The sequence below is a fragment of the Pyrus communis genome, chromosome 12 (assembly GCF_963583255.1).
Source record: "Pyrus communis chromosome 12, drPyrComm1.1, whole genome shotgun sequence".
NCBI lineage: Eukaryota > Viridiplantae > Streptophyta > Magnoliopsida > Rosales > Rosaceae > Pyrus > Pyrus communis.
The window spans coordinates 14244986-14317074 of NC_084814.1; the positions used below are offsets into that span (position 1 = coordinate 14244986).

Genomic DNA, 72089 nt, shown 5'->3' on the forward strand with positions numbered 1-72089 from the left:
TTATTTAAGTTCATAAATTGTTTTATGGATTTGGATGATATTCTTATCATCAATATTTATTACAAAAGGTTTTTTCAATCCTAGACTTCTTTAGGATATTTTAAAACTTTTTCCCTAATTTTCTTAAAGCAAAATCAAGTGCAAGCATAATTTGAATTCTTTTTCTTCTTTATGTTGAAATAATGCAAGGTGGGTGAGACCTACCCATTTCCCCCTTCATTTGGCCGGCCAACTCAAGTGGTTTTCCCACTTGAGGGTCCTTTTGTAATCATGAAAAGTTTGGTATTACTTTTAGTATTTATGGTTTGACCCCTAACTTTTTCATATTTGCATTTAGACCCCTACTATTTAAAAATTGAAATGTTTGATTTTAATTTTGTTTAATGTTTAAACTCATCATTGAATTATGCCCATATGCACTAAATCTAATTGTTTATATGTTGCATTCCATTTGATTATTTAATATGATTAAGTAGTTAGAAAATGGGTGACTATGGACTTATGCCTTAAACGATAATTGAGCTATGAGATAAGGCGCTAAAATCAAATTGTTTGAACCTTGGGAATGTGTTTTAATTACTGTTTCAATTGGACCTTGTCACGTTTCGACATTAATCTATCTCTCCCTCTTAGTATGTGTAATTTGTAGGAATTTGTACAAATCGGTTTGTAATTCTTATTACTTCTTAATCTCTTTTAGTTAGTTGATTCCCTCTAGTACTAGACTAGAGTTTCTTTAACTATTGGTAAGGAGACATATTTAAAAGAGGGTTTTGACATGAGATAAAAAGATTAAATGGGTCCAACGCCCTAATTAGCAATGAATCATTGTCTTTCATTTCTAATGGCTCAATCAAAAATGTTTTAATTGAATTGAAAAGCACGTAATTAAAATGACACAACCTCCCCGAGATCTTATTCAACAATGTTGGCTCGTTGTTGCAATAACCCAATAAGTCCATGGTCATCCAAGAGCCTAAGATAACTATAAAGTCCAATTTCAAAGGATTGCAAAAACCGTAGTAGTAGTAGTTACTTCCAATATTTGAAAAATTCGTTTTTGATATTGATTTGTTTTTCTCAAAACAAATAGTGGGAGTATCATACGCTACTAAACTATAATGATTTCAATTAGTAGTTATATATATCTCCAATATTTTGAAAAATGTTTTGATATTGATTTGTTTTATGAAAACGAATAGTGGGGATATCATATGCTACTAATTTCATTAACTTTGGACTAGTAGTTGTAATAGGACAATTTATTTGAATATGTTTAAATAAATAAAATTGATGAGACCTTAAAATCCCTCAACCAACAAAGAATATTAAGTTGATAAACGAGAGATGTTTTGAACATTTCTTCGTAGGCCTTCCACCGTGGTGGGCTCCAATCGTTTGTGACTCATGCACCGGCTTCACCCTATAATGGGGAAGTACAAAGTATGGGCTTACATCCAGGAGGAGTCCATAAACATATGATGAGGTGAGTGTAGACAACGAGTATGACCAACATGATATAATTTTGAGGTTGTGCTTGAACCTCTACATAAACTAAGCATGGTGGGAATAACTTAACTAAGTGCAATGGTGCCAACATGATATAATTCTGAGGCATTCATTCTCTAGAGGCCAAACTAGATGGGTAATTACAAGAGTTGTAAATGAATAAAGTGTTATTCTCTCATCATTTTTTTTGCTAACCAACATGATATAATTCTGAGGTGGGCTTGGTAATGGTGAGTCTCTCATACCCCGCTAAGAGTTCAACATAACTCTCGGATTCTATTTGAGGGATATGGAATTTGCCAAAAATGGTGGGTGGTGTCATTCGGTTTAAAGACCCGAATCGTGTGACTTAATCAACAATCAAACTAATTTATATTATTGTTTATGTATTTAGATATGGTTGGAAGCACATTCGCGAAAATACTCGACAAACATTGCCTAGAGGGGCACAATTTCCCATCATGGTATCGTAATGTCAAGATTCTCCTAACATTGGAGAAGATTATTTACGTACTTGATAAGCCTCTTCCTGACATACCTCTTGGCCCTGAAGCCACAGAGGATGAACGTGCTAAGTATGACAAGCATGTTGAGGATGATACACAAGCCAAGTGCTATCTGTTGGCTTCCATGAATGAGGAGCTACAGAGACAGCATGAGGGCATGGACAGTGCATTTTCCATAATACTCCATCTTACGGAGTTATATGGTGAAGGGACGCGCAACCGTCGCTTTAACACTGTTTGTGAACTTGTGAAGACCAAGATGGTCAAAGGGGCTCCAGTGCATCAACATGTACTGAAGATGATAGGATTCATAGAACAACTGGAGAACCTAAGTACTCCACTTGACGGGGAATTGGCCCAAGACTTTATATTGGCTTCTCCTCCTGATTCATTTTCGCAGTTCGTAATGAACTACAACATGAATAAGATGGATCATACTCTCTCTGAGTTACTAAACATGTTAGTAACTGCTGAGAAAACTATGATGAAAGAGAACGTTGTAGGGACTTCTGCAGTAGCCTACAACAAGCCATCCTCTTCCAAGTCTAAGCCGCAAGGCAAAGGCAAAGGGAAGGAGAAGAAGTCACCCACTCTTAAGCCGAAAGGGGGAGTGAAGAAAAAGAAGGCAATGGAGCCCAAGGGGGCTTGCCACCACTGTGGAAAGGAGGGACATTGGAAGAGGAATTGCAGGTTATACCTTGCAACTCTTAAGGACAAGCTACAAGGTATGGTTTATGTTCTTATCTTCAATTCTAATTGTTAGATCTTCTAAATATTTATATTTGATATAAAGTGCTAATCACTTATATAATTGTATATAGGTGGAGGAGCTAAGTAGAAGAGGAACAAGCAAATAAAAGAGTGGAGAAGGGTTCGGTCACCATGTTTTTGCTTACTACTTGGGAAGTTTGTTTAGGCATTTAAAGATTGTCTTTAAACTTTCTTATTGTGTTAAGAACTTATTATGTGGCTTCATATGATGGAAGACCACTATTAATGCCTAAATGTTTGAAGGTACTTAAATAAGTCTCTAAATTTTTAGAGATAATTCCTTTTAAGTTAAACATTGTGAATGTTTGTGTTATCATATTAATGTAATGTGACGAATGCCTTCTAAAATATTTCCTTAAAGTAATGTTATGAATTGAAGATTGTCTTGTTGTATCCTAGATGAGATACATGATAATAATGATATTAGAAATAAGAAAAACGTTTCTTATATGGTTATCACTTAAACCACAATAATCAAGATCACTCTTGATTCAATTAGTAGTTTTGAACAATTAATTGGACATTCTTAAAATTGTTTTAAAATGTCAAGTGTGTTTAAACCAAAAATTTAAGTGTCTAAATCAATAAAATGTTTAAAGGTTTTAGTCACTTAATAACAAGACATCAACTTAGTGAAGAGTGAAACAAATGAGCTTGAAAGGTTTTAAGGCTACTACACAATGTCCTCAACCCGTATACTCCACGTTTATACAATTTTTGAATGTATGAAATGATTTCTCATTAAAGTCATGAGAAATAGTGGGAGGTGAGAAATTGGATATAAACTTGAATATGATTGGTTTATAGTTGTCTAAATAATAATAGTACTTGACTATTATTGAGAGTTTATAATTTTAATTGTTAAAAGACTCAAGCTCTACAAAACATTAATATTCTATGTTGTGTAACATTCTAAAGAATAGTCTTTGAATGTAGGTTTCGTCAACCTAGCATAAAATGGTTATATGTTGGGAGTTGTCCATCATTCTCTTTTATGAGAACAAGCTAAATTACAAAGCATATGGACAAGTTGATGAAACAAAAGGGAATAGTTTCAAAATGAGTCACAACATATAGTTTAACAACAAGACAATCCGAATTCGTCACCTTATGTAACTATAACGCTCCATGTAGTTTTTTTTTGATAAAGAATTATATCAACCACCTAGAAGGAATGGTTGAGTTTCTATATCCTTATTAGAAGCCTTGCTTTCACTAAAGACTTGGATAATTCTTATATGACTACATTAAAGTCTTAGTATGACTAAAACTTGAAGAATGGTGTATGACACCATTTAAATGATTCATTTAAATAACTTGTGTTAGCTAGTATTGTTGATAGTCTCAAAATTGTTGAGACATCATTAATAAGCTAATGGATCTCAATGATTGTCAATAGATCCAAAACAAGTTAGTGGGAACAATATGCATTCAAATCAAGAAAAATTTAAGTGTTAAGTTTTGAATGAATGCTAAGTTACAACAAGCCCAATGGGAGTGATGTCATAATTTGAGCAACAAGATATGAATGAAGTCTATTTGATAGACTTGATCAAACCTAGATGTTACTCGAAAAATGACAAGACATGACACGGTTAATTTTAAGTATAGACTTGAATTGGACTTATTGATATAACAAAGGCTATCTCAAGGAAGTTATATGGGGAAATTAAATCTCAAATGTTGAAGATTTAAGAAAGCATTTTACTATATGATAGAAAATCACTTTCATAACCCTTATAATGAATGTGTCATAAAATCACAAAAAGGGACACATGTATGGACTTGTGAGTAGATATCCAAAAGTGAAAAACCATGGGTTATCACTTTAAGATATTACTATATCCCAGGATCAGAACCAAAGCAACTGATAGAGTATTATTGCCTTTAAGAAAGGAACATCAGAGTGGGACTTTGGAAGCGTGCATTCACTTAGGTTACGAACCAAAGTGAAAATAACCCATTTTAACAAATGGAACTTCATAATGGATGAAGTACTAATCATATGAATGTATTGTTAGTATCGTACTACAATGGTCTCAAGGTTGGAGCAAAGTTTGTATAAAGTATACAAACAAAATATATGTCGATATATTGTTTTAGAAACTGCTTCAAAAGGTGTTTTGAAAGGAAGGGGTTCTTTTAGAACCAATGATTGAATCCAAACCATAAGGTCGTTAGTAGGATACTACGACGTAATGGGGCGATAGCTCAAGCCATGGAATCAAGGTCTCATCAAAGTATTCGAACACAAGAAAGAGACATCATCAAAATGTTTTAGAAACATTTGATAAGTAAATCCCTTTTAAATTAAAAGGTGACTAATACATAACCAAGTTAACCTACGAGCATAAGCTCACTCAACTAGCATGTATAAGATACACTAGTGATTGACTTTAGTGCAAGTGGGAGATTGTTGGAAATATGCCCTGAAAGTCAATCTTTGGAAGAAACCTTTCAGGACAATGAATTGATGTATATATGAATCTTATACATCGGAAGGCAAAGATACTAATTAGGACTATCTCAATGAACAAAATATGTCCTAAATAGTGAATCCATGGACAATGGATCGATGGAAGAAGTAACCTAATGATGTTCGATTACAGAGACCTTCTTCTCATAACCATCATGTCCAAAAAGGTTCTTGGTCATAAGGATTGTCGGAGGGATACTGACAATCCATAGACCGGTACATACTATGTCTGCTTCAATTGGAAGGATGGAAAGTCTCATCCCATTCGTGTAGCGACACTAAGACAAGCATGTAGGTGCTCATTAAGGGAATGAGTTCACTGAACACAATCGAACGAGAGTACTTGCATGGAGGTCTACTCACATGTCAAGCAAGTAACTCTAATGGTTGGAATAATGTAAGTAATCCTTTGACCTGAGACATCGTCGTTGTCTTGTGGTTAAGTACTTAATCTTTGATTATGTTAAAGTCATTCCATACGCGAGTGTCCAAGGCATCGTTGGGGTTAAGCCACTTAGCCATGAAGGCAAGTGAATGCGCAACAAGGAATCTCTAATCCTCGATAAGAAAGGATGAATACTCTAAGATATGATTCGGGAATCTTCGGCCGAAGTATCGAGCGTAATAAAGGAAAGCGTTCCTATACGTCTCAATTGAATCGTATAAGAAGGAATAATCACATTAGGGGTTTGACATTATAAATCCATACCCTAGTGATGTGATTGAGAGTATTGTTTTAGAGAAGGATCGAATTACATTGTAATTCCAACTGAATAGGTTCTCCGAATAAACTTCTACATTAGCTTGGGTAGCCATGATATATGGTTAGATGTCACTCATGGCTTGTGAGTTCTTCTAGATAATTAAATGTAGTCATCAAAAGGAAGGTGAATTAAAAGTAAGTTTTAATTCACTAAGTGATTGGATAATCAATTGGATTGGTGCCAATCACCTCACTGCCTTGCTAATTAGAACCTAAAAGATTGTTCACCAATACACTCTTGTAGTGAGTAACTAATGGATGAAGGAAATAATTAATTGGATTAATTAAGTGTTTTGATTAATTTAGAAAGTCTAAAGAAATCATAAAAGCGATAAAGATCGTTTTGGGCTTATAGAAACGTTCGGGTTTAATTAGGCCCATTGGGCCAAAACCCATTGGGCTTTTATTCAAGCATTGGATGACTTGAAATAATTAAAAGCCCAAAGCCCAAACCAAACACATATGGCCGGCCAAAGAGAGGGAGAGAGAAGGTCAATTGTTGACTTGTTTCTTTATGTAATAAAAGGAACATTATAGTGAAAGATTGATTAGGGTTTTGATGTGTTCTAAAACAACAAAAGAAAAAGAAAAAAAAAAGAAAAGCTCTCTCTCTTGAACACAAAGGGCCGGCCACCAAGGGGGTGATTTAACTAATCATCTATACACCCTTTTGGTTATTCCTTCATCTTTCTCATTACAAAGTGGGTGAGGATCTTTAGAGGTTTTCATATCTTTGGAAACTTGAAGAGAACCTAGTAGCACTTACTATACAAAGTGGAGGAAGCAAGGAGGGAGGCTAGGCTCAAGGAGTTTGAGGAGCAAAGATCTTGGAGGTGATCCATCCTTGGTCTAAGATCTAGATCAAGAGGTATAAAACTAAACCTCTAGTTTGTTCTTCTTATAAATTTTGTTTTGATGCATCTTATATAAACCTATGCATCTTGAAGGGGATTTGCATGACTATAGCTTTGATAAAATGTATGACATGCTTCCGTTGCTTTCGTATATAAATTTTGAATTGTATATGCATGCTAGTCACTAGAAATCCCACATGAATCTCATAGATTTCCCTTCAGTTAGGTCATAATTATTTAGACCTGCATGTCACAGTTGTAATTTTAAAATTAACAAAAAATAATTTCACTATCAACAACTAAACGATATTTATCATTTCGTGGAAACTAGAAACATTGGGCCTCTTTTACCCATAGGTGGAAATGATGAGCTAATAAAATGATGTCATTAGGTGACGAACATGTTACATAAGTACCACCAATGCTCTATATAACCTCATGAACCTCCTCGAGTTTCAAAACACAACGCAACAAAACCCAATCTATTAGATTTAGTATTGCTTAGCTTCCACAATGAGCCTTCTCAAGAGCCTCTTAGTTTTCTCCATCTTATGTACCACTCTTTTCTTTGCATTAACCAATGCAGCTCGATTCGATATTCGAAACAACTGCGCCTACACTGTCTGGGCAGCCGCAGTGCCAGGTGGTGGCCGCCAGCTCAAAAGAGGCCAATCATGGGCCTTAGATGTGAGTGCCGGTACCACAGGGGCTCGCATTTGGGGTCGGACAGGATGCAACTTTGATGGAGCAGGACGTGGCCAATGCCAAACAGGTGATTGCGGGGGTGCCCTCCAATGCCAATGCTATGGTCAACCACCAAACACCCTAGCTGAATATGCCCTTAATCAATATAACAACTTGGATTTCTTTGACATCTCTCTTGTTGATGGGTTTAATGTACCTATGGACTTCAGTCCCACATCTAGTGGGTGCACTAGGGGGATTAGGTGCACGGCTGATATTAATGGGCAGTGCCCTAACCAACTGAGGGCTCCAGGAGGGTGTAACAACCCTTGTACTGTGTTCAAGACTGATCAGTATTGTTGTAATTCTGGGAGATGTAGCGCTACAGACTTGTCTAGGTTTTTTAAGCGCCGGTGCCCAGATGCTTATAGTTACCCTAAGGATGACCAAACCAGCACATTTACATGCCCTAGCGGGACTAACTACAGGGTTGTCTTCTGCCCATAATTGAAGCATATATATCGGCTACTTTATGGTATGGCGTACGTATGAACAAGAAGCTTGTGATGCAATAAAATTAGATTGAAGGCTTTGCCAACACATGTTATGGTGTGCATTATATATGTAACACAACACAGTACTTGTAATGTCATCCAAGCAACTATGTAATAGCAACTATGGCTTCACAGAGTTTTATCGTATTCTTAATTACTTGTTTAATTTTCTTTTAGCTAGATTAGCTACTAGCTAGCAGGTCAAGCTAGCACTCCTCTCAAATCAAAAGCCTTCCTAGAATTGGAAAAATATTCTGATTCTGTGCATGGCAATACCAATTGAATAGCTGTTTATGCCAATTTCAAAGGCAGCGACCTAAGTGGTAGAAACCATATTTAAAAATGCCATCTAGCAGTTTTCTACTTCTCACAACATTGAGCCTTCCAAGGGCTATAGCCATCTTCTATATGCGTGCATGCATGCTGGTCTTTTGGGCCAGAATTTGGATGATCAAAGTGTTTAATAGATATTCTTCGAAGTAGGTAAGGCTGTTTAGTATTCTATTTGAATACGATTTTTAAAATTCAAATTTACTTTTCAAGTTTTAAGTCTTAAAAATTCGTTTGATATAACTTTCTCTCCCCTTCTTTCTATCTTTTATGATCCTTTCTCTTCTTTCTTTCTCATCCAATCATCTCTCTCTCTTTCTTTTCTCTTATTTCCTCTTTCTTTCTTTCTTTCTTTCTTTCTTTCTTTCTTTCTTTCATTCTCTTTCCTCTTTCTCCCTCTCATGTGATCCACTCTCCTTGAATCTCTTTGTCCAGTTTAAGTTTTAAGATTTAAAAATAATTCTAAATATCATACCAAATAAGTTTTTGAATCTTAAAGAAAATTATTTTTAAGAGATATTTTTAAAAAATATTTTGATATAAGTGATGAAATTTTTTTAATAGAATACCAATCAAACCCTTAATTTGTTCCTTTTCTTTTGGGTTAGCTTGGATCCAAACGTCCAAACCTATCAATCCGAGACAGCAACCCGTGCACCCGAGGCGCCACAGATTAATCATGAAAGTGTGGACAGTCACGAAATATGTTGGCGTTGAAAACACAAAATATGAACAAATAGATTATACGAGTCATGATTTTATACCATGAAGTAATAATTCATGAATTGGCACACCACAAATTAAATTAGTTTATGTTTGTTTGAACTGGTATGTTAGATATAACCAAAACTTTGCATTTAAAGTTCAGTGTGATAAATTTGCTCATAACGTCAAGAATAAATATGACATGCCAATAATCAAACGTGTCGTTCTCTTACTCGATGTGACTAATTAGGCAATCAACAATTAATTTTCCTTTGGCACAAATCAGTGCGGTCAATTTAATTCAACCCTTAAAGTTTTCCTTTCAGTACAAAAGTCTCTCACACCTGATCTTGTGGAAAATAGTGGAAAGAAGAAATATTGGTCTTCCTGTTGCCAGTACAAAAGTCTCTCACACCTTATCTTGTGGAAAATAGTGGAAAGAAGAAATATTGGTCTTCCTAAATAGTGGAAAGAAGAAATATTGGTCTTCCTGTTGCCAATACAAAAGTCTCTCACACCTTATCTTGTGGAAAATAGTGGAAAGAAGAAATATTGGTCTTCCTGTCGCCAGTGGTGGAAATTAACAAGCCTAGAAAATGATGTCATTTGGTGACCATGTGTAAGTTCATGTACGTAAAAATATAACCTCATGAACCTCTTCACGATTCAAATGCAACTTGATTTGACAACCGAAACTGTACCAGGTGGTGGCCAACAGCTCAGCATAGCATAGACCCTGGGTTTTAGGGTTTTGGATGTATGTTCCGTACTAAAAAGGCTCGCATGTGGGCTTGGACTGGATGCAACTTTGATAAAGCATGGCATGGCCGATGCCTAACAGGTGATTGTGGCGCCAAGGTTAGGGTCAACCTCCAAACACCATAGCCGAATATGCCCTTAATCAATATAACAACTTGGATTTCTTTGACATCTCTCTTATTAATGGGTTTATTTACCTATGGACATTAGTCCCACGTGTAATGGGAGCACTAGGGGGATCAAGTGCACGGCTGATATTAATTGGTAGTAACCGAACCAATTAAGGACTCTAGGAAGATGCAATAATCCTTGCACTATGTGCAAGATTGATCAATATTTTTGCAATTTTGGAAATTGTTGCCCTATAGACTTCTCTAGGGTTTTCAAGAATCGGTGCCCCAGAACCCGTACATTTTATATGTCTTGGTGGAACTAACTAGTTAGCCAAGTTGGCCGTTTATTTCAATTCTAATTTTCTTCGTGTTTGATCAGCTGTTGGATATCTATTAAGAGCAGTGTAGAGAATTGAAAGGCTTAATCTCTTGTATTTTCACTCAATTAAGATCAACAGCTTGTACAATGTTTAGATAGCTTAGAGAGCTTTCTTACATTTTAAGGAATTATGTTTTAACAAACTTAACAAACTAAGCACTAGCTAGACAATTACTATTATAACAGTGTTAACTGGCAAACTGCAAACTGCTCAGTCAATGATAGTCAACATCCTCCCTCCTTCAATCTCAGCTGGGATTTCCATGCTTGAGATTGTAGTAATGTTTAACAAAAGAAGGATTGTGAAGACCCTCTGTTAAGACATCAGATGTTTGATCATCAGTAGGTATATAAGCCACTTCCAGATGACCTTGTTGAACTCTCCCTTACAAAGTGATAGTGACACACCCCGACTCGATTAGCCTTCTAGCTAAGGGTGGAAATATGATGGCCATCACCAATTTGACGAAATATCATCAACTTAATGATGAAGCCATGAGTAAGGAAATTGTGATGTGAAATATTTCAAATAGGAAGGCTCAACTATTAATTTTATACTAACATCTAGGTTCCTTGCACAACCTCCCCACTTGGGGACACAATCTAGATCTAATTCCGATTTTAGATCACATCAATGAGAGCATAACAATAGTGCATACAATTGTAAACCACAAATGTATTGCATTGTGTCATTTATAATCAAAAGTAAAGTCATACAATTGATTAGAGTTCAATGGAGTTTAAACAAAAGTAAAACTACCCTACGTAGGAAGTCTACATTATTGCCATGCTCACTCAGCCATCTCAACGTACGCCTTGCACTTGCTAGGACTTGAGGGGCGCAAAACAATGTGTGAGTGGATCATATTTAATTATCAAGTCAAAATCATTTTCAACATATCAACTCCCGTTTTGTAAAACATATATAGTTGGAAAACAACATAATAATATTTACTACCATAATAGTAAATGAGAATCACAATCAAATCATCAATTGAAAACAATTGAGCAATAGTTCAAAAATCATACCTGTATTCAATTAATCACACTAGCGTCTACTAGCATAAGTATAACAAGCAGGGTATGCTAGCCTCTACTAGCTAAATTCTCTACTGGTAATAACATTATTCCTATCATCTACAAGAAATATAATACCTACAAATAAGCTACTGTCGAGGATAGCTATACAAGGCATATAAAAGACCATGTGGTGAAAATAATTCACCAACAAACCCTACATTAATTATTTGGTCATCTGACCATAGCTAAGTAAGTCTCATCCGAGACTAGCTAGCACAAAAATGTTTAATTTCACCTTTCTAAAATTCATATAAGTCTCATGCAAAGACTAGGTAAATAAATTATTTATCAAAAACGTTTAATTGAAAACGTAGATTTTAGAAGGGATATACTCACCGAATTGTGAGCATAATCCTTAATAGGTGCCTCGTCCTTATTTGTAACCTTTATAATTGCACCTATAAAATTTTAACTACTTAATTTAAGCATTAACTAGAATTTATCCAAAATTCAAATCAGATACCATGACCATAAGATCCCATTGATACTTAGTGCTAAGCCACCAAATATCAGGCCATTACACTATAGTCCCCACAAAAAACTGAGATTGAAAAACCAGTCCAAGAATTGTTGCAAGTTTGTTTTTACTAGGCCTAGTCAGCCCATTTTCCTTCCCAATGTTGTTGGTTAGGAAGAAAGAAGAGACTTGGATAATGTACATGGACCATAAGGAATAAAATGCTTTGACTATCAAAGATAAATATCCCATACCATTTGTGGGACCATGATTTTTTAGGGTCAAAGTAAGGCTGATTCAAATACTATTATCTAAGGAGTACGATCATAGACTCACTAGCTTTGAGTGAAGTTGGATTCGACGGAGCAGCGGTGCCACCATCATTCTATTCCGAGGCAATAGACGAAGTCCGAGCGACTCCGCCAGATAATCATGCTTGTTCCGCAAGACACGCGATCCGATCCGAATATGGATTCAATTAGATTCTAAGTCTTGGAGTTTCTACAATTTAGGAATTGACGCGCGCTACAAGTAATCACAACTCCTAAGAAAGTGCAGTATCTACTTCTAGATATCATCTAAAATTCTCCTGGCTTAGAACAAGAATCCTATCCTAAAAAGGTCTCTCTCCCCACGGTTTAAGTATACCTATCTAAGGTTCATCTCTGGTAACGCAATCTCAATACTCTAATTCTTTTGCCCACTGCTTGAGTCTAAAGCTACTTACTAACTTAACCGTTTGAGAGCCTTTGGTTGGCACACCCACACCCCCTCCTGATCTTAGACTTGCTTATGGTTGTTTTCTATTTTATAGGTTGCTTGAGTTTATGCCTTCACCATCTATGGCGGTGCGCAAATTTGTTCAAACTATTACTGCTTTTGTTGAGAATGAACTCATATTCCTCCTGACCAAATCACTCTACCTCAATGGAGATTCCTCCCAAATCACACCGCAACCAACTGTACGCCCCAGTGCACAACGAAAACCCCAAGATCGATACCGTCATGGACGAGATATGGCAAGGCTTGATGCATGTCTGTCTGTCCCCAAAAGACCTTCCGCGAAGTACTCTGGGCAAAGAACCTGCAAGAGTCGTCGAATTTATAATGTATATTTATATTTATAGGCATGATAAAATGAGTAAATTTTGGGTTATCATCTGTCATATTTAAACCATCTATCAATTAGATTGATACCAATCGCCTTATTGCCTTTCTAATTAGGACCTAAAAAGAAACAAAAACACTCTCTTTCCTCACACATAGGCCGGTCACCATAAAGAGAAAAGTGCTAGCCTTCTCTTATCTCTTTGATTATTCCTTCATCCATCTCACTACACTAGTGGGTGTGGATCATTAGCGGCCTTCAATTTTGGGAGCTCAAGGAGAATCAAGGAGTTCCAAGTTCTTCAAGGTGCAGGAAGCAAGAAGGAAGCAGTTCTAACAGGAAAGATCTTGAAGGTGGTCACTTATTGGATTCAAAGCAAGGTCCAAATATATAACACATAAATCACTCTTTCCTCTTGAAGGTGGTCACTTATTGGATTCAAAGCAAGGTCCAAAGATATAACACATAAATCACTCTTTCTTTTTTAATTTGATTCTTTGATGCATTAACTATGAACCTATGCTTTTTGAAGGGGATTCGCATGACTATAACTTTGATAATATGCTTATATTGCTTGTGTATATGAATTTCGAATTGAATATGCATGCTAGTCTCTAGAAATCCCATAGAAATCTCCGTATTTAGCTTCACCAGGCACGGCAATTCAGTTATGCGACTTTAATCTGCACTGACTTCAGCCTCGCAGCTCTCAGTCGGTGCCCATTGACCTATCCGCCTGGCCTAAGAAAGAGCAACACCAACTGCTGTAGGAGCCTATGCTGGTGCAAGCATCTCTTCCAGACAGGCCTCACACACGCGCTCAGAGCCCCAGCGCCAGCCCAATCCACCATCACTTTTTGACGTCGTGGAAGGGGTACAATGCTGTTTCAAGTAGCATCATCTCAACTTTCAAGTCTTGGTCTTCCCTCTGTTTCCTTCCCCAAGAGGTTATTCTTGGCCCTTGTTTGGCCGGCCTTCACAAACCTCCTCACATTCCACTCCAAGCACCAAACACTACCACTCCAATCACAAAAACTTGAAATAAGGCCGTCTTTAACTATGAAGGGTTAACAAATATTCTGGACACAATTTTAGCTCTCAAAAATATAATTTTTTTAGAGGTGTGATATCCTTTGATATGCTTCAATTCATAGAGAGCTAAATATTAACCCCTCTATATTTTTATTACTTTTTAGTATGCCCAAGTACCTCTTTACCAAGCCATTAAGCGGTGAGCTTCACGAGTGGAAAATATTACCGACTGCTGAGCATTGGCACTTTTTAGGCCTTCTGCGAATTGATTTGAGGCCTAAAATACGCCCATTTGTAAATTTGTAAAATGTTCTTTGGTTGGAGATTGTTTTGTTCAATTTTAGGGCTAATTGGAATTCGGATCTTCTTCGGATTCTCTTTGTGAGAATTTTGAGGATCCGTGAATTGTATATCGTGTGGTCAGTTTTTCTCAGTTCCTGTTTGTATTCAATTTTAAATAATAAAATTTAAAATGATTTTTGACTGCACAATGTATGAATGATGGATAAGATACACGGATTCCCAGAATCCCCACCAAAAGAAGATAGAGAGGATCCTTATTCAGCTAATTGTACCACATACCCTTGATTGGAGATGGTCTAATTAACATCCCAAACACGCACTATCACTACAAGCATAGCATAAACATCTGACAGCAGTTAATTAGTGCATTCACTCACTAAACAAAAAGTCAAGTGCTTAGTCAGTACTCCAAAGTTCGTGACTCACAGACTCGAATGCATATATGAATTATTATTAAGAATAATCTTTTCTTTTCTTTTGATTTGTTTTGTTTTTTTTCCACAATGTTGTGAAGCAGCATACGGCGGGCTGTGAATGATTAGTGATTAGCTAGCCGTCTCTAGTCTGCACATATGAATATTCTTCCATGTGAATTAACTTGCAATGCAATTGCATGGTGGGAAAGTATATCACTCAGCAGAAAAAATCAATAGAGAAATTGTTATAGATTCAAAAGTTATAATAATTGTTGGAATTGGTCCAAGTAAGTGTTATTTATTCGATCCAAGTCTTTTAACTAATCCACCTAGTTTCATAAACAAGGTCGTCCATGCCAAATTGTACAAGGTAGTGGTCGGCACAAAAACACAAATAATAAGACATTGTAGAATTATCCAAGAGACGAGTCAAAGGTATACTTCCAACAACATCGATATTAAACTCTTCTTTTCTCAGAGACACGACTGATGTTGGATTTCAACACGCCCCTCACGCAAGACCTAATTAGTGGGTCACACGTGGGAGATTCACACATTGGCAATCACATCGAGCCAAGGGGACTCACCCAACATGCAGGGCGAAAGGACCCACTATTATCACGGGTGGCAAAGAGGACCCACCCATCACAAATACATACAAGTTTGCTCCAATACAACAAAATACTTTCAACAACACCGATATTATTTCTAACCTATAATAAAATAAGTGTGCGGTTTTATAACAAAAGACTTCGGTATTGGTTGGAGTGAAATTAGGATATTTAATTCTTCTTTTTTCAGAAACACGGCCTGTGAGATTTCAAGAGACGCATCAAAAAGCAACTCTAATAAAAGTTTCCTACATTTTTCTTCCACATTCCGAGCAGGAAAGGTTCACACGTGATGTGATCGACAAACTATGCTGACTTTAAGGTACTGTTTGGTATGTGGGACAGAATAGAACAAAGTGGGACAAGACGTTCTGTTCCACGTTTGGTGCGCCTAAAACGGGTGGAACGAACTGTTCCACGGGACGAGTTTTGGGTGAATTTTCGTTCCACCTCACCCCTCTGGAACGACTCATTCCACATCCGTGTAACACAACATTATAACCTCTCCGTCTCCTTCTTCTTCCTCCTTGTTTCCATCTGAGGGCATCTTTGCTCCCGCTCCGTTCTGTTCCATCCTGTCCCGTCCCGTCCCGTCCCGTTCCATTCCGTTCCCTCCTGTCCCGTCTACATACTAAACGATACCTAAAGGACAAATCCACAGAAGATCAGGATTCGTTTACCTCTAACTTTTCCATTTCTTTGTACGGTAAAGAACATATTTTCGATTCTTGAGGAGGGCTTTAAAGCTAAGGCACATTCCGAGTGTAGACCAAATTTAAACCACCCAGTGTTTATATTACTCGCACGTCTCAATTGACTTATAAAGTGCCCAAACCATTAACGAAATATTGGAAGCCCGACATACCAAAACCAGTGGTTTGGTTAACTCACAAATTGGTAAAACACTTTCGGTCTCCCACATAACTAGGGGTGAGCAAGTTTGATTCGGTGCAGTTTTAGGATAAAACCAAAATCGGAACTGAAATTTATTTCTATTTTGTTCGGTGCGGTTTTAGGGTAAGAACTGAAATGAAACCAAACCATTTAGTTTTGGTTTGATTCGGTTTCAAACAGTTTTGGTTTCGGTTTGTGCCTCACTTGTAGACCCGTTTAAAAATTGGCATTAATGAGTGTTCAACATTTAAACAAACTCAAGAGTTCAAAATCTAGTCATTTGCAAACTAAATGCTTTATGCTATTAATATAACTAAATTGAAGAAAAATCATGATAATCACCATACTAAAATTCAACTTGAATCAAAGTTCAACATCAAAATGCCTTATGAGAGGACATCTACAAAGGGGATGTCAAATAAAATATGCGAAAAAATTATTTGATGGCTAATGTGGCCAATTAAATACAAATGTTAAATCTTCTTCTTTTCCAATAGATGTGTCAAATATTTATTTTATTATTATATTGAGTCCACAGTTACATTAACTATTAAAAACTAATAAAATTGATTTTTAGTTTTTATTCTATTGATTGTCAATGGGAGCCATGCATTAAAAAAATAAATTAAATATATTGAACTCCTTTGTATGTTGTAAAAAAGACAGCTAAAATGCAAGGAGTCAAATGACTTAACCACATCATATATGACAACTCCATTAGAGAGCACCTGAATATCTTTTAATCGTCTTTACCATATTTGACATCTTCTTTGGAGATGGTCTGACATTACTTTAGTACAACCCAATTGAAAAAAGTAAGTTTATATACTAAAATTAAAGTTCAAACAAAGTTCACGTTAATACCTAATGGCATAGTACAACCTGAAAAAATAAATGGACCATCGATGCCACAATCTTCCTGTTCCGGAATCAGTGGATGAAGTCCGACAACTTCGCTGAGATTGATCATGCTTTTTTCGCAGGATATGAAAACCTAATCCAATAAGGAATCAGAAGGTTCCCTACAATGTTGAAGTCCTTACAATATAGGATTGGTGTGCGACTCAAGTAATCACATTCACAAGAGGATGCAATATCTACTTCCTAGATATCCTCTGGGATTCTCCCCGTTTAATAAGGATTATACTATCCTAAAAGGTCTCATTCTCGACTGGTATAAATACACCTTCTAGATTCATCTCTGGTAACGCAATTATTTCATACTTAATATCTCATCCACTACTTGAGTCTTATATTGCTTACTAACTTGACCGTCCTAGAGTCTTTAACTGGCACACACACACACCCCCAGGTTTTGGCTAGCTCACAGTTGTCTGTTCTTTTACAAGTTACTTAGATTTGTGCATTTCTATCACCTGCGGCGGTGTGCAAATTTGGTTCCAATAGTATTCATTCACAAACTTAAGGTCTTGGAAGCGTAAATGCTACTAGTTGTGACTCACTCGGATTTTTCTTTTTTCTTTTTTTTTTCTTTCAAAAAAACTCTCTCTCTCTCTCTCTCTCCCTCTCTCCCCATAATATCAATTTCTACTACAAACTAGTTGACGATTACCATCACTCAATCCAGTTCTTCTAAAACATGGTCTCAATTGTTGATATTTTTTCAGTCGTGATTGCATGAGCTTTCACCATAGTACATGAACCCAACTTTTCGTATTACAAATTATTGAACCCAACTTTTCGTATTACAAATTATAGATTCTTCTCAAATTGTGTTTGCATTATACTCAAAATATAGGGTAAAGTACAAAAAACTACCTCAACTATTGGGATCATGACAGTTTCATACCTCATCTTTTAAAATTGACAATGTCATACCGCATCTTACGAATTTGTGACAATGTCATACCTCCGTCAATTTTTCTGTTAGTTTTTCTGTTAAATGCTGACGTGGCAAGAGATGGGGACCACTTTCTATTAAAAAAATTAATAAAATATTATTAAAAACTAAAAAAAAATATTTAATATTTTTTAAATATTAAAATAATAAATAAAAGTAAAATTAAAAAAAAAGGGTAAAGTACAAAAAACTGCCTCAACTATTGGGGTCACGATAGTTTCATACCTCATCTTTTAAAATTGACAATGTCATACCGCATCTTACGAATTTGTGACAATGTCATACCTCCATCAATTTTTCTGTTAGTTTTTCTTTTAAGTGTTGACGTGGCTTGATTCGGGACCTATTTTCTATTAAAAAATTATTAAAAACTAAAAAACAATTATTTAATATTTTTTAAATATTAAAATAATAATAAAAAGCAGGAAAAAAAAAACCCCCTCATTTCGTCCCTCCCCTCCCCCCTCCTCCCTCCTCTCTCTTCTCCCCATCTTCATCTTCTTCCCCCACCTGCAAATCCCAAAAAAAAAAAAAAAAAATTCCAATTTGTCTTCCCCCCACACCCACACCCACACCCACCCACACTCTTATCCCTCCTGCAACCCAGAAAAAAAAAAAAAAAAAAAACCCTAGATCCTGTCAGTGGGAAGATATGGGTGAGCAGAGAAGGTGGAGGATGAGTGCGGAAGAGGATGTGGAGAATAGATGAAAGTGGTGGATTTGGGGTTTGATGGGTTTTCAAAATTTTTTTTTTCCCTTCTTTTTTTCCTCCTCTTCTTCTTCTTCTTCCACAGGGGAGTTGATGGTTTAAAAAACAAAAAAAAAAAAAATCCTTCTTCTTCTTCCGCAGGGGGAGTTGATGGGTTTTCAAATTTTTTTTATTATTTTTTCTTCCTCTCCTCCTTTTCTTCCTCTTCTTCTTCCACCTTCTCCTTCTCCTTCTCCCTTCTTCTTGTTTTGCGCCAACAGGGGGGAATTTTTTTATTTTTTTTTTCCTTCCTCCTTTTTTTCCTCTTCTTCTTCTTCTTCTTCCTCCTCCTCCTCCTCCTCCTCCTTCTCCTTCTTGTTCTTCCGCGGGGGGTTGTTGGGTTTTCAAAATTTTTTTATTTTTTTTATTTTTTTGGGTTTGCAGGTGGGGGGAAGAAAATGAAGATGGGGAGAAGATAGAGGAGGGGGAGGGGGATGGGAGGGACGAACTGATGGTTTTTTTTTTTTCTTTGCTTTTTATTATTATTTTAATATTTAAAAATCTTAAATAATTATTTTTTAGTTTTTAATAATTTTTTAATAGAAAGTATGTTCCGAATCAAGCCACGTCAGTACTTAACAGAAAAATTAACAGAAAAATTGACGGAGGTATGACATTGTCACAAATTCGTAAGATGCAGTATGACATTGTCAATTTCAAAAGATGAGGTATGAAACTGTCGTGACCCCAATAGTTGAGGTAGTTTTTTGTACTTTACCCTTTTTTTTTTAATTTTACTTTTATTTATTATTTTAATATTTAAAAAATATTAAATATTTTTTTTAGTTTTTAATAATATTTTATTAATTTTTTAATAGAAAGTGGTCCTCGTCTCTTGCCACGTCAACATTTAACAGAAAAACTAACAGAAAAATTGACAGAGGTATGGCATTGTCACAAATTCGTAAGATGCGGTATGACATTATCAATTTTAAAAATGAGGTATGAAACTGTCGTGACCACAATAGTTGAGGTAATTTTTTGTACTTTACCCCAAAATATATCATATTATGTGAATTCCTTTCAGATTCCGTAGTGCAACATAGGAGCGTGAAGATAATGTGTTGTGGCTAATTTTCTAAGGGGAAGAGAGATGGTGCCCCTTGAGGAAAGAATAACTTGTCTTCAAGTAAATATAACTAGTAGAGAGCAACAACTTTGTGTGTGTGAATAATTTCTCTTATTCAATTTCTCTTAATAAGTGCATATTTTTTTTAATATTACATAATTACTGTTTTGTCCTCATTATGTAAATATTGTATATCAAAAGTGAGGATAAAATTGGAAAAATAAGTATATGATTGTCATTTCCTAAAAAAAAGAGGGTAAAATAGGAAAAATAGAGATATGATTGTCATTTTGTCAAAATGTACAAAACTACTATTTTGGCCTCCTTTTGTCAATAATGTATATCACAAGTGAGGGCAAAATAGGAAAAAGGGAGGAAAAAAGTTGATAAGGAGGTTCTCTTAATAGAATAAAAATAAGAATAAATTCAAAAGGAAAGAATTACAACAATAATGGGTACTTTAAAATCTAATATATTTAGGATTTGCACAATCACATAAACTAAATAATATTCATAAATAGAAGATTATTATTAGGACCACATAGTGAGTTGGATTAATTAATTTTCTTAATTGAAAAAAAATAGCAAAATATACCCATATTTTTTTTTATCCTCATAGCAACTCTAAATTATTTCTTGTCATAGCTCGTTTGTGAATGCTTATGTAAAATGCGCTTTTGTGACAACGCAGTAAGGTTACTCAACTGGATCACCAACACAACGTACAGCAAGCAGAATGTAAACAGTTCCTCTCCCGGTTCGGATTTCACGAATGTTCAATGAAACTTTCAAGTCGAAGGTATATAAGACCCTGCAAAGTAGACCTGCAGAACAAGACAATAGTTGAGTTTCCTTTCCCATAATGTGACACGGCTTGACATGCGTAATGATCCATTGATACCAGTATTTGCTCCATTCCAATCGTTCGATTGCATGCTGCCAATGTATGTTCTAGTGCTAGTGGAAATACAGAGCGAAAAGGGGGAAGGAGAGATGCTCATCTAGTATGGGAGGGCCTTCTGAAGCTGTAGACTAATGCTCTAACGAATGAGTTTATCCAGTATAAGCGAATGCATTCTGTACACAAAGATTGTATTTCAGTGAATTTTCATTTACTGATTTAAATGGAAAACTCCGTGCGTAATCTCTCGGCTTCTTTAAATCTCTTCCCCAGAAATTCATATAAGTACTCAAAAATTGTACGATGCCATCTGAGTATACCGTGCCAGATTGCATCTTGTGGTCTAATGAAAGATTTCGTGTGAACTGAAGAATTTTTTTGCAGACAATTTGTTTCGTACAGAAAAAGAAAATTACTAACACAGCTCCAAACACCGGTTACAGATCAAAATACCAGTCACATATCTCATTGTGATCATAGTGGACTTACATTTGGTTCCCCCTTTTTCTTCTAGTTGTTAAAAATCACAGCATTACAACTTTACTGCCCCAAAATACATGTGAGATGGGAACAATATTCTAAAAGATGTTAGACGCTAGTCGGGTGGTGGGTTAGGGCTTAGTGCCTAGACGGCTAGGCGGAGTTGAATAAAAGTAAAAATGCAAAGTTGGATTCTGCCCCCAAAGTTTCATCTTTTGGGTTTGGGGTATCTAAGGACATGAAAAGAGTAAGTTTGTAGCACCAATTACTTGCCTCTCAAGGTATGATGGAATATAAATGTCGATATATTTACTGCAACAATTAATAGCCAGCTCAACAAACTTAATCATAAAGCACCCATTAATCAGCAAGAGCGTTTAACCAAAGAGTAAATGTGAAGAACATTACAACTTCAACGTGATAGGAATTTTTTAAGATCGAAGATAAGGTGAACCAAAAAAGGAATAGATTCCTTCATTTTGGGCAAAAATTCAAACAACAGAAATTGCAGATAACCTGTTAAAAAATCTGCAACGACTACACTTTTACCATTTCCCTTTACATATGCATAGAATGAACATTCCTAGGTCAAAACAGGTTATGCACCAACATCGACATCTGGAGACGCATATGCAGAGATTACATGGCCACATTGATCACTAACCGAATCCTCTTATGTATTGAACTCATGCTCCAGGTACCGTCCCAGAGATTTAACAGCTGCTGAAGTTTGAGGCCTATGATGGAAAGAAAATGGACCACACTTCCCATTTGCAAAGTTTGTCGTGTTCGTGTAACACCTGTTATCTTAATAGGTCTTGTCGTATCACACCCGTTATGACCCATTAAGAAAAATATATATTTTTTCTTAAATTTGCACATACCACACATTGCCACATAAATATTACTTCAAAACATTAAAACACATTTGTCGTTTAGGTACTACATCTACACTTGAAAATAAGAGTCTGATAAACAAACATCCATACACTACTAGTCTATTACAAAATATTAAATGTGCAAGGATATGCAAAATGAAAGAGTTCTTGTTTTCAAGGTTGTGAAGTCTTTCTCGAAAGTTTAAACCTTGCCAATGGAACTCAAAGCTTGCAGTTATTCTTTTTACAAAATCCTCAATTTTCATCGATCATCATGACATAAGATTTTAAATATTTTAAATTAAAGATTGAATTCATTCATTGTAATCATATAGGGTCAAGGAGTTAAGCTGTAAAAAATCATCAAAATCGGATTTAAAATAACCGTTGAATCGTGATTTTTTGTTGATAACTGTCGAAAAGTTTTGTCCCGTTACTTGATTTCTAAATGTTTGTTTTTTGCGATTTTTTGCGTATACGATCTTGAAGCATATACAAACAAGTTTGATGGTTGGATCGTTGAAATTAGTTTCGTACAATGCGTATCCCATCAAAACGATAGATTCACTAACACTTAGAGTTTATTTATACTTTCATTAAGTATAACATAAGATTTTGTGGTATCCACTAGTATAAATATTTTAAATTGAAGATCGAGTTCATTCTTTGTATTCATGTAGGGTCAAGGAGTGTAGCTGTAAAAAATCATCAAAATCGAAGTTAAAATAACCATTAAATCGTGATTTTTCATTGATAACCGTCGAAAAGTTTTGTCCTGTTACTTGATCTCTAAATATTTGTTTTTTGCGATTTTTAGCTTATGCGATCTCGAAGGATATACGATCTCGAAGTATATACAAACAAGTTTCATGGTTGGATCATTGGAATTAGTTTTGTAGAATATGTATCCCATCAAAATGATAGATTCACTAACACTTAAAGAGTTTATTCATACTTTCATTAAGTATAACATAAGATTTTGTGGTATCCATGTAAATATTTTAAATTGAAGATCGAGTTTATTCATTGTATTCATATAGGTTCAAGGAGTGTAGCTGTAAAAAAATCATCAAAATTAGAGTTAAAATAACCGTTAAATCGTGATTTTTCGTTAATAACCGTCGAAAAGTTTTGTCCCGTTACTTGATCTCTGAATGTTTGTTTTTTTGCGATTTTTGGTTTATGCAATCTCGAAGTATATACAAACATGCTTGACGGTTGGATTGTTGAAGCTAGTTTTGTAAAATGCATATCCCATCAAAACTATATATTCACTAACACTTAAGAGTTTATTCATACTTTCATTAAGTATAACATAAGATTTTGTGGTATCCGATAGTGTAAATATTTTAAATTGAAGTTCGAGTTCATTCACTGTATTCATATAGGGTCCAGGAGTGTAGCTGTAAAAAAAATCATCAAAATTGGAGTTAAAATAACTGTTAAATCGTGATTTTTCATTGATAGCCGTTGAAAAGTTTTGTCCCGTTACTTGATCTCTGAATGTTTATATTTTGAGATTTTTTGCTGATGCGATTTCGAAGCATATACAAATAAGTTTGATGGTTGGATCGTTGGAATTAGTTTCGTAGAATTCGTATCCCATCAAGTTCAATGGTATACATATATATATATATATATTTATTAAGTAGATTTAAATTTATTTATTTTGTACGTATAACACTTAAGAAATTGAATGATATGTATATTTAAGCCGATCCAATGGTCACCAATTTTTAATATTTAATTATATATATAATTATTATAGTTTTTATGGGTATAAAATTGTTAAATTAATATATATATAATTATTATAATATTTTTTTAGGGTTATAAAATCATAATTAATATTTTGCTTATTGTGTATCGTGTTACCCACGTGTATACCCGAACTAACCCGTTATCTTAACAGGTGTTTATCGGGTTACCCGATAATAACCCGATTCGTTATCGTGTTGACCCGAACACTTGTTAATTTCGTGTCGTATCGTGTCAGGTTATCGGATCATGTCAAGAATTGCCAGGCCTAGTCGGAACAAGTTGATAGGATCCCTTTTTTATCCGATACGGGCCTATATGACATGACCGTTCAATAGAACCACTCTAACACTCCACCTTTGCCATATATTCCATACATTGCACTAGATAGGTATAACAATAACGGTCCTAAGGTAGCAAAATTCCTTGTTGAGTAAGTTCCGACTTGTATTAAAGGTGTAACGATCTGCAACTGGACAGAAGGACCCTATGAAGTTTAATTCTTCTCTGGGATTGGCTTTGGGCCTTTTTTAAATATAATAAGTCTAATAGTAGTATCTGTCCAATTACTTACACATCAAAACACATCATTATTGATCTATTTTACTCAGGGTTCTAGAAAACACTAGATGCTAATTGGATGGTCAGCTGGGGCCTAGCAGCTAGGATTGAAATAAATTTATTATATATCGAATATATAATTTCATGCTTTGACTTAAAAAATACATAATTGCATTGAGATACATAAATTGCAAAATATAATGTCATAAATTGTAAAGCATTAGGATATAATGAAAACATGAGGAATATAATGTGTGTTCATCTAAGCATTCAAGAAGTCTATTACAATTTATTGAAAAAAATAAAATGTACAATGAAAGTTATCTATTTTTCATCTAAATGAGAGTCGCAACCTAGGTGGGTGCCTAGGCAGGTCTAGGTGCCCTTTCTTAATTTTTAAATGCCTAGGAAGTAATCGAGGTGGTGGCCAGTCGCCTAACGCCTAGGTGGGGATTTTTAGAACATTGATTTTGCTAGTGCTCGTTATATGTCCGCTTTAGTACCTTTTTAATTCCAATTAAAAAAAAATTCATGTTTCATCGAAGCGACTAAAAAAATGGATGTAGAACTTCAATGATTTCGAATTGTCTATTTTTTCAAGTTGCATCTCATAGATTATCCCTACAATATAAATATATATATATATATACACACGCACACAATATATGTCTCATCACATTTTTTTCTGTGGGATGAAGAACATTGTATACCACTAGTAGAAAAACATGTTTGCGCGACCGCATTTTGCGCGACGGATCAACTTTCGTCGCGCAAAGTATGTTTGCGCAACCAAAAACACACAACGTCGCGCAAAAGGCATTTGCGCGACGGATTTTTGCGCGACCAAGGATGGCGTCGCGCAAAACAGCTTTGCGCGACGCATCAGATCCTGCGTCGCGCAAAGGTGTTTTGCGCAGCGCCATATGTAGTCGCGCAAAGGTTCGTCGCGCAAATCACTTTTGCGCGACGTTTTATACGTCGCGCAAAGTCCTTTTTTTTTCTTTTTTGGCCTTTTCCTTTTCTTTTGGGTTTCTTGCATTGCCTTTTTCTTTTGTAGTATCCACTTGTGTAAATGTTTTAAATTGACGATCGAATCAGTTCATTGTATTCATATAGGGTTAAACAGTGCAGCTGTAAAAAATCATCAAAATCGGAGTTAATATAACCGTTAAATCATAATTTTTCGTTTATAGCCGTCGAAAAGGTTTGTCCCGTTGTTTAATCTCTACACGCTTGTTTTTTACAATTTTTGGCGTATGCGATCTCAAAGCATATACAAACAAATTTGACGGTTGGATCGTTGAAACTAGTTTTTTACAATGCGTATCCCATCAAAACATTAGATTCACTAACACTTGGAATTTATTTAAACTTTCATTAAGTATAACATAATATTTTGTGGTATCCACTTGTGTAAATATTTTAAATGGACGATCGAATTAGTTTATTGTATTCATATAGGGTCAATGAGTGTAGCTGTAAAAAATCAACAAAATCGGAGCTAATATAACCGTTAAATCATGATTTTTCGTTTATAGCCGTCGAAAAGGTTTGTCCCGTTGTTTAATCTCTACATGTTTGTTTTTTACAATTTTTGGCGTATGGGATCTCAAAGCATATACAAACAAATTTGACGGTTGGATCGTTGAAATTAGTTTCGTACAATGCGTATCCCATGAAAACATTAGATTCACTAACACATGGAGTTTATTTATACTTTCATTAAGTATAACATAATATTTTGTAGTATCCACTTTTGTAAATATTTTAAATTGAAGATCGAATCAATTTGTTGTATTCATATAGGGTCAATGAGTGTAGTTGTAAAAAATCATCAAAATCGGAGTTAATATAACCGTTAAATCGTGATTTTTCATTTATAGCCGTCGAAATGGTTTGTCCCGTTGTTTGATCTCTACACGTTTGTTTATTACAATTTTTGGCGTATACGATCTCAAAGCATATACAAACAAGTTTGACGGTTGGATTGTTGAAACTAGTTTTGTACAATGCGTATCCCATGAAAACATTAGATTCACTAACACTTGGAGTTTATTTATACTCTCATTAAGTATAACATAATATTTTGTGGTATCCACTTTTGTAAATATTTTAAATTGAAGATCGAATCAGTTTGTTGTATTTATACAGAATCAATGAATGTTGTTGTAACACATCATCAAAATCAGAGTTAATATAACCGTTAAATCGTGATTTTTTGTTTATAGCCGTCGAAAAGGTTTGTCTTGTTACTTAATCTCTGCATGTTTTTTTTTTTTTTGATTTTTGGCGTATGGGATCTCCAAGTATATACAAACAAGTTTGACGGTTGGATTTTTGAAATTAGTTTGGTACAATGCATTTCCTATCAAATTCAATGGTATATGTATTTACTAAGTAGATTTTAATTAATTTATTTTGTACTCATAAGCAAAACGGGTAAAAAAAAAAAAAAACAGAGGACTTTGCGCGACGTAGGTACAACTGCGTCGCGCAAAACAGGTTTGCGCGACGCAGTACTACCTAGGTCGCGCAAAGTCCCTTTTTTTTTTGGCCTTTTCCTTTTCTTTTGGGGTTCTTGCATTGCCTTTTTCTTTTGTGGTATCCACTTGTGTAAATGTTTTAAATTGACGATCGAATCAGTTCATTGTATTCATATAGGGTTAAACAGTGCAGCTGTAAAAAATCATCAAAATCGGAGTTAATATAACCGTTAAATCGTAATTTTTTGTTTATAGCCGTCGAAAAGGTTTGTCCCGTTGTTTAATCTCTACACGTTTGTTTTTTACAATTTTTGGCGTATGCGATCTCAAAGCATATACAAACAAGTTAGACGGTTGGATCGTTGAAACTAGTTTTGTACAATGCGTATCCCATCAAAACATTAGATTCACTAACACTTGGAGTTTATTTATATTTTCATTAAGTATAACATAATATTTTGTGGTATCCACTTTTTTACGTATGCGATCTTGGAGCATATACAAACAAGTTTGACGGTTGGATCATTGAAAATAGTTTTGTAGAATGTGTATTCCGTCAAAACGATAGATTCAACAAACACTTGGAGTTTATTTTATACTTTCATTAGGTAGAACATAATATTTTGTGGTATCCATTAGTACAAATATTTTAAATTGAAGATCGAATTTGTTTATCGTATTCTTATAAGGTTGAGGAGTGTATTTGTAAAAAATCATCAAAATCGGAGTTAAAATCACCGTTAAATCGTGACGTTTCGTTTATAACCGTCGAAAGGTTTCATCCCGTTACCTAATATCTGAATGTCAGGTTTTTGCAATTTTGTATATATGCAATCTTGGAGCATATACAAATAAGTTTGACGGTTGGATCTTTGAAACTAGTTTTGTAGAATGTGTATCCCTTCAAAACGAAAGATTGAGCAAACACTTGGAGCTTATTTTATACTTTCATTAAGTAGAACATACTATTTTGTGGTATCAACTAGTGCAAGTATTTTAAGTTGAAGATTGAATTGGTTCATCGTACTCTTATAGGGTTAAAGAGTGTATTTGTAAAAAATATCAAAATCGAAGTTAAAATAATCATTAAATCGTGAGTTTTCGTTTTCAAAATGTTTCGTTCGGTTACCTAGTATTTGAATGCCATTTTTTTGCAAATTTTTACGTATACGATCTTGAAATATATACAAACAAGTTTGACGGTTAGATTAGCTATAAGAAATCTTACATATGTGAGATTAAATCCTTACCGTTGAATTTAATCTAGCAATTAAATCATAAAAGTGTTTTTGGCGGGCTGCCAAAATTTTGGCGTGGCGCCTAAAAACTAAATTTCCAAAGAGAACCGCGCACTCTCTCCTCCTTTTCATTTCTCTCCCACAACTTCTCTGCCTTTCCTCTTTCAGAAACAAATGCCTACCCTCCATCCTTCATTTCTCAAACTCTCGCAACTTCTCTCTCTCCATCGCTTTGTCGCCGACTCCGGCTTCTAAGGATTTCTATCAAATTTCGATCCGTTCGAGTCGTCGTAGACAGCCCGACTTCACTCTTCCCTCCGTCGTCTTTCACTATCGATCCACCACTGCATTAATTTGTCGGCCGTTTTGCAGGTGCAAGATGAAAAGGTATAATCCACCAAGATGAAAAGGTATAATCCAAGATGAAAAGGTATAATCCACGCCTCTGCAACTGTTTGTCCCTGATCATATATATATATATATATATATATATATATATATATAATCCACCAAGATGAAAAGGTATAATTCACGCCTCTGCAACTGTTTGTCCCTGATATATATATATATATATATATATGCCATTAGTTTTTTTTTTTTAATTTATTTTTTTCGTTTTCCATGTTTTTATTGGAAAATGAAATAATTGTATTTGCTTTGATTGAATCGCATTTATGGATGAAACTATTTCGGTTCGAGTTTTATGATCTAGGTATCCAATTTTTGGTTGATTTGGGCATCCATTTGTATAATATTTGTTTTTCCTTTCTATAACACTTGCAGGTAAATTGTCTTTACATGCAAAGTGGAATTCTGGGCTAGATAGCTTACAACTGGTATCAGCACAGCATGGAGACTAGTGTGAGTATCATTCACGCCAGGTAATTTTGATATTTGAGGATTAACTTGATTAGTAGGTGTCTATATCTTCTTGTTTACACTGATAAAGATTATAAACAGTGATGAATTAGTGGTGTTGTGTTAACATTTCTTTTGCAATTTGATACTTTTCTATTTACACATTTCTTTACATGCAATTTAATCTGCATATTTGTGATTTCGTAAATTGATAAAATTGTTATTTTGATTCTACAACTTTGTAATTGAATGAAAATGGTTTCTACAACTTTGTAATTGATATTTACATACTGATGTGCAACACTCTGTCATATTGAAATGCCTCAACAGCTTTGATTGAGTTGGATTATTGTTGTCCATTTACATGCTTGGCAAATGCACCACCAGCATATACACCCACTTACAGCATTGACACCATAATGAGTTTATTGTTAAGTAGTTTGCATTTGAGAATTATGTCGTCCTCTTTCTGTCATGGGAAAACAGTTTTGAAATGGATATGAATAGGTTTCTCATGATTTTGGGTCATCCCATTTCTTTTTGCCTATCATTTTTCTCTAATGGACCAAGTGGGTGGTGCATGTATTGACGCATTGACTCTCCGTAAGGTCAGATTTGAAAGCTGATGCTTGTGATGGAAATGGTGATGAATTTGAAATGTTAGTTTTGATGTTTAAGTTAGATTGGACTCTCATATATCTATAGGTTATTTGAATATGTACCCCATCGTTTCCTGGTTTCCTACATTGTGCTTAGTTAATACGTTGTATAGTTACAATCGCATTTTCCTTTTCTAGGATCACAATTGCATTTGAGAAATATGATAAGGTTGAAAACTGTAAGAGAAATATTGATACTCCAGGGTTATAATCCTTCTTGAAAGCTTGATGTGAGTTTTTCTGTTGCATTTACCTTGTCATGAAACCCACAACATTATCTGTTGCATTTAAGAAAAATGTTGTAGGATTAGTTTCTAATGTTATATTTTTATGGTTGAATAAGTGTATAGATGTCGCAGTTGATCACTCGTCGTCGGAGTGTGACCAATGCACCTCCTGCATTATCAGCATCTACGGCTCCAGCCGTGAGTGCTCCATTGATTAGCGAGCCTACACCCTTTGCTGAGGCCACTCCTACGGCGTCCCCGGGGCGTGGAGAGACCTTGTACAAGCCATACAGATGTCCGGCCTTCAAATCTCACTACCAGCACTTCATCTTGGTCCACCTTCGACCTCAGAGCCACTTCGCCCTGCTGATACCTAGTAGCTTGATGTATTAAACCTAGTTCACTTTTTATTTTTCTTTTTTGTTCGGATCTTGTATGTACATTTTCATATATTTTATAACTAAACACTTTTGCTTGGTTAATTAATTATTCTTTCGAATTTAATTACAATATTTATCAAAAATTAAAAAAAAAAAAAGTTTGACCAAAACTACTCCCCACTTTGCACGACGCATGGCTCCGTCGCGCAAACCCACTTTGCGTGACCCATGCGTACGTCGCGCAAAGTGGGTTTGCGCGACCAACGAAGTGCGTCGCGCAAAGTGAGTTTGCGCGACGCACAAAGTAGGTCGTGCAAACCCACTTTGCGCGACGCACAAAGTAGGTCGTGCAAACCCACTTTGCGCGACGCACTCCGTTGGTCGCGCAAACCAACTTTGCGCGACGCACTCCGTTGGTCGCGCAAACCCACTTTGCGCGACGCACGCCGTGGGCCGTCGCGCAAACCCTAGCGTCTCAGACTTTGCGCGACGATTAACGCGCGACGAAGGTTGCGTCGCGCAAACCCTTAGGCAACGATTTTTTACTTTGCGCGACGAAAGTACCTACGTCGCGCAAAGTGTTTTTTTTACTAGTGTACTCACCAGCTGCAAGCTATGCATGAACAAAATCATACAAAGACATAATTTCTGAGGTCATGATATACTGATAAGGATGAACTATTCGGTGCAAAATCCAGGTGGCCTGCTTGCCTTTTTTCAGTGAGGATATGTTTTCAATCTTCAAGTTCAAGCCAAAAACATCTCAAACGTGTAAAACCACATGATAAGCATTCATCTCTTCTTTTTCACCCCTACCAAATATCAAAAACACGTAATCACACCTACCCTAGAAACAACCCCAAACCCTAAAAGGCAAGACCTCTTTATAAACCCCCTACAATCCCAACATCAAACCCTACTATAGAAAACCAAACCCCACAATAGAAAATCAAACCCCAAAAATGAGTTTCATCCAGCACATCCCCATTACTTTCTTCCTCCTCCTTCTCATCCCTCTCCACTTTACCCTGTCCCATGCAGCAAGGTTCAACGTCCGCAACAACAGCCCCTATATCGTCTGGGCAGCCACAATACCTGGTGGTGGCAGGCAACTCAACCGTGGAGAAACCTGGACCCTAAACGTGAACCCGGGAACAACAATGGCACGAATTTGGGCCCGAACAAACTACGCCTTCAACAACTCAGGTCGTGGAAAATGCCAAACCAGTGACTGTGGAGGACTCCTCCAATGCAAAGCCTATGGCTCACCCCAAAACACCCTAGCCGAGTATGCCCTAAACCAATTCGGTAACATGGACTTTTTCGACATTTCACTGGTAGATGGTTTCAATGTTCCAATGAAATTCAGTCCCACGTCAAATGGGTGCACAAGGGGGATCAAATGTGCTCAAGATATTAACACGCAATGCCCAAATGAGTTGAGGGCTCCTGGTGGGTGTCACAACCCTTGTACTGTGTTTTAAACGGACCAATATTGTTGCAATTCTGGGAGGTGTGGACCTACAAATTTATCCAAATTTTTTAAAAATCAGTGTAGGGATGCTTATAGTTATCCAAAGGATGATCCAACAAGTACTTTTACTTGCCCTAGTGGGACTAACTACAAGGTTGTGTTCTGCCCTTGAAATTAGTTACTCCCTTGATCTCGTGAGACATGGAATAGGCTAAAAAGTACTAAAAAGGTTTTATGTACGCAATAGTTTTAAAATTTGAGGGCTTTATATGCAAATACAGTATTTTACGCATTTCATGTTGTATGATTTATATGGATATCGCGCGTATTTGTTATTTTTTCATTTTAATTTTTCATATGATGCTATGACTTGATGAATAATGGTGGAAAGAGTGATCTTAAATTGAGCATAACTATAACTCAAGGGTTAAAGAGCCCTATTAGCCTAGTATCTATGACAAAAGTTCGTTTATATAGCACACTAAAAAAAATTGTCACTTAATACTACAGTCTAGTGGTGTTTATCTTCTTTTGTAAGTAAGAAGTTATAAATTCGAATTTGGTAAATGACGAATTTAATACAAATTAGGATTATCTACACCTATATAGACCCTATTTTTGGTAAGAACAAAAGAGGAGTACGTACACCCACACATGCCCTACTTCCTCTTCCTTTTTAATTTTTTATTATTTGAAAAAGAATAAAAGAGAAATGTCTACGTCCACACAAACCCTAATCTTTGCAAACCTAATCGTTGCTAAGAACTAAAAACACTATGATTTCTTTATAGTTTGTCTAATGGAATTATATCACTTGATTAGGCTATATGCCAAAGTTCTACCAACAAGCTTTTTCCTACGGATTTTATATACACCTTCACCACAAATAAATTTTGGATCTAAGGAAAGACTTGACTTGGTTGTCTTATAAGACCTAGCAACAATGGTCGAGTCGATCGAATTGTGTCGACGTGAGGTACTATTATGTGGCTATTCTGAGCTTCAAATTAACTAGCAAAAATGCTCGCGCGATGTTGCGGATTTTAAGATTGTTTAAGATGATACTATTTTCATATACAATTTGAGAAGCCTAAATTAGCAGCATATTAAAATGATCAAATGGTTGGTAGTATCAAACTGCTTATTGTTAAAAATATTGTGAATAGATTATATGAATATGTCACTGGAATGTAGATTTTATGAATTCGTCCACTTCCCGTTGACATCCACTTTCATTGCATAGCGGTGAAATATCTCAAAGCCCTTGATAAGTCCCGACCAAAAGCCTTGTTTGTATTGCTTAGCCAAGGCGTGATTGTACATCGCGGATGACATGAACTTCTCGATCTCTTTTGCCGCTAACATCTCCACTGGTCGACAAGCCCTTTTCAATTTCTACTTCAAGGATGCAATGTTCTTCGCGCGATCTTCCTCATGCATAGTAATCATCCCTACAATTGTTTCAAGCTCATTCGGCTCGAACGAGCCTATGTCTTCCATCCAGGGGGAGGAAAGAGGTAAGCATGAGTGGGAATATGAAGAAGAAGATTTATGGGGAGAGGTGCGAGCAGACCAAGGGTGGAAACTAGGCCCGGCTCAGGCCCAGTGCGGGCAGGGCGACCGTCCGGGGCCTAAAAAAATTGGGGGCACCAAAATTATTAGGGCGGTATATTTATATATGTTTTTATAAGAGTATAAATTTATAAAATTTGGTTTAGTGACAAAGAAATTTAACTAGAACTAGTGGTTTTGTTGTTTAAAATAAATGAGGAGGTCTTAGGTTCAAAACATCATGTGTGTTTATCTACATTCCAATTTTTACAAATTTCTTTTCATAACAGTATAAATTTATAAAATTCGGCTAAATGATCCAGAAGTTTAATTAGAAGCAATGGTTTTTGTTGTTTAAAATTAACGAGAGGTCCTAAGTTCGAAATGCTATGTGCATGTTTATTTTTTTCAATTTTTACAAATTTTTGTTTGGTTGTTAATTTATTTACTAGCTATGTGGGTTGCTATTTTTAAATATCTGTTCCAATTCAAGTCTAATCTTCAGCAAAGAGTAATGCGTAGACTAATTTTTTAGACCAAATTTGCAAATAATATTACGTGTCATAAAAAGGTTTAATTTAGTGTTCATTTATTACTTATACATATCTTTAAAGACTCAAAAACATTAATATTTTTTAAGTCTTATATTGATGAGGTTAGTAAATAAGAAAAGATAACTCACGGTTTATACAAAAACATTTTAAAAGTTCAGATTGAAAACAAAACTCATAATCTATCTACTTGAAAGCTTGAAGTTTTTTAGTTTCCTTCTCTACAAAATAAATTAATTATTCTGTGTTTCTAAATTATTGAGTTTGAAGTATTTTTCTAAATATAATTTTGTCGATGTTTGACGTGTGAAAACAAATATTTTTTTTATATGAAATGAGGGCAAATTTTTTGACTGGCCCTGGTGGGAACGGGAAGGTGAAGGTTTCATTGATTGACTTTGATATGGATTTCTTCATTAGAGGGATGAGAGAATGGGGTCTTTTGTGTTTCTTTATATACACCCAAAATCACCAAAATCAAAGGACAACTAAATTAAAAAAAATGAGATGTCTCGTACGTTTCCCAAAATTAAAAATTGGGCCCTAAATTTTGGGCAGTGGTTTGAATTTCCCTCTAGAGAAAAATTTGAAAATTTAGTATTTATAATTTTCGTGCACATTCTATGCATGTCTTATGCACAGTACATATGAGTTTTCCATGCATGTACCATGCACATAATGCATGTCCTAGGCACATAATATGCACATGGTATGCACATGATGTGCACAATACATGCACATGTTTTGTACATATTGTCCAAGTAGAATTTTGTATATTTTCTTAAGTTCTTTAGTTTTTGTCAAAAACTTCTTAACTTCTTTTAAGGATAACTGAAAGCATGGTACACTAAATGGTAAAAAGTAGAAGTGGAAGTAGTCATTAATCCCATTTCATTAGAATGAGCAACCATACATATTGCATCAAAGTGATCAAAAGTATTATCTTGATGCTCCAATGCCCCAATTTCAAAAGAAGGATAGTGGTGCAGCAAGTTGAGAAGGTCTCTGTAAGTTTCAACTTTGGAAGACTGCACAAAAAGAGACCTTCACAGTCTACAAAAAAGGGTGGCTAATGCCACGCCTATGAAGGAAGCTGGGATTGTCGGTCACGTCGACATCAAGCCAATCTATGTTGCCCTTGGTGCCACTGTGAAGATTGGCGTATGCCAAGAACAACTCAACTCCTTCCTCGTAAGCCTTCTTCTTCATCTCAAGGTAACCCTATCATCATACGAACACTATTTCAGTTTGTGTTTCAAGCTCCTCGATAGACTTCAACAACTCAATTCTTGCCCTACATGCCTCTTTTTTCTTTTCAATGTTAGCGATTCAAGTCTTGAAAAATGCGGCTTGTTCCTTAGCCATGAGGTTTGACGCATTGAAATCGAAGTTGGTAGTGACTTCGTTCTCATGGTCAGATTCCTCGATCGATGTTGTATAACCAAACATTGTTGAACTATTTCAGGCGTCTAGGCTAATCTTGTGATGAAGTTTGCAATCTGTTAGTGTGTGTGTGTGCGCGCGCGCGCATGTGTGGAGTTAATAATGTGAAATGTTGTGGTTTAATAGGTGAACAAAGACATGATTGCCTATGAAAAAGGCAAGAAATTGGCGCCAGCAAATTGTTGTAGTTCCCTAAACAAAGGATGGATACATGGCACCAAAAAATACCTTGGTGGGATACTTTCCCAAATTTTTTAACAAAAAAATGTGTGATAAAGAGCAATGTAATGTGTGATTTGGGATTCTCCTCAACATTTGGCAACAAATAGGATGATACTTACCCCATTATTTTAAGGCTTCTTTTAATGGAAAAGGTATCATCCTCATAGTTGTGTAAATCCCAAGCTAAAAAATGGAAATTGGTTAGCTGGCTTCCATGGTTTGTTTGGAAATGTATTGGTTGGCTTCATAACCTAATTGATAAGACAAGGTAGATAAGTTATACATGTGTTGTACATGACCTCACCTTTATGTCTTGTCCTAACCTACTTGAGGTGTGCATTCCATGTAAATGTGGAAGATGTCATTTCTTCTCATGTCAATTCATAAATGTTTAATAATAATAATGTGTTGTAAAAAAAAGAGTTTTAATTAGGGTTATATTTGGCCACTTAATTTGACCCAATGGGCTTTCACCCACATCATGGTAGACTGGTATAAATATCATTTTTTCACACAAACCCCATCACATTGAATGTGGGTTATAAACATGACAATCGAATATTCTTCGTATTTGCAGAGCAAATGCATGACTGAATGGATGCACAATATATGCACAACCTATGCATAAGGAGCTGCTTCTACCATTTAAAAAAAAAAAAAAAAAAAAAACACTTTAATCCAAATATACCATGACATGCACATTACAGGGACACCCCATGCAAGGGAAACAATCATGTGGTGTTGGGGATATCAACAAGTTCCCTGCAAGTTCGTTGGTTAAGACTAAGCTTCCAGCAATGCTTGCATTTCTGATGGACTATATCTTCTCCTTAGGACGGGATACACCGTTTCTTAGGTCTCCAGGCCAGTACCTTACCTATCAGAGGAAGGACTAACATGCGTTCAGCTGCATGTTTTATGTTCCATTGCATAGCAGGAAATACTAGGTATATGGAATCAGAATAAGCTGCCTCCCATGCTACACGACTATAATAGTTCGAAGCCAACTTATAGAAGTTGTAGTTTGCAAATAAGCAAGCTGTAATGGCGTGTTTGCAGGGCAATTGTTCAAGATTAAATTTTTGGCAAGTGTAAGTCTTGTAATTTATATCGACCATAACTTCACCGTCCGCGTGGTAAACATGAAACTCGGTGTCGCTTACTTTATGGACATGCATGTGCCTTGCATACAACGTGGTGGTGATCATACGCATTATATCCTACCTTTGACAAAACCATATTTGCAACACAGCCCTAAGGAAATCGATCAAGTAAAGTATGGGCAACCCCCTCGCAAAGTTAAATCGGATTAATCTCTCGGCAATGTTAATGGTCATTACGTTGTACCTCTTCCCATTCATTTGAGCCCGAGACCACTTTTCCACACTCACATCATTTAGGTACTATGCTACCAAGTCTCTCACCTTGATGAAATGTGTGTCAAACTCAGCATAGAAATAGGATTTAGTTGCCTTGTGATAGTGGTAGAAAAAGTTATCCTTTTTAGGCAAAACTTGGCCTTAATATTCCCTTTCAAGTGATACATGCATAAACTATGTTAAGCTTTTTTGAAAACCTTATTGACCACAATTATGATGCTTGCGTTGCAATCCAAAATTATAACCAAATTCGGTACATCCCCAAACATTCCGTGAATTTGCTTGAAAAACTGCTCCTAGCAATCATCGTTCTCTGTGTCGCCTATGCTGAAAGCCAAAGGGTAGATGTTGCAGTTACAGTCAAATATTATCGTGACTAAGAAGACACCTTTGTACTTAGACTTCAAGGGAGATGCATCAACTACAATAATTGGCCGCATCTATGACAAGAAACCCCTGACTAATGCACCAATTACAAAGAAAAAGTACCAAAAACAATGGTCTTTGTCAGTTAGAATGGTTGGCTTGTTGCCCAAATTTAGCCTCTCAAATTCGACACAATAGGTGGGAGGATTGGCATATGAGTCCCCAGGTGAACCATATCTTATGCCAATGTTAGTCATCTAGCCTGAGATGTTGACTTATAGCTAATTGTGACCTCGAGAGTGGTTTTAACATCGTGCACAACATCTGTGGCATTGTACACCATATTGGGATCATTGAACTTTTCCCTTATCATGTGACCAATAAGCCGTGTATTGACTTGCGGGTGACGATCCTTCAACAAAGCTAAATCATATAGGTAGAAGACTTCATCTTTGGCAATCCTAAACTCCCCAATACCTTTCCGGTATACAAAAATCCGCCATGGACACCGGGCATCCTTACACTTGACAATGAAACGCCCCTTCAAAGATGTATCGACCTTGTACTGAAAATTCCCTTTATTTGATTTCAATCAAAGCCTTCTTGACAGATCTTGCTTGTCAACAAAAAGGTCACCCATTTTCAAATACGGTTGTCAATCTGCGTTTCCCTCTACACCATAGCTTAGGATTTTCATGTAAGCATAAGAATTGATAGTAGATTCATTCATGCCTTCCACAACCGTTTCTCTTTCCCTTTCGATTTTCGACACGTGCACCTCTATTTGGTTGTACCTTATTAGTGTGTACATCACATTTTGAGTTGTAAAATTGGTCTAGGTAGTTGAATCAAATCTATACTACCATGATTCAAAGTCCACCATGGTAACCCAATCTATGTCATCGCCATCTTCAAAAGGCACATCCGTAGTACCCAAAACTCTTTGTTTGCTAGCTAAAGTACTCGTTACTTTAAACGTTGCATCCGACCATAGTGGGACCTTAGTGGGAGGTGGGTTCATACTGCCTGAGATGTGGAGCATGGATAATAAACAATAAGGACTATGTGTATTTGTTATAGGAGCCACGTTCCATGTCCTAAAGTACCTTAAAGTGAAGAGTATGAAATATGTAAGTATGCACTATATACATTGTACGTACGACGTACATGACATAAACACTATATCACTATGCACACGTCATGCAAAGGAAATGCACATGTCATGTACATACAGTGCACATGTCAAGCATATTAAATATATACTATATGCACATGACAAGAACATAAAATATACACTATATGCACATATTATGCATAAAGTTGGAGATTGGGCAGCGAGTTGCTTTTAATATTTATATGACACCATTTATGCCATGTTATTCATATAGTGGATACAATTACAACATTATCCGGAAGGATCACATATATCCAAAAGATTGTAATTTGCACATTAAACAACTCACAATGTCAAATTCGTTAACCAAAATAATCATATCATATGTAACAATAGTAGTGTGTACTTCACAATTCACAAAGACTAAGTGTATACGTGTAAACCAAAACATTGACATAAGGCTATTGCAACAGCCCCAATACGTTTGCCGACCACATAACAGAAGATGATGATGAATGGTTAAATATTGACAAACCCAACTGAGCAAACAACAGTCACTTTGATAACTTTGTTGAAATCCACTCTCGAAAATGTAATACCATTAGTCCCAAACAGTCACTTTGATAACTTTGTTGAAATCCACTCTCGAAAATGTAATACCATTAGTCCCAACAAGAAAAACCTCAAATATTTGACTTTGAATACTTAACAAGCCAATCATGACTATTAATGTTTGTAGAGTTCTTGGAGGATATCATGAACCAACAAACTTCCCTATCGGTGATGGATTTCAGATCCCTGGACAGCAAAATACGTTGATCAACACACGATTCGTATGTAAAACTAACATAATTCATATGTAAAACAAACACATTCATATGTAACAAATAACACAAACATCAATTTGTTCAAAGTAAACCACCACAATGGGCAACCGTATTCCTTACAAAGTATGAAAAGGTTCACTTACATTTCTTATGAAAAACCCTCTTTAGACGGAGCTTCCTTTTTGTCAATCTCATTATGTAGTACCAGCACTGGAATACCATTTAGCGATTGCTTTCTTAAGAGGTCATCAAGTTCTTTTCTTCAAACTTGCAAGTTATCACAATTAGCAACAACTGCAACACAACTGCAACTTGAAAAAAAAAGGGACAAAGTCAACATAACATATAGTTAGTTTTGGAAGATAAAACATCTTATGGAAGACTGGCATTCGTATCATTGCATATATAAACAAAAGATTAACAATTCTAGTGTGTCACCAACAATAACTATAATGTTTACTGTCATAGTTGGGAAAAAAAAAAAAACATTCAAATCATATGCCTACAAACTGTACAAATAAGCAGAAACATACACAATAGTGGAAACTGCACGACAATATCTTTCCCACATGTTTTGAAACTTGGGTCAACCACCAAGATCCCATAACTTTATTGTTGACATTCCCTTTTGTTACTTTCTTCATCCAACATGTACACAAAAGAGATTGCCTTAAGTAAGATAATTGTGCGAATGCAAATGCTTTAAGTAAGATAACTGTGCATTCCGTGTACAATTTCTTACATACTGTACCAAGACTTCTAATTCACAAACTTTTTCAAACAAACACCGATTCGAGATCGAATTCACAAACATTTGCAAGTTCAGAACAAAATTAACAAATATTGTGCATCAATTAAAATGCAAAACTCTAAGATTGAAACCCAAAAATTGAAACCCAGAAATCTAAAATAACAAAACCCACAAACAAATAAAGATTTCCATAACACATTTCGAGCCCTCTCTTCCCCATCCCTCTTTTGTTCGACTTCCCATCTTTGCAAATCCAAAAAACCTAATTGAACAAACAAGTAATTAGTTGCAGAAATGGAAACAATGACCAAGTTAGAAAGAGAAATAGATGAGAGAAAGACAGACGAACCTGATGGCAGTGGAAATATGGCTGCCCAACTTCATTGGCCGGAAAGAATGAAATTTTCCGGCCAAAATGCAAAATTTGGTACAAAAATCACATCTTTAAGGATGGAACATTGATGCAAACAAGAAACATCACTTTGAAGCTTCACTCTCAACTTCCCTCTATTCGAAATCGGAGCTCAGAGATTTGAGCTCAACCTAGAAACCCAGAGCTCATAGAGCTTTCGACATCCCTCTCCAGCCAATAAGAACATTGATGAAATGAGCTAAGGATTTTTAGTATTTATATGTGGGCATTTTAGTAATTCGGTTTTGTGCATGGTGGGCATGTTACGTGCATGGCCGGTTTGTCCCATTTTTGTCCCAAGATTAAGAAATTGTCCCATTTTGGGATATTTCCCTATATATATTTTTTTTGTTACAGTAGTGGATGAGATCGAAAGTTATAAAAACGCTAGCCGTACATATTTTCCCTAAGGACTAGCTCCACAGGCTTCCCTTTGATTTGGCCTTCACGGCTGCAAATCAACCATACATGCTCTTTGTACGGTCAGTCATGTTTTATTTTGGATTCTCTAGCTAGACGCCAAATATGTATATAATCTCTGGCATGTAATGTAATAAAAAGACAGATCCAGAGAAGAAAAAAACAGGGTCATAACTCGATCGATCGGTAAACTCACATCACAGCTCTCTCTCTCTCTCTAGGGATTAATTTGTACGTACCGTACGTTCTTTCTGAAAAATGGCGCCTCGAGGAACCCTAGAAGTTCAACTTGTTGGTGCTAAGGAACTGAAAAATATGGACGTCGGTAATTAAGTTCTCTCTCTCGTTTTGCATATGGCTCTTCAGTTTGTCTTCCGGCTTCGAATTTGTTTCTAACACCTAATATTATTGGATGTAGCGATGATGGATCCTTATTGTGTAATCACCTACAAAGATCAGCAGAAGAAGAGCGGCGTGGCACGCGGTCAGTTTTCTAGTCTACCTCAACTTTTTATGCAATGCTATTAGGATACATTAAACTAATATTTATCGCTACCATGTTAGTACTACGGTCTAGTAGTATTCTTTTTCACTTGTCAGTGAGAGATTTTAGATTCCATTTTCGCCAAAGACGAATTTGAACCACGTTAGTGCTAGCTCTTTATGAGGCATATCCCACTCCCTCACCCTCCTTAGTGTAGATAATATCCTCCATTCCAATAAAAATATAAAAATATTGCTAACATATTCACTAGTACAGTGGATTTCACATACATTAATAAGACCCACTTCTTTTATATTATTATATAGGTAATGTTAGGGTGACTAAAATTTTAAACGAAATTTACAAATCAAATGATGTGTCATTAATAGGAAATAAGCACGTTAATCAACACTTAAGTAATAATCTAATCATCAACAACCACATTATTTGGTTTGCAAATTTGGTTTACAAAATTTGGTCTCCCTAGCATTCCTTCTTCTTCTTCTTCTTCTTCTTCTTCTTCTTCTTCTTCTTCTTCTTCTTCCACTACTACTATTTTATACCACATTATTTGGTTTGCAAATTTGGTTTACAAAATTTGGTCTCCCTAGCATTCCTAGACCAAAGCATTCTTTCTTCTTCTTCTTCTTCTTCTTCTTCTTCTTCTTCTTCTTCTTCTTCTTCCACTACTACTATTTTATACCACATTATTTGGTTTGCAAATTTGGTTTACAAAATTTGGTCTCCCTAGCATTCCTAGACCAAAGCATTCTTTCTTCTTCTTCTTCTTCTTCTTCTTCTTCTTCTTCTTCTTCTTCTTCTTCTTCTTCTTCTTCTTCTTCCACTACTACTATTTTATACCACATTATTTGGTTTGCAAATTTGGTTTACAAAATTTGGTCTCCCTAGCATTCCTTCTTCCACTACTACTATTTTATACTATACTCTTACATGCATTATTAATAATGAGTAATGTGCTATTCCGAAGCACAAAACTAACACAATTACTAATACATTTTCTAGTAGAGTTGCGAATTCGACCATAGTGAGTGACAAATTAATTTTACAGGAAGCTGAGCAAAATGATATTGGAAACAGAAAAAGAATAATATGTTACGTTGAATCATTAATGGCATATATCAGCAAAAGTAATAAGAAAAAGAAAAAATGATGGTGCAGGTCAGGGGTCTATGCCAGACTGGAACGAAACTCTGCTATTCACCATTGCTGGTGCTGAAGATGATCTCGGGATAAAAATATATGACCAGGACAGTGGTTCCCTTGATGATTACGTAGGAGAATTAAAGTAAGTACTTTGCAATCTCCATGCATGCAGTATTCTGCAAACTTTGCATAATGTAACCGTTAAATTACGCTTTGCAGCTTGAATGTTAGGTTTACGGCAGTCTTGGAGAGCTAAAAAGTAATTCGGATCATTAAAATACAATGTGTGAAGTCCAGTAAAATATCTTACGAATAAGCTTGTCGATAGAGAGAGAGATAAAGAACCAAAACTTATTCTAAAACTTAATGTCGATACAGAATTCCGCTAGATGCAATAGTAACCGACACTGGTTGCGAGGGGAGAATGCCACCAACGCCATACGAGGTAATGAGGCATGACAAAGTCAAAGGAGAGATTACCATTGGCCTCTATTTCAATCCTGAGGTATTAATTCTTTCTCTTCCACTTAACAATACGTGTGTATGCATGAATATATATATATATATATATATATATATATATATATGTATGTATGTATGTATGTATGTATGTATGTACTATATGCTAAAAGCTGAACTAATATAACACTGATTTTTCCTCCATTTGCTTCAGATATCTGTATTTTGTTAACGACAATAATATATATTTTAAGAAAATAATATTAATTGCATATATATATATATATAATATTTTCGTTTTTTCTTAGCCTGGCCATGAAAGCCGTGGTGATTGCTGTGATGACGAGGAAGAAGAAGAAGATTGACATGGTGGATGCCTGAAGGATGTGCTTTTTCTCGACGCCACTACTTTATATGTTATATGGAAATGTTGCTTTTTTTATCTTTTTATTTGCTGTGAAGAATAATACGCACGTTAATCTCTGGTTTTGGAGATTTCAGTGTTAGCAATGGAACGCATTGTAATAATAAAATTATACTTGTTTTTGACGTTTAGTTTCTGTAATGTCGACTCAAATATTCCTAAACCAATAGCAAACAATTACCACTACGGTTTAATGATATTATTTAGCTATTTATACGCAAATAATCTTAGATTCAAGTCTCATGAATTAAAAAAAAAAAAAAAAAAAATATATATATATATATATATATATATATATATATATATCTTATAAATGACTAGTTTAATACTGAATATTGCAAGCCTATTATAAGACTTAACTCAACCACAAACTACCAGTGGGTTGGTCCAAAGCCTCCCATCAATCTTATAGCCCAAACTGTCCAAAATCCAAACTAATTTGATTTTATTAGTGGGTCATAAAATGTAGATTGTGCATTTGGTAAGAAGTAAGCACATAATTCCTATACTAAAACCCCAAAACAGTGATATTGTTCATGGACAGTGCGCGGACGAAAATGCCCTCCGTTTTGGTGTTGCTGTTCTGTTTGGTTGAGTCTTTGTACAGCGAAATTACACCAGTGCCCTTTGTTTGGTTGCATTTGACGGAATTGGACTTTGTTTCAGTTTTATTATAGGTTGTATTTGCTTTTACTATAGTTGAAGCATAGTTTTGTCAAGCCCACGTTGGTCATCGCGTGGTACTTTGTTTGGGTTATATTTTCTCCCGTTTTGTTTCCATCTTTGCTTCGTGGTCGCTCTCACCCATTTTGTTTCCTCTCATTTCCATCTTCACGGTCGCTCTCACCTCTCGGAGCTTAAATCCTTTTTGCCTCAAAATTTTCTGCTTCAGGTAGTCGCAAATTTTCGTCCTGTTGCTTTCAGTCAATGCTTTGTGCGGTTCTGCAGCCTGCGGTTGCTCGGAAAATACGAAATCGGTATAAGGTCTTTTTGATTTTTGGTTTGGTTGGAAGAAAGAGTTCTCTTTTGTTGTGTCTGAAGATATCAAAAACAAAATCTTTTTCTTTTCCTTAATTTTTTAACCCGGATCATGTTATGGGTTCTGATGAAAGATTAAACTGAGTTTGAGAGTTTTAGTTTATTGAAAGAGGCAAGGAGTTATTTTGAAAAATGGAGGTTGAAGGAAGAGAGTACGGATGGAGAGGAACCTCAGCCTGTACCCTTTTTTTTTTGCCCGTTTGTTTCCTCTTTGTCCAGTTTTCCATTTGTTCCCTTTTTGCCATTTATTATTTGTGCTTTGAGTTTTTTTGTTTGTTTGATCTCTTATATGAATATGTTTTGTTCTTTGTCTGTAATCGTCGTTATTAAAATGATGTGTGTTACTGTATGGCGCGGATCCGATGTATTGAAAATACTTAGTTGTCTTTTTTGGATTTCCTTGCTTATATTTAGTCTTGGTTTAGGTATTGTTGGTTAATTCCTTTGTCCATATAATAAACTGTGTGTGAACAGGCTGTGTAAGGTTTTTCTGATTTTTAGTTTGGTTGGAAGAAAGAGTTTTCTTTTGTTGTGTCTAAAGATATCAAAAACGAAATCTTTTTTTTTTTTTTTTTTTCATAATTTTTTAACCCAGATCATGTTATGGGTTCTAATGGAAGATTAAATTGGGTTTGGGAGTTTTAGTTTATTGAAAGAGGCAGGGAGTTATTTTCGAAAAATGGAGGTCGAAGGAAGAGAGTACGGATGGAGAGGAAACTCAGTCTTTACCCTTTTTTTATTGCCCGTTTGTTTCCTCTTTGTCCAGTATTCCATTTGTTCCCTTTTTGCCATTTATCATTTGTTCTTTGAGTTTTTTTGTATGTTTGATCTCTTATAGGAATATGTTTTATTCTTTGTTTGTAATCGTCATTAAAGTGATGTGTGTTTGTGTATGCCGCAGATCCAATGTATTGAAAATGCCTGCACTGATGAGGGGATGTGCCTGATAGGGTAATGGATTTAAAAATTTTAATCTGATGTTAGGTTTTTTTTTTTCATTGTGTATCCATAACTTCATGGTATTAAATTGTTGTTGGAAACTGAAATGAAGCCGAAAATATTGTGACAACCTTTCCCTAATTTTTCATATAACTTCTCCCCGAGTGTGTAAATTAACATTTATGCCCTTGTTGGTAAAGTGACGTGGACGTACTTATTTGACTTTTAATTATTTTTCTCATATCGTAATTAAATAGTATTCATTGTTACGAACGCAAGAGCGCGAGTTAGGCTCGAATCAGACTTGTAACGAAAAAATTACCTTTCGTTAAAGTACGTGAACAATGGGCAGAATTGTACACGTGCGTGGTAATTTTTTAGTACTAGAAAACTACTGTTTTTGATAGGGTACGTTAGATTTCGTTGGATTTCAAAGTGTGCAAATCTTATCCTTTTTCTCTTGTTTTAAAAAAACATGTTCGTGCCCTATCCCCCTCACCAATAAATTCATTTCCTACTTTCTTTCAACATCAAACACCCTCTCTTTTTGACCAATCAGAAATCCCTATCCTCTTCTCAACCAATCAGAACTCACCTTCTCTCTCTCTCTCTCTCTCTCTCTCTCTCTCTCTTTCTCTCTCTCATCTTCTCCTTCTCTTTCTCCTCACCTGTCACTCTCTCTTCACTGCAACTACAAGGACCTTCATCAAACACTCACAAATCAAGCTTAAAACTACCACCATTGTGATCCTCTCAACCTCACGAGCTTATCCGCACAACCGATCATGAAATGATCGAGATTTGAACCTCTAACTCGGAGCGACCCGAAGATCCGACTATGGTGGAGTTTTCCCAATGAGATTCCGTTCGTTTCACATGGTTTTGGGAGTTTTGGAAGCTTCTAGGTGACTCCCCGAGGTCACTAGCCTAGTTTTGAAGTGGAGCCGACAAGGAGACCCTCGGGTTTAAGACAATACAAGTAAAGGTGAGAGTTCTAGTGGATTTTAATCCATTTCCATCCACCTCTTGAACTTTTAAGAGGTAAAATCTTATTCTCCTTTCCGAGCTTCAAATCCATATAAAGTTCGTTAAAAACAGTTGAAAACTAAAGAAGTTATGGTGTTTTGAAATTTCTCCAAAAACCAGCAAGATTTTCCCAGTTTCCAACGAACTAGACAGTGGCGCTAACGCTAGTGGACGGTGAAGGATGATTGGAGAAGAAGGAGAATATTTCATCAAAGTTGACGAATATTCTGACGCCGTTATGTAACGCTGTTAGTAGTTAACGAAATATTCCTTGGGATCTATCAGTTTTGCAAAGTGTGTGGCCTGCGCGTGGGCGCTCGTGTGGTCGTGGGCTAGGCGGCGCATGAGGACGTGTCTGGCCTCCGGCCGGCGAGTGATTGAGATGTGAAGGTCCGTGATGTCGAGTATAACGTTTTGGCATATTTAAACCCTCCGCTTGAGCAAAATATGGGGTTTTTCCTAGCTTTTCCGTATATGTCTTTATTAATTAATTATTATTAGTTGTTTCACATATAGGGGAGACTTACCCTGAGGACGCATGAGGACAAGCTAGGCTAGGGTGCTACGATCCATGAACGTGTCAGTGAGTGGGCATTTGTTTTCGTGTGTGTGTGTGTGTAAACTTGATAATTTCCATAAATGCTTTTGAATTGATTTATGCATATCATGCCATGATTAAATAACGTTATAAGAAATGTTGTATTGTTGTGAAATGCTAAAATAATCATACGGGATGCACAGGTAAGTTTATTATGTTGATTAGAATTATTGAATCATTATGGCATGCTTATGTTTATGTAGTTTGCTCATCATTGCTGCACCTTGGTGTTAGTGCTCACTTAGGGCAAAGGCCAGTCTTTCACGTGTATGTTCACCTCCGCACCGCACGCTCGTCTTGGATCCAAGTAAGTGCCAGTCCTGTCGTATAGGGTGCATTAGACAACTCTGACTCGTAGGTGATCGCGAATAACGCCAGTCTTCATGTGATTGTAGCACTACAACGTATATTATGATTACATCTAGTCTTGTCATACAGGTTGTATTAGGCAACTCCGATTCGTGTGCTAGCATAAAGTGATGAGCATCAATTCAGTCATACAGGTTGCATTAGGCAACTTCGACTTGGGTGTTAGTGTAGATTGATTGAACACTTGATTTTACTTATCTTACTATTGAGATGTTGTGATGTGGCATACTTCTAGATTTACTATTGATTTGCATTTGATTTCATACCAATACATAATATGATTTTCTAACTATACATGTTTTATGGTACTGTATGTTTAGAAAATAAATGGATTTTTTATAAACCTTTGTTTCTGTCAACTCACCCTTCTATTTTTTGCCCCTACAGGTCCTAAATAGCTGATTTACTTTGTGGCATACAAGGATTTGCCGACAATTTTGACATACCCCTAATAAATGTAGGAACTGTTTTCGGTTGTGTATTAAATATTTATTTAGTTTCGATTGCACACTCATTTGTCATTTCTACTTTGAACATTTGTATTCCATGGGTTCTACCTACTACTGCGCACTCACTTTATTAGTTTAAATAAATTCTAGTTTTGGTTTTAATTTATTTACACTTTTACATCACTTACACTTTTGGTTACGTCACCTTTGAGGTGTGTCAGTTTGGTATCAGAGCCTAGGTTTTGACGGTCCCGCATTCCTTATATGTGTTATAGGTACTAATAATTTTTTATCTCTTTTGTCAGAATCACGCCACCTCGTAGAGCGCCACATGTCCCTTCTGAGACTAACTTTCCGAATTTTGGGCAACTCGGTGAGGCGATCGCCATCGCCATTTAGTCCACACTTTGTCCTTCCTAGAGGACTACCTTAGAGACTGTATCCCATCTTCAGATAAATAATTTCTTCGATAATGAGGGACCTGAGAAATCCGATGTTTGGATCGACCATTCTGAGAAGACTTTTCGAGTTATGTAACGACTTGGTTCTTCCGTCTGGGAGCTAGATAATGGTGGGCACAGGAGTCTATTTTAGGCTAGATTCACACCTCCGGAGTACAAGGATCGAAAGAGAGGAATTCATAGAGCTGAAGCAAGGTAAAATTTCAATCACAAAGTACCACCGAAAGTTCACTGACTTATCCCATTATTGTTCCAAGATTGCTGAGAATCCCAGAGAGATGCTCATTTATTTTAAGAAGGGGACTCATAAGCGACTGCGGTCTTTGGTGACTTAGTCCCTGCTCTACTTACCAAGAATTCTTTAAGGTTCTGCTTCGTGTTGAAGATTCCAAGAATGCTCCTGATGATGACGATGATGAGGAGGATAATAAAAATAATGCTTAGAGGAATAATAACAGGGGGCAGTCAATTTCAAGAGAAATGGTAATAGTTCTGGATCGTCAAGTGGTGGTTCAAGTTCTAATACGCCGCAAAAGGGCGACAAGTCCACAAGTAGTTCTCGCTTTCAGAATCAAAGGAACCCTAATAATTCTAGTGCTCAACTTTGTCGCAGATGCAATAATCGTCATTTTGGTGAGTGTAAACGGGAAGTAGTTGGTGCTATACTTGCGGCCAGATGGGCACAAAGTTAATCAATGTCCGCAGAATCAGTAAAATTAGCCTCCTACACTACCACATGCAGTTCCTCTACAATAGATTCAATGACTTGGTACCTATCAGCAGACAGGTTATGGCGATGCTTTTCATTATCAGGGTGACATACCCCAGTACCAGGGACAAGCATATTAGTACCCGCCTGAGGGTAGTTATTCGCAGTACCAGGCAGGTTATACGTCGTATCAGGGTAGCAGATCATAATGGTATGTTAATGGGCAGTACTAGAATCTTAATCTAGCCTCTAGCAGTGGCAGTTCGACCAAGCAGGCTAATCAGACCAATCAGGGTCAAGGCAATTAGGGACACGGTAACAGGGAAACAAGGGTCGTGAAGGCCGACAGCAGGCACAGAGTCATGTCAATCATATCACCTTGCCAGATGCTCAAGGTAACCCCGAATTAATTCTGGGTACATTGAATGTTCTTGGCCATTTTGCTAGAATATTAATTGACTCGGATGCTACTCATTCAGTTATTTCCTATATGTTTGCTCAGAAGACTCAACCTTACCTCACTTCCCTCGACTATGAGTTGGAGTTCTTGATGCCTAGGGGGTGAAGTTTGCTATGTTAGTTAGGAGTATCGAGGATGTCCCATTCTCATCAAGGATGTTGTAATGCCAGTTAATCTTGTTCCCTTGGACAACGTTGATTTCAATGTTATCTTGGGCATGGATTGGTTAGATTACAATCATACCATGTTGAATTGTCACCAGAAAATTGTTACCTTCCATCGACCAGGCATGCCTATGGTAACTTTTATCGGTGAACTTAACGGTCTGAAACTTGGACTTATCTCTGCCATAAGGGTAAAACAGATGTTGAGAAAGGGTTGTCAAGGTTACTTAGCTCATGTAGTGGTGATTGAAGACACTTTTGCTCGTGTGGAAGACGTTCTAGTAGTCATATACTTTCCTGATGTTTTTCCCAACGATTTACCTGGCCTACCACCAGATCATGAAGTGGAGTTCACCATCGACCTAATTCCAAGTATCGATCCTATTTCTCTAACTCCGTATCGTATGGCTCATGCAATGTTTAAAGAATTAAGAACCCAGTTGCAAGAACTCGTTGTTAAGGGTTTTATTCAACCGAACATTTCCCCTTGAGGAGCTCAAGTCTTGTTTATGTGGAAGAAAGACATAACTTTGAGGCTATGTATCGATTACAAACAGCTGAATTAGGTGACGATTAAAAACCGTTATATGTTGCCTCGTATCGATGATCTTTTCAATCAGCTTTATGGTGCTTGCATTTTCTCAAAAATCGATCTAAGGTTTGGCTATTATCAATTGAGGATCAAAAGTGATGTTCCGAAAATAGCCTTCCGAACTCGATATGGTCATTATGAGTTTCTTGTGATGCCATTCGGGTTAACTAATGTTCCCGCAACTTTTATAGACCTGATGAATCGGGTATTCTATCTGTACCTTGACAGGTTTGTAATTGTCTTCATCAATAACAACTTGGCGTATTCTAAGAGCGAAGCTGACCATGCTAAACATTTACGTCTAGTTTTGAAAAAGCTAAGGGAGAATCAAGTGTACGCTAAGTTTAGTAAGTGCCAGTTCTGGCTGGATCAAGTGTCTTTCTTGGGACACATGATATCAACCCAGGGTGTTCTTGTGGATCCTTGTAAAGTAGTAGCAGTGGAAAACTGGAAGCAACGTCAGATTGTCACTGAAGTACAGAGTTTTCATGGTCTTGTAAGCTACTATCGATGCTTTTTGAAAGATTTCTCAACCATAGCCCTGCCTCTGACAAGGTTGACCAGGAAAAGAGTTAATTTTGAATAGAGTGATGATTGTGAACGAAGTTTCTAACAGTTGAAGTACTATCTTACTCATGCGCCTGTTTTGGCACTTCCCAATGAGAATGGGAATTTCAAGATCTGTAGTGACACATCTCTGAATGGTCTGGGCTGCATGTTGATGCAGCATGGAAAGGTGATTGCGTATGCTTCACGATAATTAAAGCCCCATGAGATGAACTATCATACTTATGATCTCGAATTGACGACTATTGTTTTCATTTTAAAAATTTGGCGGCACTATCTTGATGGGGAAACGTGTCAAGTCTTCACTAACCATAACCTTTAAGTATATCTTTACTCAGAAAGAACTTAATCTTCGGCAGCGTATATAAATGGAATTAATAAATGATTATGACTGCACTATAGAGTATCTCCCTGGCTGTGCGAATACTGTAGCAAATAAATCTCACAGCTGACTTAATGCTCTTTATGCATGTCGTGTTCCTCTTTTGACTGACATAAGATCTACTGGAGCAGCTTTAGAAGTGGATCACCAGGGAGCTCTACTTGCCAGCTTCCAAGTGATGCCAGTTTTGTTGGATTGTGTTCTCGAGACCTAGATGAACAACTCAGAATCCCAAGAGTTAAAACAGGCAGTGTTGAACGACAATAGGGGAGATCTCAGGATTCGAATGCCTGATAGTATGCTTATGCAAGGCGATCAGATGTATGTACCGAATGTGTAAGAACTGAAGAAAGAAATACTTAATGAAGTGTATATCTCCGATTATGCGATGTATCCCGGAAGTACTAAGATATATCATATTATCCGATGTTTCTACTACTGGCCAGGAATGAAAAGAGAAATTGCGGAGTACGTGAGTAGTTGTTCGGTCTGTTAACAGGTCAAGGCTGAAAGGAAGAAACCATTCGAGTTGCTACAGCCACTTCCTATACCCCAGTGGCAATGGGAAGATATCATAATGGATTTTGTGTTCAAACTGCCTCGTACACAAAATGGCTACGACAGTATTTGGGTGATTGTAGATCGGCTTAACAAGTCAGCGCACTTCCTGCCTGTTCGTGAGAATTACTCGCTAAGTCAGTTGGTCGAACTTTTTGTCTCCGAAATCGTTAAGTATCAGGGTGTTCCAGTTAGTATCATATCCGATTAGGACCCCAAATTTACTTCAAAATTTTAGGTAGCTTTTCAAGAAGCTCTTGGTTCGAAATTGCTCTACAGTACCGCCTATCATCCTCAAACCAATGGACAATTAGAGAGACCTATTTAAACGTTGGAAGATATGTTGAGATCTTCCGTCTTACAGTTCGAAGACTCATGGCACAAGCACTTCCTTCGATAGAATTCACCTGCAACAACAGTTTTCACTCCAACATTGGTATGACACTGAGGTGTTGTATGGGAAACCATGTCATACCCTGCTGTGTTGGTCCGAAGTCGATGAAAGAGTTTTGGTTGGTCCTGAAATTGTGAATGAGATAACACAAAACATTCAGGTGATAAAGGCTAATTTGAAACTAGCCCAGGATCGACAAAAAAGTGTAGCAGACAGACATTCAACCGACAGAGTATATAAGGTTAGATATTGGGTATTCTTAAAGTTGTCACCATGGAAAGAGGTTGTACGTTTTGGGAAGAAAGAAAAGCTAAACCCTTGTTACGTTGGACCATACCAGATCATTGAGCGAGTTGGTGAAGTTGTTTACCGACTTGATCTACCTCCAAAGTTGTCAAGGGTGCATAATGTGTTTCACGTGTCCATACTACAAAAATACATCTCTGATCATCACATGTGATTCCTCCTCAGCCATTAGAGATTAATCCATATTGGACTTATGATAAGGTTCCAGTGACGATTTTGGACTCGAAAGACAAAGTTCTCAAGAACAAGACAATTCGTATGGTGAAAGTTTTATGGACAAACCACTATGTTAAGGAAGCTACCGAGGAAACAGAGCAGCATAACGAAGCATAACAGTTGTACACGTGCGTGGTAATTTTTCAATACTGAAAAACAACTGTTTTCGATAGGGTTCATTAGATTTCGTTGGATTTCAAAATGTGCAAATCTTATCCTTTTTCCTTTTTTAAAAAAAACCTGTTCGTGCCCTATCTCCTTCACCAATCAATTCATTTCCCACTTCCTTTTAGCCAATCAGACACCCTTTCTTTTTTACCAATAAAAAGTCTCTCTCATTTTTCTCAACCAATCACAACTCATGTTCTATCTCTCTCGTCTTCTCATTCTCTCTATCTTCACCCGTCACTTTTTCTTCTCTACAACTACATGGACCTTTATCAAACACTCACAGATCAAGCTTAAAACTACCACCATTGTGATCATATCCACCTCACAAACTTATCTGTACCAACCGATCATGAAATGATCGAGATTTGAACCTTCAACTCGAAGCGACCTGAAGATCCAACTCGAGTGGAGTTTTCCCATAGTTTTGGGAGTTTTGGAAGCTTCTAGGTGACTCCCCGAGGTCACAAGCCTAGTTTTGAAGTGGAGTTGACGAGGAGACCATCGGGTTTGAGACAACAAAAGTAAGGCTGAAAGTGTGGAGTGGATTTTCACCCACTTTCATTCACCTCTTGGACTTTTAAGAGGTAAAATCTTATTCTCCTTTTTCCGGGCTTCAAATCCATATAAAGTTTATTAAAACTGGTTGAAAAATGAAGAAGTTATGGTGTTTTGAAATTTCTCCACAAACCGGTGAGATTTTTCCAGTTTCCGACGAACCAGACTACAGCATCGGCGCTGGTGGATGGCAAAGGATCACCTGAGAAGAAAGAGAATATTTCGTCAAAGTTGACGAAATATTCTAACGTCGTTAGGCAATGCTGTTAGATTCGGTTACTATTTAACAGAATATTCCACCAAGTCTGACAAAATATTCCTTGGGTTCTATCAATTCTGCCAGGCGCGTGGCCTGCGTGTGGGCGCACGTGTGGCCATGGGCTAGGCGACGCATGAGGAAGTGTTCAGCCTCCGGTCGACGAGTGCTTAACATGCGTGGGTCCGTGACGTCAAGCATAACGTTTTGGTATATTTAAACCCTCCGTTTGAGCAAACTATGGGGAATGTTTCTTAGCTTTTTCATATATGTCCCTATTAATTAATTATTATTAGTTGTTTCGCATATAGGGAAGACTTACCCCAAGTATGCACGGGGACAAACAAGGCTAAGGGGCTACGATCCATCGATGTATCAGTGAGTAGGCATTTGTTTTCGTGTATATATATGTAAAGTTTATAGTTTCCAAAAATGTTTTTGAATTGATTTATGCATATCATGCCATGATTAAATAACGTTATAAGAAATGTTGTGCTTGTGGAGTAAAAAATAATCAAGAAAAATATGGAGGTGACACGCGGATTTTTGGGTGAAAAAGACAAGATTACCCTTGAGGCACATCGGAAGCCCTACACGCGAACAACGGATAATCATCACTCAATCAAGGTTAAAAGTGATCAAAATAGGTATTTATTCAAATCCTATTTCATCAACCCTCATCAAATCTTCCCCACAAGGTAACTTCCAAATTATTTCTTTCAAATTATATTAATTAGCTAATTAATAGATTTATTACTCAATTAATTCATTAATTAGCTAATTGATGGTGATAACACCCAAAAACCCACTAAAGTGGCCGGTTCCCATCTCTCCCAAAGGGGCCAGCCACACCTCTATAAATACCATACAATTTTCTCCAAAAACCTAAGTTGAATCCTCTTGCAAAATTCTCTAAATTCTTCAAACACTTTTCCCTCAAAATTCTAACTTTGGCATCGGAGGTTCTTTGGCCAAAGCCCCCTATTCATCGAGGGCACATGAGGCTCTTGGCCTTGACCTAAGGTGTTAATTGTTTTTGCAGGAGTATTTTCGTCCAAGAACAAGAAGGAAGAAATTTGCATCCACAAATTGGTGCTTTCATTAAGAGTCTTGATCAAACACTCGTAGAAGGCTCTTGCATTCAAAGTTTTTCATTTTCTTGTTCAATTGTAGATTTTTCGTATGTTCTTATTCCTGGAATTTTTATTTTTGAAAATTCTTCTATAAAATGTAAAAGAAAAGTACAATGGCAAGAGATTCGGAAACCTCGACGAACAGAAATTCTAAAGTTCAAGGATTAGGACCACGGCAATCTATGAGGCTCAACCCCCATGGGCATCACCGTGGCAACCACCACAATGGCCACCATAGCAACCACCCTCAGCAAGGCCCATGACGCCACAACCACGGCCCAAGCCCTAGTATTCAAGCCCCCACTTAAGCCTGACGCAAACCCAAAGTGTTGCCAAGCCGAGCCCTAGCCTCGCACCCATGTGCACCACACGTCGAGTAGCCCACTCCCGTTGCCTAGCCTGCTCCCAAGCCCTAGCTTGCTCTCGTGGCCTTCCAAGCAGCCCAAATCTGTTCAAGATTAGTTCAACTATCCCCGCTTCAAATTTTTGGGCCTACGATTAAACCAGGGGCATTTTCACCACATTTCTCTACGAATTTGACATTTGCCAACTCAAATCTCGTGCTCGGAGTCTACCACACTTCCACCTCCACTGCTCAATGAGACGCATTCCTTCCAAGCTCTTCCAATCCAAATGGAGAACAAAACTTGTCTCGCCAAGTCATAAAATTAATGAGTGCCCTCGCACAGTAGATGACCTTGGTGAATCAGCCATTACAGTGCACCGAGATGCAAAGTGCCCCAGACGAGGTGTCTCAAAGTAAGACATGGGTAGACGAAGAACCTCTTCAACAGCGTCTCGGCAAGCAGCCACTCGACCAGCCACGAATCAAGTATTCGAGCAGTGTACACTCCTAATTGGCCCCCGAGATAGCGTATACTCCCGTCTTACATTCATGGTTAGGGCCACACTCCGATAGTCAACATGAACAACCTTCCAAGAATATTGTTCATTCACAGCTAAACCCGCAAGGAGCATCATCCACCTCACATCGGAGTAGGGAGCAGGAATGACGGAGAGAAGCAGTCACTCAGTCTAGCTCAAGCTCAACCTGCGAAGAATTCCCTTACCTGTTAGGAATTAACCATATGCATCGCAGATGCAGCATAGACGAGCCGAGCATGTAGAAGAGTAGCCTAAACCAGTAGGTCATGATCGAGGGCAGCTAAGAGCTTCGTTACCCTAAAAAAGGCAAATTCATAAAGAAGTAGAAATGTTTCTCACAGAACGATTGCACAATTTTCAATGTAACAAGGTAACTAACGAGGCATTATGATATGACATGACTAACATAAGCAGGTCACCCTTCATGGACAAGATTAAGCAGGCAAAATCTCCATGCAAGTTCATCATGCCATATTTCACATCCTTCAAAGAGGATGAAGATCTGGAGAAACACCTAAAGCACTACCGAAACACAATGATCCTCTATCGAAACAACGATGATCTCATGTGCAAGATATTCGCTACCACTCTACAAGGTGAGGCGCAAGATTGGTTTTACACCCTACCACCACAATCCATCCGGAGTTTCAAACAAGAATATTCATCATATCGTTTGATCAAGAAAAATTCCTACCACTTGTTCAACATCAAGAAGAACCCAAAGGAGTCGCTTTGCGACTATGTGAAAAGGTTCAAAGAAAAAAAGGCAAAGACAGTCTAATGCAATGACTCGATAGCTAAAGTAGCCTTCCAAAAAGGACTCCCAGCAGACCACCCGTTGTTCTGAAAGTTGATCATGAAAGAAGATCTAACTCCGGTAGAGAAGCATGCACTTTGGGACGAGGTTTGCTAATTGCATATTCAAGGCAAATCCGAGTGATCTTGAATATAAAATCCCCTACTACTCTGAAAGAGATTCAAGGTTTAACTGGACGAGCAACTGCATTTGAAGCAACAATAAGCTCTACCCTTATACAAGAAGAGTTAGGGCCCAACTACTTGTATTCCACAGTTTAAAAGGCACCTGCGAAAACAATCCTTCTTGTTCTTGGACGAAAATGCATTTGCAAAAATAATTAACATCATCGGTCAAGACTAAGAGCCTCATGTGCCCACGATGAATGTGAAAAGCTTTAGCTAAAGAACCTTTGATGCTAAAGTAAGAATTTTGAGGGGAAAGTGTTTGGAGAATTTAGAGAATTTTGCAAGAGGATTCAACTTAGATTTTTTTAGAAAATGGGGTGGTATTTATAAGGGTGCGGGAGGCCCCTTTGGGTAAGATGGGAACTGGCCGCTGTAGTGGTTTATTGGGTGTTAATCACCATCAATTAGCTAATTAATGAATTAATTGAGTAATAAATCAATTAATTAGCTAATCAATATAATTTGAAAGAAATAATGTGGGAGTTACCTTGTGGGGAGGATTTGATGAGGATGGATGAAATAGGTTTTGAATAAATACGTATTTTGATCACTTTTGACCTTGATTGAGTGATGATTGTTCGCTGCTCATGCGTAGGAGTTCTGATGTGGCTCGAGGGTAATCTCGTCTTTTTAACCCAAAAATTCACATGTCACCTCCATATTTTTCTTGATTATTTTTTGCTCCAAACGCCTCCACACCTGTTGGGCTGCTCGCAGGAAAGGGCAGTAGGTGTAGAGATCGTCTTGCTTTAGGAAACGTAGGATTGTTTCCTATTTTGATGTAGATTCCATCTAAGAAAGGGAAATAAATCACTTCTAACGTATTTAAGTCTACCTTAAGTAGATGATTAAATCAACATTAGAGAGCAATTTATTCTACCATATAAGAGAGAGAAAACTAGAGGATATTTGTTCTCATTCCTCTAGCAATCTTCTACACTTACCCGTGCAAATGACCGTTTTTCGTTGCTTTATTCATCTTTTCTGCGCTGCACTGAGGTAAGAAAAATTTAATTTTCCTTGTCTTCTTCTTAGATAGGGTTGTTGTAGGGCAGCCGTCAGGGTGATGTGGCACGTCGGCTGGCAGGGGCCATGAGTCGGCTCAGCTTGGGCTGATGAGGTGTCGTGGTAAGGACCACTGCTTGGGCTGCTCAGCTTGGCTAGATCCAAGGGCAGCTTGTGCGCCTGGGGCTACGGATTGTGGCGTTGGGGCGCAGTGCTAGGTGAGCCGCATAGCTCTTATCCTTTGGGCTCTTGGACCTGACGCAGGCCATGCCTACAATTGAGAGAAATGAAGAGGTTGAAGGCTTCAAGGGCTGCTGGAATGCTGGGCATACATGCCTCTTGCCTGCTGGTCCGAGAAAAAAAAAAATAAGGGAAAAGCCAGTATGGGTTGAGCTCTCCTGCTAAGTACCATGAATGGTGATAACTGCTTAGTCCTCTTTGCCGGGAGAAAAGTGGGTTGCTCCTAAGAAAAGAAGTAAAGATGATCAAGGCAGATGCATTGGCTTGTCTGATTGCTATCATGGAGCCTACTATGAATGAAGATGGAAAGAAAAGATCTTTCCTGCCTGCTCAAGAGATGCCGGTTGAGAAAAAACTGAAGACTTCCTCCGCTGCTCATGAGGGTCCGTCTGCTGTCGAGAGGCTTGTAATTGACATAACTTCTTCTAATGGGAAAAAAAATAATGAGGCTACTAGATTTGAGCCTGTGGCACCTGCCATGTCGAGAATGGCTTGTACGATTGCTGGTATGATATCCCAACACAGAGGTTCTGTCATGCCCCTAGTGCAGAAGTCTGTACCAAAACATACGTTGAGAGCTAAGTCCGGTTCACCTTTTGAAAGGCTTGCTATTATGAAGAGGCTTGCTTTCATGCCCACACTCCTCCTACTGAAACTGATTCACTTGCTGGAAATGAGGATACTACTTGATTGGGTAAGGTGAACTCTACTGCTAAGATCTGTGCGCTTTTGAAACCAGATCTACTTGAAGACATGGACGTTTGTGCCAAGTTTGTCGATGGCGTTAGAGGGGTTGTTTGCCCAAGTTCATTTGTGAAGTATACGACCGAGTATAGGAAGACTGCCCTACTTGCCATGATGCAAAAGACGACTGTTCTGGCAGCCAAGTCTATGCTCCTTGACCAAAAGGATATATCAAGGCTACCAAGGAGATGGCAAAGGTTATGGCAGCCGAAGCTTATTCTTTTGCCGAGAAGATCAAGAGCTTGGAATCTGAGCCCGTCGCTTTGAAGGGGTTTAATATCTATTACCCCACTTCTTTGGAGCTTGAAACTGCAGGCTAAGAGATCGTTGACTTGAACACTAGGCTTGACATGATCCAAGTTAAGTATGAAAACGCAGAGAAGGAGATCGGGTGTTACATACCTTATATTCAAGATCTTGATCATGCCGTTTCTGAGCTTCATTCCACTGCTTATGCAAAGGATGAAGAGTTGATTACTGCTTATAACTGAGTGATCCACTTCAAGAAAGTCGTTGATAGGGTTGAACCCCAAGTGTTGGAACTCCAAGGTGCGCTCAACGAAAGTTTGAAGAAGTAAGTGGATGAGTTGCAGCGCGTCCGTGTTGGTCTGCTCGAGGAGAACGAACAGCTAAAGGGTAAAAAGGCTGGGCTAGAGGCTTCACTTGTTCAGAGTTATTCTGATTTCTGCAAGCTGGGTTATGTAGATCATCTCTTTGGCAGACTGTCTGACTTCGAGTTTGCTGGGAAAGACTTCGAAACTTTCTCTATTTCTCTAGAATACTTGCTTGCCTTTACTTTTGAGGCTTCCATTTGTGAAGTAATCGAATAAGTTGGTACCCATGTTGGGGCAGCCGGGGGCGCTGGATGGTGCCGCTATTGAGGGTGTCGCAACTGTTAAAGGTATGGCGATTGAGTAGTCATAGAGCGTCTAAGCTGCTAAGGAGTAGTCTTCTATGTAGTCTTTAGGATTTTCTTGTTTTCCGTGTTACTTTTGCTTTACTTGAACTCCTTTTATCTTTGTTAGTCATTTATCAATTTTGCTAGAAAATTTAATAAACTTGTTTCCTTCACTTTTCTCTATCTTCGCTTCTTTTGTTCATTCCCTAACATTTAAACTTTATACACCAATGGCAGGTATGCTACTTTTCTATAAGTAGACACTGGCGGTGCAAAGTTTATTTTACAAATGCAACAACTCAGCTCAAAAGGCACACCAGGGGTAGACGAACACTAGAATGATACTCAGAAGCAAGTTTTGTCCTCGTCACCCCAGAAGATTCTACATAGGAGCACAATGTACTGGTAAGTTGAGCACCACTTCATGTTGTGCATTACAAGGCCCCAACCGACCTTTGCTCAATAATTCAGCTTTAGAGAGGCCTGATACCGGTAGTTGAGCATCTCCTGTAATATGTAACATAGCCTCAGCTCTATAGCTCCCTACCGCGCCTTCACGCCTAGCCTAGGCAACACAACAGAGCGACCCAACAACTCTTCTGAGGTAGTCGAGCATGCCCTAGCCACCTCTGCTTCGCCCGATGGAGACTTATAGCATTTATATGTTGACGGTGTATCCAACTACAAATGCTTCGAAGCAGGCATGCCCCATATGGTTCTATACTCGAGCAGGCGATTACTCTAGGCTTTAAGGCATCCAACAACAAAGTAGAGTATGAAGCCTTACTAGCAGGCCTCCGAATGGCAAAAGACTTGGCGGTGAAAAAGTTTGCAATTCCTTCCAATTCCTAGCTAATCACCAACCAAACTACTGAGTACACGACAAAGCATCCAACAATGGTGCAAAACTTAGAGAAAGTACGCAAACAACTTGAGGCATTTCAGACTTACACCCTCACTCAAATTTCACGAGCAGACCGGCCATGTAAATGCACTAGCTAGCCTAGGTTCCGCCCTCGACCACCAATTTAAACACTCTACCTCAGTGGAATATCTAGCCAATCATAGAGGCAAAGCCAGCAGCCGAAGTGTCACAAGTTAGTACAACTCCAAACTGGCAAAGTTTTATTATAGATTACCTGGTCAATGCCACACTCCCTACGGAAAGGTTGGAGTCTAGAAATCTCCAAATAAAGGCAGCATACTACTACATGTGGAACGACATTCGCGCTCGATGATCCTACACTAGACAACATCTCCCCTGCCTAGGCCCTCTCAACGACCTAAAGGTTCTAAGCTCAATCCACAAAAGCGTTTATGGAAATCACTCCGAAGGCTGTTCCTTAGCACAGAGGGCTCTTAACGTAGGATACTATTGGCCTACCATGCATTAAGACGCTAATGAGTTAGTGCAAAAGTGCAACTGCTGCTAACACTACAAGCTAGTACCAGCGTTGCTTGCCTTCGAGCTACACCCACAAATGAGTCATTGGCCATTCATGCAATGGGCAATCAACTTAGTAAGGCCAATGCCATCCACTACTGAGGGCAGAGGCATGATGATCGTGGAAACCGATTACTTCACCAAATGGGTAGAAGTAGAGCCCATGACAACCACAAGTCAAGCGAACATAGAGCGCTTCATATGAAGGAACGTAATTTGCCGATTTGGTGTCCCCGATCCATCATCATCGACAACGGCTCGCAATTCATATGCAAAGATTTGGTGAAGTTCTTCCAAAAGTATAACATCAAGTAGCATATGTCCACACTGAGATATCCTTAAGGCAATGGGTAGGTTGAAGCATCCAACAAGATGATTCTCGACTGCCTTAAGAAATCACTCTCCAACAAGAAAGGAAAATTGTCAGACAAACTCCCTGGATATTTATGGGCATATTACACGACCAAATGACGAGCCACCGATGAGACTCCTTTCTCTTTGGCATTTGGTTCAAAAGCAATCATTGATGCGAAAACTATACGCACACAAATTAAACCCTCTTTTTGTCAATTGTAGTATAAGTATAAGTAAGGATCGTTCTGGACCGGGGATTAAGAGGGATTGTTAATCTCTTGGAAACTGACTTAAAAACGTAAAAACAATATAAAACACTAAACTAGACTCAAAGAATGCGAAACTAAACGTTAAAACACTAAGACAAACCAAAAGACTCAAAATGCTTTAAAAACACAAACTAAATTGATTTCTAACTAAATTGAACATTAAAGCAAAAGGGGGATTGAGGTTTGACGAAAATTGAAATAACGAAACAAGTTAATAAACTAGACAGAATGTAAATATGAAATTGATGAAATGGAATGAATGGATGCTAGCCAAGGGGTTCATCTCCACACATGTTACACTTGCATAATAAAAAGATTTCCAATTGCATTTCAATAAATTATGAAACTCATCACCCCGGGTTAATTAGGTCCGCTTAAATTAACCTTCAAATCTTCCTAACGTTATTGAATTGGATGATTGCATACGACAACCCAAAACATTCCCCACAAGTCCCCTACATGATTGCATGATAGAGATACAAGCAAGAATCATTACGCTCTATGAAAATTATAAATGTTGACGAGGCATTCGTTACTATGGAATATGCATGAAACTTATGCCAAGAATTCGTTTAACGCGATTGTTTATAAGCAATCTCCACTACTTGTGAATATAAGTTCGTAACTATTAGGTGAAACTCACTTATATTCTAGCGTCATATTCATGCATGAAAATTAAGCGTGCACTCTCAATAAACATACATAAATAAGTTATCAATCAAACAGTTAAACAAATTGAATCCACAACTTATGAAACGCAATTAGAAGTAATCAAATCAAAATGCAAGCATAAACATATATTTCGAATCCCCCCTAGCCAAAGGGGGGTTTAGTTCCTCATACATACAAAACAAAGAGAATTGAAATTAAACATTGAATTCAAGGAAAAGAAACACCTAAACATTCCAACAACTCAAACTTGAATTGTATGAACGTTTAGGCCCGCTTCTCTTCCTCTTTGTTGTAGCACGAGGTCTAAGGATAGTTTGATGGTGTGAATGGTTTGGGGAGTGGTGGAAATGGAAGGATGGTGTGGTGGAATTAGGGGTGAATGTGCATGGCACTTTGGATTTTAAGGGGAAGGCACGGCAACAAGGGGTTTGTTGCTTGGTGAATTTCTGAATGTATGGAAGAATGAATATGAATTGAGGTGTGTTATGGTAATGGGAATGCAAGGGTTTTTATAAGAGGAGTGGAGGTGTATATGGCTGTTTGTTTGGAATGCATGTGGCTGGTTAATGATGGAAAACAGCTAGGAAAGCATGTGAAAGCTGGAATTGCATAAGGGGTACACGGCAAAGAAGTGTTGTTGGTGCTGGAATTGCATGTGTGTGCATGTGAAAGCTGCCAAGATGCATGTGAAAGGAATGCTGGAAAGGTAGGGAACTCACGGCAAGGATGAAGAAATGATTATGGATGCATGTGTTGAATGATTTCTTGGTGAGGGATGTGGAAGATTGCTGGAAAGTGTATGAATGTGCACGGCATAGGCTTGTTGTTGGTGAAAATGTGGCTGAATGGTTTAATTAATGGGAGTGCATGTTTGAATGATTAAAGGGACATGTGGGGTGGCTTGTGCAGCTAGGTTATGATGAGTGGGAAGTGCATGTGTTGAAATGATAAAGAGGGAAATGCATGTGGCTGCAATGGTAAAGGATGGGAGGGCATGTGCTGAAATGGTAAAGGATGGGAGTGCATGAAAGCCACGGCAATGATGGTGTTTTTCCTGCAATGGTTGCAATGATTAAATGGATGTGGGTGGAAATGTGGCTGCAATGATGAAGTGAATGCTTGTGGAATGGGATGGGAATGCAAAAAGGGGGGAGCTGGAAATGCATGTGTGATGCACAGCTTTTGGGCAGATTGGGTGTTATTTATGAATGTGTTTGCATGTGGATTAAAGGGGGAAGGTATGGTTATGGTTATGATAAGTGATAAGTGAATGGTTTGATAAGTGATAAGTGAATGGTTTGGTCTTTAATTTCATCCATCTACTTGGCTTTAAGCATATGCAATCCATTCCAAACTCTAATTTGCTCCGAAAGGCTCCAAGAGGCATCCTTTTGCATACTTTGCCCTTAGAACCTGAAAACACACAAAAGAAGCATAAAGGACTAAAATAACTAAAGAAACATAACGTAAATGCACGAGAACTAGCCATTTAAGTAGCATGAATATGCTCCTATCAAATTCCCCCACACTTAGCTTTTGCTAGTCCTTGAGCAAAACAAAACAAAAGAAACCAAAAACAAAACAAAACGAGCAAAACACAACCTACACCTTCCAACAATCGTCTCAGGGATTTCCAATGCACATGACAAGTTAAAAATCATTATTCCCACAGATTTTAGCCATCTTTACACTTAAGTACATTCTTACTCATAGTCACCACATACTAGTTCACAATTAAGCATTTAAAACCATGTTTTGAATGTAGTAACATGCCTTAGAGAATTCCCTCAATTCCTTACTAGATGTACTCTCGTTTTTCACACAGATTTTTTGACTACACTCCCTACACTAGGTATATGTGAGAAGATTGATGTAAACATGTAGACGAACACTCACATATGTTATAACAAGGAAAGCATTTTCTGGATTTACGATAATGACATGAATATGATCTCATGAATGGAATGCTACTACTTAGAATGAGAACCAGTGATTCCATAAGCTCATGCCCAATTCCAAACTCCACATTATTGAACACATAACGATCAAGATAGAAGTCAAAGGGGTGTAACGGGGATAGGGTATTGGCTAACAATGAAAGGTGAAGGATAAACAAACATTCTTAAAGCAATAGTGAGCAAAGTATTGAATTAGGCACTTAGAATTCCCTATTGAATGAAAACTCAACTTTTGAACAAAAAGGGAGAACAAACTCTTTTTTTTCTTTCTTTCTTTCTTTTCTTTTCTGTTTTTCTTTTTTTTCATATGTTTTTCACAATTTTTTTTCTTTTCTTTTGACTCTCAAAACATACATAAACACTTAAGAACAAAACATTCTCTCCCCCACACTCATTTTCTTTCATAATGTACTCAAAAGGAATTCATTTAAGTCATGCTCACTATCTTTTAACATCAAGGGTGTGGATTGTCCTAAACTAGGCTAGGTGAGGATAATGTGGGTAAACAAAGAATAAAGGCTAAACAAGGCTCAACGGGGTTAAAACTTACAACAAATACGAAATATGGGAAGTAAGGCTATTTGCCTATGGTGGCAACTACACAACTTCATCTTAATATATGTTATGCAATTCAATGTCATGCTTTGAATGAAACGGATATAAGTTCTAGCATTTAGTTCTATCATGATACAATTGAATTTCAAGTAGCAACCAAGCAAGGAATAATGAGATCATGCAACAACTTTAGAAAACAAAGAATCACAGATTATAACTCTCCAAAGAAGGTAATGGCTCGAGTCTCACAGGGTTGTAGCGTTTATTTGAGTTCCTTCCTTCAAGCATGTTAAAAACGAATTTTTCTTTTATGATTGCATGTGAAGTCATACATTATAACCATAACCAAGCATATACCAAGAGTAAATCAAACTTTTCTCTATGTTTATAACTCTTTTTAACAGTCATGCAATTACAAACCAAATCCTTATCATTGTGTTGGAAGGTACCCTAAGACACAAACACACAAAAACGACTCAAAACACTCTTATTAGGCTTTTCAAAACATGTTTTTCAAATTTTTATGTGATTTTCGGAGTTATAAAAACAAAACATACTAAAACACTCTAAAACAACTTAAAAACACCTTAAAACAGCAAGGAACAACATTTGAAGTAATGGGTGATAAAATCCCATGAATTTGCATCAAATATACTTAGTTACCCCCCCCCCCCCCCACACTTAAATCGAACATTGTCCTCAATGTTTTAAGCATAGATTCACACAAAACATAAGTAAACACACAAAAAGCAACTAAACATACTAAACATGGCAGAATGTAACTAACAAAGAGAAGAGTTTAGGGACGCAAATCTGGTTATGGAGTGTAAATTCCCTCTTCTCCTTGGTGATTGCATTGAGGCTTGATCTTGGTGATTCCACAGGCTTAATCTTGAACTAGTTTTCTCCCATCGTTGATTTTCCACAGGCTACTCTTGAACTGGGCTGGAGGATTCTTTTGGTCTCCTTCACTCGTTGATTTTCCTTTGTGCTACTCTTGAACTGGGCAGCAGGATTCTTTTGGTCTCCCCCGAAGGTCTGAGCTTCCTTCTTTTATCTATTTCTTTGTTCAATCTCTCCAATTCGTATTGAAGAGGGTTAGAGGATAGCTCAGCATATGCAGTTGTTGCTTGTCTCTACATGCTTCAATGTATTATTTTCACTTGCCTTACTTGCTCCCCTTTGCAGAAGTGGTCCCTTCTCTGGAAGTGTATCAACCGTTGAAGATGACTACTCGAGAGCAACGCTAGGTAAGCAACCAGGAATAGATTCCAGGCAGTCGGATCCAAATCGGAAGACTGACTCCATGTGCCGGCTGATTGCTTCTTTCACTTTGCCATGCGAGTAAGAACAAGGACAAAGAAAAAGACAGGGAAAGAGCATGATATGAGATACTTTTGCTTTTGACCTTGATGATATGAGATACCTTTGCTTTTGAAGAAGCGGTGAATGAATCAGCACATGCTTCAAACTATCGTTTCCTCCTGGGTCATCTGTACTCCAGGCATCTGGTATCATCTTTGGGGAAGAAGGAAAAATTGAGTATTTCGAAGGGCTTTGCTGGGAGTGCGTCCTCAGAGGTGAGGAAGAGTTGGGCATTTTCTTCATGTCTGCCTTGCCATAAAAGATGAAGGTCGACATATATAGGGATTTCCCAATAGCAAGTAGAGGTACTGTTCTTTTACCCTTGTCGACAAACGTTTTGATCCCGCAAATCCGGCTTTTTGAAATAGTGACGACTCTTCGATCTTTGAAAATGCCTCTTCGATTTCTGAGCAGATGCCTCTTCGATTTCTGAGAGACGCCCATTCGCTTTCTGAACGACACGCCGTAGTGCGGATGCGGCTCCTTTTGACAAAGTTGCACGCGTTTTCTGAAAAGCAGAGAAAGCGTCGTCGAACTTTGCGCTTGTCGGCTAAAGTGTGTAGTTGCGATGATGGCCTCCACGTGTTTTCAGCTTTGTCAGAGATCTTTTGACAAAGTTGAACGCGTTTTCAGAAAAGCCGAGAGATCGTCGCCGAACTTTACGCAGGAAAATCCGGCTCTTTGAATCGGTGGTTGTGGCGCCTTGGCTTTTTATAGAGGTATCGATCACCCCAACATACACACTCTGAAGATTTCCCATTCTTGAAAATCGACTCCGGCCCTTTGAGAATTAACTCCATCCACCCCATCTCTTTGAACACTTTTGAAAAATGGCAAACCCATCGAACCTTAGCTTAGAATTGAGTCTTAGCAGTGATACGGGCGCGCCGCGTCAAGGTAACGTATGGCGCCCTTCTTTCTTATCTTCTAACGGTCCTCTTACAGGTGAAGACTCCGTGATGCAGGACGCCACAACAGCTACAATAGTAGCTAGGAACCTCCTCACTCCAAAAGATAGTAGGCTGCTGTCAGGACGGTCCGATGAGTTGGCCGTTTAAGAGTCCCCCGCTCTTAGTGTTCAGTGTGCGAGCTCTGTGTCCAACATGGGCCAACGCCTGCTTGCTCGGTCCCGTCAGGTGGAATCGTTGATGGCAGAGGTGGAAAGTCTCAAGCAAGAGATCAAGCAGCTTAAGTACGAGAATAGAAGTTTGCATGTGCTTGCAAATAACTATTCGTCGGGCATGAAGAGGAAGCTTGATGAGCTGCAAGAATCCGAAGGTCGAATTCAAAGTGACCGTCAAAGGCTTGCGGCTTATCTCCAGAGGCACCTTTTTCCTGGGTCATCTATCGTTCCACCCAGTATTGAGGCCTGGAATGCTCTAGCTCCGATGCCTCCTGCTCCGATGTCTTCCGCTCCGATGCCTTCTACTCCGATGTCTTCCGCTCCGATGTCTTCCGCTCCGACGCCTCGTAGTGGGGCTTCACGTAAACAACCTTTGTGAAGCTCCATCTTTCTCCATGTTTAGTATTTTATTTAATATATAAAATTTTTATTTTATTTTATTTTATTTTATTTTATTTTTATTTTTTATGAACATGCTTTGTTTTATTAAGTGCATTGGGTTGCCTCCCAAGTAGCGTTTTCTTTTACGTCTTGCAGCCGGACGAATAACCCAATCGCTCCAGGATATGTTCACCAATCGGATGAGAACTCCGAGTCATAAACTAGTACCTAAAACAAGAAACAAAACAAGATTAAGAATCTGGAATAAAATAAAAACAAACGAAAATAAAACAATCCAAGGGATTAGCAAAGTTGCTAATCCCCGGCAACGGCGCCAAAATTTGATGCGAAAACTATACGCACACAAATTAAACCCTCTTTTTGTCAATTGTAGTATAAGTATAAGTAGGGATCGTTCTGGACCGGGGATTAGGAGGGATTGTTAATCTCTTGGAAACTGACTTAAAAACGTAAAAACAATATAAAACACTAAACTAGACTCAAAGAATGCGAAACTAAACGTTAAAACACTAAGACAAACCAAAAGACTCAAAATGCTTTAAAAACACAAACTAAATTGATTTCTAACTAAATTGAACATTAAAGCAAAAGGGGGATTGAGGTTTGACGAAATTTGAAATAACGAAACAAGTTAATAAACTAGACAGAATGTAAATATGAAATTGATGAAATGGAATGAATGGATGCTAGCCAAGGGGTTCATCTCCACACATGTTACACTTGCATAATAAAAAGATTTCCAATTGCATTTCAATAAATTATGAAACTCATCACCCCGGGTTAATTAGGTCCGCTTAAATTAACCTTTAAATCTTCCTAACGTTATTGAATTGGATGATTGCATACGACAACCCAAAACATTCCCCACAAGTCCCCTACATGATTGCATAATAGAGATACAAGCAAGAATCATTACGCTCTATGAAAATTATAAGTGTTGACGAGGCATTCGTTACTATGGAATACGCATGAAACTTATGCCAAGAATTCGTTTAACGCGATTGTTTATAAGCAACCTCCACTTCTTATGAATATAAGTTCGTAACTATTAGGTGAAACTCACTTGTATTCTAGCGTCATATTCATGCATGAAAATTAAGCGTGCACTCTCAATAAACATACATAAATAAGTTATCAATCAAACGGTTAAACAAATTGAATCCACAACTTATGAAACGCAATTAGAAGTAATCAAATCAAAATGCAAGCATAAACATATATTTCGAATCCCCCCCTAGCCAAAGGGAGGTTTAGTTCCTCATACGTACAAAACAAAGAGAATTGAAATTAAACATTGAATTCAAGGAAAAGAAACACCAAAACATTCCAACAACTCAAACTCGAATTGTATGAACGTTTAGGCCCGCTTCTCTTCCTCTTTGTTGTAGCACGAGGTCTAAGGATAGTTTGATGGTGTGAATGGTTTGGGGAGTGGTGGAAATGGAAGGATGGTGTGGTGGAATTAGGGGTGAATGTGAATGGCACTTTGGATTTTAAGGGGAAGGCACGGTAACAAGGGGTTTGTTGCTTGGTGAATTTCTGAATGTATGGAAGAATGAATATGAATTGAGGTGTGTTATGGTAATGGGAATGCAAGGGTTTTTATAGAAGGAGTGGAGGTGTATATGGCTGTTTGTTTAGAATGCATGTGGCTGGTTAATGCTGGAAAACAGCTAGGAAAACATGTGAAAGCTGGAATTGCATAAGGGGTACACGGCAAAGAAGTGTTGTTGGTGCTGTTATTGCATGTGTGTGCATGTGAAAGCTGCTAAGATGCATGTGAAAGGAATGCTGGAAAGGTAGGGAACTCACGGCAAAGATGAAGAAATGATTATGGATGCATATGTTGAATGATTTCTTGGTGAGGGATGTGGAAGATTGCTGGAAAGTGTATGAATGTGCACGGCATAGGCTTGTTGTTGGTGAAAATGTGGCTGAATGGTTTAATTAATGGGAGTGCATGTTTGAATGATTAAAGGGACATGTGGGGTGGCTTGTGCAGCTAGGTTATGATGAGTGGGAAGTGCATGTGCTGAAATGATAAAGGGGGAAATGCATGTGGCTGCAATGGTAAAGGATGGGAGGGCATGTGCTGAAATGGTAAAGGATGGGAGTGCATGAAAGCCACGGCAATGATGGTGTTTTTCTGCAATGGTTGCAATGATTAAATGGATGTGGGTGGAAATGTGGTTGCAATGATGAAGTGAATGCTTGTGGAATGGGATGGGAATGCAAAAGGGGGGGAGCTGGAAATGCATGTGTGATGCACGGTTTTTGGGCAGATTGGGTGTTGTTTATGAATGTGTTCGCATGTGGATTAAAGGGGGAAGGTATGGTTATGGTTATGATAAGTGATAAGTGAATGGTTTGGTCTTCAATTTCGTCCATCTACTTGGCTTTAAGCATATGCAATCCATTCTAAACTCTAATTTGCTCCAAAAGGCTCCAAGAGGCATCCTTTTGCATACTTTGCCCTTAAAACCTGAAAACACACAAAAGAAGCATAAAGGACTAAAATAACTAAAGAAACATAACGTAAATGCACAAGAACTAGCCATTTAAGTAGCATGAATATGCTCCTATCAAATTCCCCCACACTTAGCTTTTGCTAGTCCTCGAGCAAAACAAAACAAAAGAAACCAAAAACAAAACAAAACGAACAAAACACAACCTACACCTTCCAACAATCGTCTCAGGGATCAGCAAAGTACGCGGCAAGGATAGTTACACCATCACCACTATGAACGACAAAGAGATCAAAAAGTAGTGGAATGCCTACAATCTAAGGAAGTACTATGTGTGACCTCCCACTACATCAAAAGCCAAAGACTCAAGCAACTCGACGGACACCACCTCACAAGTTGAGGACTATCTAGTTGTTATGTAGTTTCAACTTTACAGTTAAGTTCTCGTTCGTTTCACTTATTTTTCAATGAAGAATTTAGAAGTAATCTACAACTTGGCTCAGATGCATGCTTATAACAACTGATTACTCATGCACTTCAAAAGAAGACCGCACCCTTCTTAGGGACTCATCGCAGTAATTGCGCCCCCCAAGGGACCAACTATGTTCTCCAGTGCGAGAGGGTAAACCAATTCACCTACACCCAAATGGGTATGCTCTCTAGTGAGAGATGATAAACTAATTGCTCTCTAGTACGAGAAGATAAACCAATTCCCTGACACCCACATGGGTTTGCTCTCTAAGGCGGGAGGATAAACTTTACACTCCGAACATCTAGAAGTGGATAAGTCGGGTTTATGCTAGGATTCTTAGAAGTAGCCATGATGGTATTTTTCAAGGCTTAGCTAACTAAAGGATTTTGGGTCTCTTAGCCTAATCCACGGGGAACCGGGCCCTAGAGACGGAGATGGCACATTACGTAGTACGCCTTATGGACTGTTGCCCTGGAACACTAAAGCTTCTATGGAGTGCACTAATGTAGCCTACGGTTTCTAGAAGACTACCTATGGCTTGTCTTTCGAGCAGTAAGCTGCATTAAACTTATACGATGATAGGAGCATATTCATGCGACTTAAATGGCTTGTTCTCGTGCATTTACGTTATGTTTCTCTCGTTATTTTAGTCCTTTATGCTTCTTTTGTGTGTTTTCAGGTTCTAAGGGCCTAGGGAGCAAGAAAGTGCATTTTGAGGCCATTTGGAGCATTTTTGGGCATGGATTGGATAGCTTATCCATGGAGCCAAGAGGATGGACGAATTTGAAGGCCTTGTATGCACTTGAAGACACAAAACAATGGCTCTAGCTCAATCAAACACATTATGCCATACAAACCAACCTATTTTAGGCCCATTCTATGTACTTAAACCCTAGCCCTTTAAACTAATTCATTTATCACTTATCAAACCATTCACTTATCACTCACCACATATCATTCACTTATCACTTAACATATCATTCATTTTCACTTCCATACTCCTCTTAATTCCACATGCATTCTCACACATGCACATCATTCACTCACATTTCCACCATTCATTCTTTATTCCTTTCCAAACATCTCACATGCATTTCCACCTTCCTACTTCATCATTTCACCACATTCTCCCTCTTTAACTCACATGCATTCATCATAATTCACAACACAAAACAACTTCATTGCCGTGGGTTCCCATTTCCTTTCCAAACATCTCACATGCATTTCTTCATTATTTCCTAACCCTACATGCATTATTTATTGCATCAACACATGCACTTCCACCTTTCATCCACAATGATTCATGATTCATTCACTTTGCATCCTTTAAATCACATACTTTTCCATCATTAATTAGCCACTTGCATCTTAAACAAACAACCATATGTTCCCTCCACTACTCCTATAAATACCCTTGCATTCATTCATTCAAGATCATCTTATTCACAACACAACACACCACAAA

General features: G+C 37.5%; 4 protein-coding genes, 1 long non-coding RNA gene and 2 pseudogenes across 5 annotated transcripts; 6 read left to right on the top strand and 1 right to left on the bottom strand.

Annotated features, from left to right (window-relative positions):
• Window positions 1-1905: 1905 nt before the first annotated feature.
• LOC137710039 (uncharacterized) lies at window positions 1906-2853 on the top strand. The gene is made up of 2 exons (XM_068448999.1): window positions 1906-2740; window positions 2837-2853. Exons 1-2 carry the CDS (start codon window positions 1906-1908, stop codon window positions 2851-2853), a joined length of 852 nt encoding a protein of 283 aa, XP_068305100.1.
• Window positions 2854-7355: 4502 nt separating this feature from the next.
• On the top strand, window positions 7356-8313 carry LOC137711678 (protein P21-like). The gene has a single exon (XM_068450938.1). It carries the CDS (start codon window positions 7393-7395, stop codon window positions 8068-8070), a length of 678 nt encoding a protein of 225 aa, XP_068307039.1. The 5' UTR covers window positions 7356-7392; the 3' UTR covers window positions 8071-8313.
• A 20350-nt stretch (window positions 8314-28663) lies between these two features.
• LOC137709847 (uncharacterized) lies at window positions 28664-30449 on the top strand. The gene is made up of 3 exons (XR_011064937.1): window positions 28664-28711; window positions 29088-29162; window positions 30149-30449. It is a non-coding gene; the product is annotated as an uncharacterized lncRNA (long non-coding RNA).
• Window positions 30450-31367: 918 nt separating this feature from the next.
• LOC137711489 (thaumatin-like protein) lies at window positions 31368-32051 on the top strand (annotated as a pseudogene).
• A 7070-nt stretch (window positions 32052-39121) lies between these two features.
• LOC137710040 (ADP-ribosylation factor-like protein 8a) lies at window positions 39122-40467 on the bottom strand (annotated as a pseudogene).
• A 611-nt stretch (window positions 40468-41078) lies between these two features.
• LOC137711491 (elicitor-responsive protein 3-like) lies at window positions 41079-43607 on the top strand. The gene is made up of 5 exons (XM_068450735.1): window positions 41079-41240; window positions 41334-41399; window positions 42579-42705; window positions 42942-43068; window positions 43331-43607. Exons 1-5 carry the CDS (start codon window positions 41174-41176, stop codon window positions 43385-43387), a joined length of 444 nt encoding a protein of 147 aa, XP_068306836.1. The 5' UTR covers window positions 41079-41173; the 3' UTR covers window positions 43388-43607.
• Window positions 43608-49658: 6051 nt separating this feature from the next.
• Window positions 49659-52791, top strand: LOC137710041 (uncharacterized). The gene is made up of 5 exons (XM_068449001.1): window positions 49659-50056; window positions 50480-50747; window positions 50868-50987; window positions 51700-51948; window positions 52624-52791. Exons 1-5 carry the CDS (start codon window positions 49659-49661, stop codon window positions 52789-52791), a joined length of 1203 nt encoding a protein of 400 aa, XP_068305102.1.
• The last annotated feature ends 19298 nt before the right edge of the window (window positions 52792-72089 follow it).

Bases quoted from the DNA above. Each gene is read 5' to 3' on its own strand.
- LOC137711491 (XM_068450735.1), top strand. From the start codon at position 41,174: ATGGCGCCTCGAGGAACCCTAGAAGTTCAACTTGTTGGTGCTAAGGAA. The intron at 41,241-41,333 runs GTAATTAAGTTC...TATTGGATGTAG, and splicing joins ACTGAAAAATATGGACGTCG to CGATGATGGATCCTTATTGT. The intron at 41,400-42,578 runs GTCAGTTTTCTA...ATGATGGTGCAG, and splicing joins GAAGAGCGGCGTGGCACGCG to GTCAGGGGTCTATGCCAGAC.
- LOC137711678 (XM_068450938.1), top strand. From the start codon at position 7,393: ATGAGCCTTCTCAAGAGCCTCTTAGTTTTCTCCATCTTATGTACCACT.
- LOC137710041 (XM_068449001.1), top strand. From the start codon at position 49,659: ATGCCAGTTAATCTTGTTCCCTTGGACAACGTTGATTTCAATGTTATC. The intron at 50,988-51,699 runs GTGATTGCGTAT...GTCTGTTAACAG, and splicing joins TGTTGATGCAGCATGGAAAG to GTCAAGGCTGAAAGGAAGAA. The intron at 51,949-52,623 runs GTTAGTATCATA...ATTCCTCCTCAG, and splicing joins TTAAGTATCAGGGTGTTCCA to CCATTAGAGATTAATCCATA.
- LOC137710039 (XM_068448999.1), top strand. From the start codon at position 1,906: ATGGTTGGAAGCACATTCGCGAAAATACTCGACAAACATTGCCTAGAG.